Source organism: Amphibalanus amphitrite, unplaced genomic scaffold (genome assembly GCF_019059575.1).
Source record: "Amphibalanus amphitrite isolate SeventyFive unplaced genomic scaffold, NRLGWU_Aamphi_draft 001781F_arrow, whole genome shotgun sequence".
Taxonomy (NCBI): domain Eukaryota; kingdom Metazoa; phylum Arthropoda; class Thecostraca; order Balanomorpha; family Balanidae; genus Amphibalanus; species Amphibalanus amphitrite.
Genome location: NW_024883274.1, coordinates 3,499 through 75,587, shown reverse-complemented (window position 1 = coordinate 75,587; position 72,089 = coordinate 3,499). Strand labels below are relative to the sequence as shown.

Here is a 72,089-nt window from a genome sequence, read left to right as displayed (position 1 = left end):
GGAAATGACGGCGGCGTTTCCGGCGCGCCTCTTCAATCTGGCGCAGCTTCCGAGCGCCGCTATACCAATATCGGTCTGATGTGATTCGCCGGCGCTGATTTTTCCGGCGAGACGAAGATCGGGGGGACGGGGGGACGGGGTGATGGCATGGGATGTAACGGGGACATAAGGATGCAGCGGGGGCTAAAGGGGGTCGTTTTCAGGAGACGTTCGATAGGACACAGGTGACAGAAGAATTAGCAGTAGAGACACGGAAAGATATGTTGAGGGAAGAAATTGAGAGAAATCGGAACACCGATTCAAAAATTGAAGCATCGAGTCGTTAGAGAAGATACCAAGAAGAGACAAGACATTGAGAGATGCATCGAGAGAAGAAACTAAATGACAAGACACGAAAAAAACAGTGCCAGGGAAAATCCCTCTAGCCCAACACTTCACGAGACGACACCACAAAACGACATCGATGAACAACTCTGAGAGCGGAGAGACGACACTGAGAGCTGCGCCATGCGTCGAAATCACGCCGCTGATCGTCGCACGAGCACCGCTGCTCGTCGCCGCCGCGCCGGAAAGCGTGTCGGAAGTGCGCCGAGTTTGTGTCGGCCAACAAGAGTGGCGCGTATCCGTCGCCCGGTGGCTGATGATGTGAATGGGGAGGCAGCGCGCGAGGGGAGCCGCCGTACAAAAGAGACCCGTGTTATCGGGGGAGGGGGCGCTGGGGCGTGCGGCCGGCGGCGGCGGTCTGGTGCCGAGCTGGTGCGGTGCTGGTGGTGTGGTATACTGGTATACTGGTATATACTGGTATACTGGGATATTGGGAAGAAAATAGGATCAGAAGAACCTGTGGTTTTCCCACTCATTACTGGATTATCATTGTTTTCTTCTTTTCCTCTGTTCCACTTCCATCATACATTGTACATTCTGTCCTTCCAGTGTTTGTCAAGTTCTTTTTTGAAGTTGTTTGTTGTGTCACAGTTGATTACGTCCTCTGGCAGGCTATTCCAGAGATCGACGTCTCGATGTGAGAAGAAACGTTGTCGGAGAGCTCTGCTTGCTGCTGGTTTTCTCAGTTTCTTGGAGTGGCCTCTGGTTGGGGCATCTTCTGGAGCCATTGAGAAGAAGTTGGACCAGTCCATTCTGATTTTGCCATTGAACAAGTTGTATACCGTTAGCATGTCTCCTCTGTCCCGCCTGTACTGCAGAGTGGGTAATCTCAGTCTCTTGAGTCGCTCATTGTACGGAAGGTGCCTGATAGCTGCTATCATTCTTGTTGCTCGCTTCTGGACTTTCTCAACCTTCCACTGGTCTCCAATAAATAGAGGTCCCCAGGCGGTGTTTGCGTACTCGAGAACTGGCCGTACCATCGCTTTATAAACCAGTGGCAGGGTCGATTCATCAAGCTTCAGGAAAGTACGCTTGATTACTCCGAGGGTCTGATAGGCTTTAGCTACCACTGCGTCGGTATGAGCATGGAAATGGAGAGAATCGTCGATTATGACTCCAAGATCTGGCAAAATATTGTTCAAACACCAGCTTTAAGTTTTTATTGGTAGCTTTCGGAAGCGTTACAGCTTCCTTCGTCAGCCTTGGATAGAATTCTTAAAAAGACAGATAAACACGTAAATACAAAACAATACAAAATTCAAAAAACGCCACTTAAACTTAAAGTGGCGCAGATATTCGAGAAAAGCTCGTTTCGTAATTCGTAGCGTTCCACTTCGTTGGCGAATTCGCGTACATGAGTAAGCACAATAAACAAAAATACACCGCACGAACATTGAACTATCATTTAGTCGCCTAGCCGAGCACACGATACACATCTGCCACCATGACACCAGGTTTCACATTCAGCACATTTCCTCTCGCCTTGTCGATAAAAATACCCTCTTTGATTTTTCGTTTCCTCCAGTCAGACTCGTAAGCTAAGACTTTCACATCTCCCCAAGCGACACAGTGGCCCGTTTCTATAACATGTTTGGCTAGTCCTGAATGATTCTCGTCCAAGTTACGTATCGCCCTCTTGTGCTCTGTTTCTCTCGCTTTAATACTACGACACGTTTCTCCTATGTAAATTTTTCCACACGCACACTCATATTGGTAGACCACGCCCGTCCTGTGACACATGTCCCTCTTGTCCTTGGGGTGCACCAGAAAGCTTTTCAAATTCCTTTCTGGCCTGGTAGCAACCCGGGCAAACGGTTTGACCGCGCGTGTAACTCTCTCCGTGACCCCCTTCACGTAAGGTAGAACAACTAAAGGCTTGTCCGTCTGCTCCTCTCTGACCCCAGTCCTCTTTGGTCTGGCTAGTTTCCTGCGAGTGGCCTGAATGAAATGTTTTGGATAGTTGTTAGCCTTAAGTGCCTTATCTATGTGACCCGACTCAGCCTCCCTACTCTCCTGACATGATACGAAAGTTTCGCCCCTCTGTACCAATGACCGAATCACCGACTCCTTGTGCTGTTTACTGTGATGTGAGTTAAAATTTAGGTAGCTATCTGTGTGTGTTGTTTTCCTGTATACTCCTGTCATCACCGTCCCGTCCTCCCCCCTCCTCACCTCTACGTCCAAAAATGGAAGAATGCCGTCCTTCTCCCTCTCCACCGTGAAAGCCACCCCTGCCGCCTGACTGTTTAGGTGCTCGTGAAGGCTCTCCACCAAGTCCCCTTTCATCACTACAAAAGTGTCATCCACGTAGCGTCGCCAGACCTTAACTGGATGGGCAAAAGACTCCAGAGCTCTCTGTTCCAGCTCTTCCATAAAGAGATTGGCTACTACAACACTAACCGGACTGCCCATCGCTGTGCCCCTTTTTTGTTTGTAAAAAGCGCCGTTTACCTGAAAGTACGTCGTATCCAGGCATAGACGAAGTAGCATGACTATATCATCGACATCCATGGCAGTACTTGCCAGAACATCACTGTCGCCCTTCTCTTCCTCAGCCTGTAGCCTTTTTTTGGCCACATCACAAGCTACCTCAGTTGGAACCGAGGTGGAAAGCGAAGTGACGTCGAATGACACCATGTTTTCATCTTCGTCCAAGTTTAGAGACTGCGCAAATTGAACAAACTCCTTCGAATCTTTCACGTGGGAGTCGGTCTTCCCTACTAGTGGGGCTAGAATACGGGATAGGTGCTTCGCTATAGGGTAGGTTACTGACCCGATCGTGGAGACTATAGGTCTCATAGGAACCCCCGGCTTGTGGACTTTTGGCAAACCATAGAAGAGCGGTGCCTGAGGGTCAGACGGATATAGCTGTAAGTACTCCTTCCTGGACAAGTGACCCTTCCTTTCTACAGATTTCAGGGCATCTCTTACTTTACGAGTATAAGAAGGCGTAGGATCCTTAGGTAACTGTTCATAGGTGTCCACATCTGACACCAGGTCATTGATCTTTGATCGATATTGATCCGTACTCATGACACACACTGACCTACCTTTATCGCTAGGCAAAATCATTATATCATCCCGGTCCCTGAGATCATTTAAAGCGCGCCTCTCGTCTGCCGTTAAATTGTCGCTACCAGGTTTAAACGTTTGAAGAGCTTTGGTTACCTCAAATCGGACCTTTGTGGCCTCATCCTGTGACATGTTACTCATTGCAATCATTTTCTCAACCTCAGTGATAAAATCTACGTCATTAACCCTCTTTGGAGTTGGAACAAAGTTAAGACCTTTCCGTAAAACACTGATTTCCGACTCCGATAAAGACCCGTCAGTGAGATTCACAACCCAGTTTGCCATCAAATCACCCGAACGAGTATTGTCCCCGTCAACAGTCTCCCCCTGACCGACAGCACCTGGCATACTGGTCGGATGCTGATCCTCACCAGCCCCCAGATTTGACGGTGGTGCGTCACGGGCTGTAACATCTTCTTCCTCCGCCTGAAGTTCATCACGAACGACAGGCGACATGCTGATAGGTCCGTCGTCGTCGTTCGTAGTCGCTGGTTCGAAGGCGTCGGTGGTACCAGTAGACTCGTGATTCGGAGACGTACCACTCGGTCGTTCATCGGAATGTTCGTTGTCGATCGGTGGAGTTAATCGGTCGTTTGAAGCCAATGGCGTAGCCTCCGAGTCATCAAATGGCAACGGAGTCGCAGGGGCAGCTGGGCGTTCGTAGGCAGTTCGCGACGAGGCTGCCTACGAACGCCCAGCTGCCCCTGCGACTCCGTTGCCATTTGATGACTCGGAGGCTACGCCATTGGCTTCAAACGACCGATTAACTCCACCGATCGACAACGAACATTCCGATGAACGACCGAGTGGTACGTCTCCGAATCACGAGTCTACTGGTACCACCGACGCCTTCGAACCAGCGACTACGAACGACGACGACGGACCTATCAGCATGTCGCCTGTCGTTCGTGATGAACTTCAGGCGGAGGAAGAAGATGTTACAGCCCGTGACGCACCACCGTCAAATCTGGGGGCTGGTGAGGATCAGCATCCGACCAGTATGCCAGGTGCTGTCGGTCAGGGGGAGACTGTTGACGGGGACAATACTCGTTCGGGTGATTTGATGGCAAACTGGGTTGTGAATCTCACTGACGGGTCTTTATCGGAGTCGGAAATCAGTGTTTTACGGAAAGGTCTTAACTTTGTTCCAACTCCAAAGAGGGTTAATGACGTATATTTTATCACTGAGGTTGAGAAAATGATTGCAATGAGTAACATGTCACAGGATGAGGCCACAAAGGTCCGATTTGAGGTAACCAAAGCTCTTCAAACGTTTAAACCTGGTAGCGACAATTTAACGGCAGACGAGAGGCGCGCTTTAAATGATCTCAGGGACCGGGATGATATAATGATTTTGCCTAGCGATAAAGGTAGGTCAGTGTGTGTCATGAGTACGGATCAATATCGATCAAAGATCAATGACCTGGTGTCAGATGTGGACACCTATGAACAGTTACCTAAGGATCCTACGCCTTCTTATACTCGTAAAGTAAGAGATGCCCTGAAATCTGTAGAAAGGAAGGGTCACTTGTCCAGGAAGGAGTACTTACAGCTATATCCGTCTGACCCTCAGGCACCGCTCTTCTATGGTTTGCCAAAAGTCCACAAGCCGGGGGTTCCTATGAGACCTATAGTCTCCACGATCGGGTCAGTAACCTACCCTATAGCGAAGCACCTATCCCGTATTCTAGCCCCACTAGTAGGGAAGACCGACTCCCACGTGAAAGATTCGAAGGAGTTTGTTCAATTTGCGCAGTCTCTAAACTTGGACGAAGATGAAAACATGGTGTCATTCGACGTCACTTCGCTTTTCACCTCGGTTCCAACTGAGGTAGCTTGTGATGTGGCCAAAAAAAGGCTACAGGCTGAGGAAGAGAAGGGCGACAGTGATGTTCTGGCAAGTACTGCCATGGATGTCGATGATATAGTCATGCTACTTCGTCTATGCCTGGATACGACGTACTTTCAGGTAAACGGCGCTTTTTACAAACAAAAAAGGGGCACAGCGATGGGCAGTCCGGTTAGTGTTGTAGTAGCCAATCTCTTTATGGAAGAGCTGGAACAGAGAGCTCTGGAGTCTTTTGCCCATCCAGTTAAGGTCTGGCGACGCTACGTGGATGACACTTTTGTAGTGATGAAAGGGGACTTGGTGGAGAGCCTTCACGAGCACCTAAACAGTCAGGCGGCAGGGGTGGCTTTCACGGTGGAGAGGGAGAAGGACGGCATTCTTCCATTTTTGGACGTAGAGGTGAGGAGGGGGGAGGACGGGACGGTGATGACAGGAGTATACAGGAAAACAACACACACAGATAGCTACCTAAATTTTAACTCACATCACAGTAAACAGCACAAGGAGTCGGTGATTCGGTCATTGGTACAGAGGGGCGAAACTTTCGTATCATGTCAGGAGAGTAGGGAGGCTGAGTCGGGTCACATAGATAAGGCACTTAAGGCTAACAACTATCCAAAACATTTCATTCAGGCCACTCGCAGGAAACTAGCCAGACCAAAGAGGACTGGGGTCAGAGAGGAGCAGACGGACAAGCCTTTAGTTGTTCTACCTTACGTGAAGGGGGTCACGGAGAGAGTTACACGCGCGGTCAAACCGTTTGCCCGGGTTGCTACCAGGCCAGAAAGGAATTTGAAAAGCTTTCTGGTGCACCCCAAGGACAAGAGGGACATGTGTCACAGGACGGGCGTGGTCTACCAATATGAGTGTGCGTGTGGAAAAATTTACATAGGAGAAACGTGTCGTAGTATTAAAGCGAGAGAAACAGAGCACAAGAGGGCGATACGTAACTTGGACGAGAATCATTCAGGACTAGCCAAACATGTTATAGAAACGGGCCACTGTGTCGCTTGGGGAGATGTGAAAGTCTTAGCTTACGAGTCTGACTGGAGGAAACGAAAAATCAAAGAGGGTATTTTTATCGACAAGGCGAGAGGAAATGTGCTGAATGTGAAACCTGGTGTCATGGTGGCAGATGTGTATCGTGTGCTCGGCTAGGCGACTAAATGATAGTTCAATGTTCGTGCGGTGTATTTTTGTTTATTGTGCTTACTCATGTACGCGAATTCGCCAACGAAGTGGAACGCTACGAATTACGAAACGAGCTTTTCTCGAATATCTGCGCCACTTTAAGTTTAAGTGGCGTTTTTTGAATTTTGTATTGTTTTGTATTTACGTGTTTATCTGTCTTTTTAAGAATTCTATCCAAGGCTGACGAAGGAAGCTGTAACGCTTCCGAAAGCTACCAATAAAAACTTAAAGCTGGTGTTTGAACAATATTTTGCCAAATGAATCCGTCCCAGCTCAACAACAACATATATAATCGACTCCAAGATCTCTTTCTTGGGTTGTGTTTTCCAGCTTGTATCCCGCCATGGTGTAATCCAGCTTTGGGTTTGTGTTGCCGATGTGCATTACCTTACATTTTGCAGTGTTGAAGGGCAGTTGCCATTTAGTTGACCATCTCAACATGTTGTCCAAATCCTCTTGTAATTGTTCAGCATCTTGACCACTAGCTATTGGCCTGTAAACTTTGGTGTCATCAGCATAGACTTTTACTGTACTCTTGACCTCGTTTGGAAGTGAGTGGATCGCTGCAACGAACAGGGTTGGTCCGAGGACACTTCCTTGGGGCACTCCACTTGTAACAGAGGTCCAGTCAGAGACTGACCCTTCGAGTACAACCCTCTGCTTCCGATTCGTTAGAAAACCTTTTATCCATTTCAAGCCACAATGATGCGTTGGTGATCTGGTGGAGGCTATGTTGTCTCAAACTTTCACCCTTCATGGAGTGGAATGCTACCTGCTTCTTTATATGGGATTCCTGAGATCGTTTTGAGCAGTGACGCAAGGGTGTAACTAGATGGAAATTACTAAAACACAAGTGATGCACTTTTCCATTGAACTTACGAGCGTGCAATTACATTGTCGGTAGTGCTTCCTGTGAAAGCAATCAGCATTATCAAGTTTGTTTCATAGATAGGATACGCAATAAGCTAGTTGTTAAAGTAGCGTGTCCCAAAATTACAATTTGACTTGGGTGTCAGAGTGGAAAATTCGAACCCTAAAAGGCCAAAGAGAGTGGAAAATTAGAAACAAAATGTGTGATATTAACTCAATAAAGGAGGAAAACGGCACTGATTCTCAAGGAAGTTTAATATTACATCGCTGGAATTAGGGTTTTTCCACTCATTTATGCCAAAGAAACATTTGAGAGTGGAAAATTCACTTTGAAAATCAAAAGTGAGAGTGGAAAATTATTCACCATTGGGTGTCATCTCCCACCCAAACCAACAAATTTTGGGACATTGCAGTGAGTCAGCCCTCCACACTTGTGAAAACATTTTCCCATGCTTAAATTACTAAAGAAATCACATTTCACCAGAGCCGCTTCTACGAAGCGATTAACAAGTTAAACATTACCCGGACCAGAAACAGCTCCAAACATATTACCGAGTTGGACCCGCTAAACGACTCAGAAATCCAAACAGGTGGTCGAAACAATACCAGTCTGCCGCCCGGGGGTATCCAGAAATGTCGGGTTATCATGATCATTTACTTAGCCTGATTAACTTGCTAATGACATACACCTACTTCATTACTTGAAGATAATTACAGAACGGCAGTAATCATCTCAACCAGCGCGCATAAGGGCGAGAGTTCCGGCGTAATCAGTCGGAAAATAGACCCAGATGTCGCAGCCTGTTAGGGTGAAAATGAGACGTCCTATTTACGAGATGGAGTGCCCTTCAAATCGGAAGTGCTCTTCAGTTTCGTGCCGAGATCAAAAGTGTAAACAAATAAAACAAAGCAACGACGGCAGCCTCCACTCAGCCGAACTCGAGTGAGATGACTTTTTCTCCTTGAGTTGACGATTCTTGCAGTAGTCAAGAATCGTCAGTAAATTAAGTCACAAAAATCCCAGTGTTTGTAAATGAGAAATTATGAAATTCACTGACAGAAACACATTTACATGAAGATCTGCAACTGATGCAATACATGCAATATACATAGAAAAGGTTGAAATATTATAAACGTTTATTTAAGTCAATTACACAAGTGGATACTCAACTTTTCATTTGTTTATTACTTCCCGTAAGGATATTGCAATAAACATCTTAGTAGAACGTCTTAAAACTTGCGTAAGTCAATTCACTCTATTTATTCGTAGAGTGACATAAGTCACTTCATTTCTAACATGACATGACGATGGTTACGAATGGTTAGGTACGTAGCGTCTGATCCCGTAGCTGAGTTGGTTTGGTAGGACACTGGATTCAGGGCAATATAAGCCCAGGTTCGAGTAGCTCCGGCACTCGATATATGAGAAAGCAGAACCTTGGTGGGATGGTCTGCGACCGGTATAGGAGCAGCCACAGCCCGTTGAAGTCAATTTGAGCCGGATGGACCGTGCCCAGCTGTGAAGCACACGAACGGAAGTAGTCTAAGTACTAAGTAGTCTCACATTGGACATACTATGGTGTCCTCAAGCGGCCCCACCTTAGCAACTGGACAATATCGGACCGCTTGGCAGCAAGAGCCATGAGCCCAGCGCGGTGTTTATCATATTACACCTTATTACCACTTCGGTGACACAGATCAGTGGGCCAATTTAAAAATAAATGTAATTATAACCAAGGAAGCTACAGCGTATCAAAGCTAAAAGTTCGAGAGCTGTTTGCAAGCAACGAACTGTGCTGACCAGTTATGTCAGCAGATGGTGGCTGCTCACTGCTGATGTCTGCTCACTGGCGAATCCAGAAAGGCGGTCTCGGACGCTGCGGGGGGCATACCCCCCATACAAGTTTCTCCAATTTTCCTTAACTCATCGGAATTCGATTCTTCACGCAGTACTATGCAGTTTAGAACAAACTTTTCGTAAAAAGTTTAGCATTCATTTTATTCACGACAAACTGCAAATTTCGTTGATTCCGGGCGCTGCGATGAGCATTCCCAACCCCCTGGTCCGCCAGTGCGGTGGATGACGGCTGTTTGTTCCCATTATTCATAACCATAAAACAAAGACGTGGGAGCCCCTCTTGTATTGACCCTTTGTGTTATATTTGATGGATAAATCAGGGAAGTAGTGCAATAAAGGCGGGATTACCATGGCGAGTATAATTACTGAAGGACCTTATGAACCCTGAGCTCGTGCCAGACTTCTGCGTTGCAACTCGGTGGCACCAGCGATATTTCTCTGAGCATCTCCGCTGTGATGGTGGATGAAAGGGCGGCAAAGCACCGAAAAATGTTTCGATTTGAAACGAGCCCAATGCAGGCTCGTTTGCTTTGAAAATGACAAAACATTCAAAGAATATCCACGGAAAGTAGCCTGTCCCAGCTACTTTTGACTGTTCCGTAGCTCAGTTGGTAGAGCATCGGACCCCCGGTAGTGAGAGCCCGGGTTCGAGACGCTCCGGCGCTCGATATTTGAGACTCCTGACGGGGATGGTCTGCGGTTGGTGGGAGCAGCCGCAGCCTTACAGTCAGTGGAGTGGGTCAGGCCGTGTCCGGCTTTCATGGGCACGTTGAACTTTGGCATCTAAATTCTCCCATTACCCGGAATTGCGCGATCGGACGGTAGGGGTCGGGGTCTACGCAACAACCTCTGCTTATCGTGGGCTCCGGCTCTGTCAATCAGTCTATTCAAACATTCGAGCTAAATCTATAAAAAAGGCAATTGAAAATGAATATCACGTTAAATAGCGAAGACATGCCATCGCTGTCGAACCACGAAGCTTGCATGGTTTCTAGGTCCCGCGATAACCGAACACCAGTAGGTTTCCTTCATTTTCATGTTGCATCACAATCAGGCAAGTCATAGGGGAGAACGGGGTCAATTGTAACATTTTTTGCATTTTATCATCTGGTGCAAACACGTTTGCAGTTATAAAGCTCTTTCTTTTATTTTCAGAAACTATGATGTTTTGTCTTTAAAATGCAGTTAAAACATTTCCGAAATAACTTCTTTTTCGGGTCAAAATTGTTGTTCGAAAAAGTCAATTCAGCTGTTACAATTCACCCCAGATACGGGGTCAAAAGTAACACCACCCGGGGACAATTGTAACATGTTAATTTACAGGCTACAGCAACACAATTTTTTCCAAAACTTTGATTTAACAAAAGTATTGAACACTTGTTCATCTTCCCAGACTTGATAAGGACGGTTCTTCTCAGGAAAAAAGGCCTAAAACCTCGCACTTATACAGGGGTTGGATGGACCTCCTCTCCCTTGGTTTTTCGCAAATAAATCGCGTAAAAAGCTGCCGATTGCGACAAAACTTACAGTTCTCTTAATTCTAGCAATGTTTCATCTCCCTTGAAAATTTGACGACTTTGACATAATGGCCACTGACCTATAACCTGTTACATTTGACCTCAGCAAAAATGTTACAATTGTCCCCGTCGCGTCTTGACATATTTTAGACGAAACTGGCGCAAAAAGATGTTGCATGTACAGCATTTAATGTTTTCAATTTATCGACAACAAGCCTGCCAACGCATACACAAAGTCTAAAGTCGATATCTTTTCAATGGCGGGAATGAGCTAATCAAATATAACGGAATAAAAATTTACAAAATGCTCTCAAAAACACATTACTGTGCACAGCCATCGACATACCCGGCACTTTCGCTTCAAACTCCGTTGGGAAAGGCAGTATAGAATAACGCATTTTCAGTCTGAACATCAGCTCATTCTATTGGTAAGCTTATGAATTATTAGCACTGTTACAATTGCCCCGTGTTACATTTGACCCCGCTCTCCCCTACCTATGACGTGTACCTACACGGCACGTAAAAATGATGCTTTTCAAAGCAATGACCAAACGTTTCAGCCTCTAAAACAACAAACAATAAGTCAGCACAGTGAAAACCACCCTCCAGGAAATGCCGAGCATCAGCCCCCGGGACGTGAACCTTCCGGAAGGTTCAGCCGGGCGACGCGGCCAAGATGGCCGCACGTCCGTCAGGTCAGTGAGAGCCGTCAGGTCGGCGGGGCGTCTTTTTAAATTAAATATAAAATGAATCCATGTGTGACTACTCAATTCAATATTTCAGAAGAACTGTGAGTAGAAACAGTGACCTATTCATCACGACTTACCTGCAGGCGATCACAGGATGAAGCTCAGCCCCCTAAGTCAGCAGCCTGTGTTTCAGTTTCAAAGTCGAAGCGCAAGGGGTTAGGGGCCGGCCATCTTGATTGGCAGCAGACGACGCGCCGGCTCATGTGGCCACTCTGACTCACTGATAAATATATCACTCACACTCACCACTAAAAACACTCATCCCTGACTCCAATCACACACTTCACGAATCACTGATCACTCAATGAGCACCGCACTACACCATTTTTCATCACGAAAACATTGCGCAACTGCACCAACGCATGGCTCATCATCCCCGCACTCACACTGACTTCCGGTTTAGGGCGGGCGCCGGGGGAGGGGAGGGAAGGGAGAAAGCTTTTGCTCGATACAAATCATGCTATGAGATTGTAATTTGTGCTAATTATGCATTAAAATGGACAGACGGTAAGATTTTGAAAACATTTGAACCAAGATAAAGTATTTTTATTGCAAAAACAAAACCAAAATAAACATTTAGTGTAGTTTCAAGAACTAATAGGTATAATAGGTGTAATAGGTGTTTAAAAACCATAGTTCAAGTTAGAAAACAACAATTACAATCTAAGCAAATTATGATCATTGTGACAACACAGAACAAATGTTGAACGTGGGCTTCTATTTATAGGTCTCGATTTATCGTTGTTGCATTGTCAAGCTTGCAGCATTTTGCCACCTCTTCTGGAAATGGACAACATTTCCATGATTCTGGCAAGAGGCGTCTATTATCATGCCCCATATGGTGGGTCGTGATGTAACTAGCACATCAACATGACAAGTCCCGTTGCATTCTGAGCTGCAAGAAATCAATAAACAGCTGCATAGTGCATAGCTACCGAATTACTGGCACCGGTCACGAAAATTCCTGAAAAGTTGCCGCTCTAATAGCCATCGCGTTTGTACAGTGCACGGGAATTACAAAGCACTGCAGCAGTTTTTCGAAGACCTATAGGGAAAAATGGGGTGGGGGGAGGGCTTGAATGGATTGCTGTCTATCAAGGAGTGGATTGAGGTCTACCCAAATGAAAAAAGACTGGCTGGAGATATTGCAATAAAAATTCTGACAAACGAAAAAAAAGGAGGAAGGAAAGGGACACAAAAAAAGATGAGAAAAGCAGCAAGACTGAGCAGTTTCACCGCAGGCAGAAGCTCTTTTCTGGCGAGTATTCAATCCTACAATGTTCATAAGAACAGCTCTCGGCAGGCACAGAACCTTTCCCTCCCCCTCCCCCTGGCTGATGTTCTCGAATCAACAACCCATTTTCCGTCACCCGAGTGAGCCGCTGAGTGTTTTTACAAAACACCCTCGTATTTACACGCAGACCACGCGCTGGATCTTCGGCCAGATTGGTCAAATTTGGCCATTATGTAGATGCGCCAAAGGAGTCGCACCACGCCCGAAGTGAAGCCGGCAGAAGGCGATGTTGAATTTCTCAACATGTCTGAGAACTCAGATCGCGGCGGTCAACAGCTCCTAATGTAGAAATGCTGATGTTTTGATAGTTGTCAAATGTCAATCAGTCTCCAGTGATGGGGAATAACGAGATGATTTGCTGGTGAACGGTTATGGCGACAAAATAACCCGTGGGAGGTCTGAAGAAAATGTTCCGATATGTTCTGATTCCTTCTCAGATTGGGAACCAGCCAAAATGCAAAGGGGAGATTCTAGTCCGGCGTCATCCGCTTATCAGCAAAACAGCAGACACCTATTATGGTAACCGACGCATTTTGTGCACACGTAAGCACACTTTCAACATGTCCGATCATCTAGGTATGGCTGCCTACTTTTATAGCATGAGTGGGAAATAAGCAGTGTCTTACCATTTAGTTATGGAACATTCTGAGCGACGAGCAGCAATACATTGCACCACCAAAGTTTCGTTCAATGTTCCTAGAAGTAGACCTACCAGCCCATTAACCTTCGAAAGACTGCTGACGCAAGGATGCCCGCTGAGCTGAAACGCTGATTTTGTGCTTGATTGGTGTTTTGTTCAGTTCTAATTAGCACTTTCGTAGGATGTACAGACTTGATCAACTTTGACGAATGAGCGCAGATCAGATTCAGTGGGCCTTCAGCCGGAACCATCGGTAAATGATATGCAATGTAATCGTACATTTGACGCGCTCGAAAGGACCGAAGTACAAATTAACATTACACATTTAGGTGGCCAACTATTTCGTTCTTATGCTACGAACAACTCCATCGTATTCGTATCGTTTTGCAATGAAACATTCCTGGTTAGTATTATTTCATTGCAGCGCGGCGTCTCCTAGACGATCAGGCTAACGCCTGAATAGGTGAGTCGCCCATATCATATGAACAAATCGCGTTTTGTGTACCGACATTCGTACCAAGTCTACAACTCATCTCGTCACTTCTTACAAGCAACAACCATCAACCCACCACTTCAAAAAGCGGCAATGCCAGCCACATCACGATTTATTCACATTCAAAACTTATCCTCACAGAACACTTCAATGTACAATACTTTCTAGTTTCTCGCATCCCTCGCTGTCACATTTTTAGGAGGTGCCCACTGACATTAGGTATTTCACGTGCCTATGTTTCTACAATTTGGCGCTCCGCCAAATCAGCGTCAGCGAATCAGACTTCTTGTAGGCTCGGAATTACATTGGGTCTTTGGTTCGCCCACATTCACGTGCATTGATCATCCAAACATCATCCATTCGACAATCGCACGCTCCTGGCAACAAAATAAACTAAGCCATGCCGTCGCACTACGCTTCAGTATGTGCTGCCATCTTTTGACTAAGACAGAAAGCTATAGTATCCATACATGTCGCACCGTGCACACAACTGGGCCGGGAATCAGTTGTGTACGACCAACCACGAAATTTTCAACTCCGCGCTACATTTACAACACGTCGTAATTTAGCCGCGACGTAAGCGTTACAACATACTTCACGATATGCACAAGAAAGCTCTTACAAACGCAACTCCATCAAATTTAACAGCACTGTGAATCAACGACGCCGCAAATCTGCAACCACGATCCACACTTTTCCGGTGCAATCCTCCCTATTGTTTGTCTGACCCTTCAAACAAATAACACACCAAGCCACTCGGCAGCTTACTAACCCTGTACGATGCACATTCACAATCCGAAACTAGCGCTCCGTCGAACACTTCAAGGGTGCATCACAGACAGTGTCCTCAATTCATAAACGGTTCGCCACCCGAGCTATGTAAGGCTGGCTCGGCATTTCTCGTCTCAGGCAGCTCGGCCTTTGGTGCGACTTCAGCTACACTAGCGCACTCTTATCATTTCAGCTCCGCTTCGCGCTCGCTACTTCGCGCAGCAGGGAGGCGTTCTGTATTAGAGCGGGCGCATTTAGAGTGGCCGTTTTAACTCTAGGTGAGCTTGGTATTCAGGTCAACGTTCAAAGTTTTACGTTGATGTTTGGGTGTTATCGAGGCTCTCTGGCCTGTTTAGATGACCAGCGAAGGAATGTAGAATGGACTCTCTGTTCTTATAAGCCACGACGTGGTTGTCGGAATGTCAAGTGGAATGAAGATGAAAACAAATTTGTCAGTAAATGCACAAGCATGAAAACATAAGTGAGTATCTTTCAAAGTGCAAAAGTGGAGTGTCACCACGTTCAAGGATTCTCACAACAGCGTATGCTAGTTAAAGGACACTTTCTGCGAGTGTTGCATTGCTATTGACAGCTTTTGAGAAACACTATTCAAAAGTGCCCGTGGATCATCTATGTGCTAGTTGTTTCCTCATGCAGTGTTTGTGTAAGGCACAATGATTTTGTGATCGTAGGGAGCGAAAATTGGAGCAATTGTCTAGCATATGCAAGTGTGGCAAGATGACTAAACCGTGGATGAGATCTTGAGCATGACATAGAAATTTTCCTAGCATTTTCAAATCAGAGCTCATGATAACGACAGACCACGAAACAACGCATCTCTAGAAACAATGAGGAAAATCAGCTCCGATGTTTTGACAGTCTAAGTGACCGAGCTGGTTGAGAAATCACCAATAAATCACGTCAACCTAATAGAGAAAAATGAGTCAACTTGCAACCGACGCCGTGCAACTCCAGACATAACCAAACGTCCTAACCCGATGTAAGCATAACAATAAACAAAGCGGGTTTGCCCAGCAAATTAAGCCGTTCAACTGACAAACCCCCTGTTTCCTCCCAAATTCCCTTCAGCCTGCACCCTGCAGCCGACCGGCGGCTCTGAAGCCACCTCTGCACGATCACCCTGCCATCTAGCGGCCAGAGGCATTACTCCAGCTTCTTCACCACTCCGTTGGTGGCGCTCCTTGGCTTCTTGGCAATGTACGAATTGTAGAAGAAGTTGGTGAAGAGCGCGAAGTAGCTGAAGTACATGATGAGCGCCAGGTTGATCATGAGGTAGGAGACGTCACACTCTCCGCCGTTGGATTTGACGTGGATGGCGTAGAAGTTGACGAGACAGCCGACCACCATCTGGGCCAGCTGGCAGGCCGTGATGGTGACGGAGATCCACCTGTGACGGACGGAAGAGGGGCGCGGTGAATAACAGCACATGACACAATGTTAATGATCTTACGAGGGGCGGCGCCTAGCCTAAGAACCTCAGGTCTTCTACATAGTATATACGGCCTTGGGTTTTCTTTTTAGGGACCTTGTAAGCAAGCTGGACCTGACTAGGAGCCATGGGGGAGACGGAAGGCTCTTAAGGTCTAACCAGCCTCCTATAAGTTGGCGAATCTCCACAATTACCTTTAGACCTCACCCCAAGGACACTGGGCCATGGCGTCTCGCCCAGGAACCTAGGGGCACCACAAAAATCATGCAACAGAACAGAACATCATGCAACATCGTCAATCTGAGAACCATGAACCATTTGAGAACCATGGGGCTGGGACAACATTCAAATTAATGTAAGTGAGCCAGAGCTCACCAACGACTACATGGATCTCACCGAGGATAACGGACATTACATGGGGGCCTGCAGTTAGGCGGGGCATCGCCAGGATTACGCATTTCACCTGGGGACCTGGAAGCAGGGTTCTGAAGCTTACCTGGGGATCTGACCTCACCAGGATTATGTATCTCACATGGGGACCTGGTACCTAGCGGAGTCTGTCGTGCATCTACCTGAGGTAATTAGACTCTGTTGTGTCCATACCTGGGGACCCGATACCTGAGTCTGTCGTGTATCAATCTCCCTGGGGTAGTTAGGCGCTGATGTACCGAGTAGCTGACGCTGATGTGTCCTTACCTGGGAACCCGGTAGCGCAGCGCCTTGAAGGCGTAGTAGCTGTACATCATCGAGTGGACCGTGTAGTTCATGTTGACGAACCAGCGCGCCGTGGTGATGTAGTCCGAGTAGCTGTAACACAGAGGTCGCGGGTTCAAATCTCAGCACCGGCACGTTCACTCGATTCGTTTCAGGTGAGTTTGATGAAGAGGATCGGCGAGATTGGAGCTTGATTCGGTTTCAGGATTACGAAAGTGCATTGTAGGATGGGTCTGTTGGTAACGATGGCAAATAAGCATACACAAGTAATATATAAAAAATAACACACAATATACACAATATACACAATATACACAAGTAAAACTTTTAAGTACATAAAACGGTCACAGGTCAGAGCCCAGTCGGTCTTAGTCATGGCTCATAACCAAATACAGAATAGACACGGACAGACACAGCGTTTCAAGTTATTCTAGAGATGGCCGAAAACGAGCAGTTCCCGCTGACCTCAGCACCCACTGAATAATCCGCCGCTAAGAGCCAGAGAGAGAGAGAGATCGCCACATCTGACCAGATCGTCACGAATACCGTATGCAAAGAGCTACCACATCCGTCTCCACACAGCAAATGTCACTCGCAAATATACCGCGGCTACGATCATGGCATAATGACAATGTGGATTGCATATTTGAATGTATGAATAAGGAGAGTCGGTGGCCAAACATGGCAAATATGGCCCTAGAGATGCTTTTATAGTCGCCATCATACCCAAAATTGGGCGATATCAGCATGAGAACGTGGGTGAGAAGAGAAATGAAAAGCTTGCTAGGAACCCGTAATCCCCACTGCTGTGCCTTGCGTTATGCAGTTGTAGTCAGCCCAATGGTGCAAGGCATTTGCAGTCAGGTAAGTTTTCAGAGGTGCTATTAATAGAGAAAGGAGAAACGCACGACATGAGGCTTGCTCAATGTGTTCCATTTGCAGCTCTGCTGGTCTGGGCTTAAGGTTCGAGCATACGCCTAAACAAGGCGTGAATACATATGTGCAGACGGGAGTACCCAACTTATTTACATACACAAGAGTGCAACTGATGCAAAATATATCCCAGAGAGAGTTTATTTGCGTCGGGTGCTTGTAAATGTCAGCGCCTTATTGGCCACTGCGTTTCGTGGCGTTAGCATGCAGTAAATGTCGTAACACGTAGACATCGCGAGGGAATACCCCTTGTTCGTTTGTTGGGGGTTAGGGGCGCGCCGACTGCGAGGCCATCGAGGGAATACTCCGTCCTCGCCTATCGAGATGCCGATTTCAGAACATCGGGAATTCGGGAGTGCTCAACAAACACTTGACATGAGAGTCTCAATAAAAACTCGCCCAGCTGCGAGCGACAAACTACAAAAAGGAGCAAAAGGGCGCTGCTGCTCTCACCTCCTCAGCACCCAAGAGATCGTTTAAAAAGAGAAAGAAATAAAGAAAGAAAGAGGCGAGAGAGATGTGGAGAGATAGAGAGAGATAGAGAGAGAGAGAGGGGGAGGGATAGGGGAAAGAGAGGAGAGAGAAAGTGGGGAAAATAAAAAGGGAACAATGCAAAATATTAGCGTCTGTCTACTATCGGAGCAGTTAAAATAAATACGAGAACAGTCCCTGAAATATCTCAGCACATAGAGGCACCAGGGGTGTCCCAATCGCGTGCTAAAGCAGAAACGCCTACGAAGGCGGATACAAAGCGACAATAGCCCGTCGATATTCTATTCACTCGTATCGCCAGCCATCAAAGGGCGTCGAGCAAGCATCACATTCGGAGCCAGAGAATACCAATCGATGGGCCATTGTCACCATAAGGCGCGATGGCAGAAAATCGTTACGAACGTGCCGCTGTGAAACGAGTACTTGTCGGCGGAATACTCCAGAACTTTTGGAATGGAGAATAATAACGGGGGAGTGACAGCAAAAATGGAAGGGCCAGCATATTCGTATGACTCCTGAAAACGCACGGAAACTCCCAAAATATGTATCGCAAGCGCCAACAAATGAGAACGCACGTTGGCCCAGCCGCTATTTAAAACACCCAATACCTACCCAGACCCAGCCATCTGAAAAGCCGGTGGGCTCCGCCGATACGGCACCCAGTTCACGTTTTCATTCACACCACTGCACCAATTGGTCTAATTCCTTTACACTGTGCACACATGATTGACTGATTCGATATACAACTCTATACTGCCTATATCCGGGGTGGGGCCACCTTCAGAGTCCCGTGGAGGGCACCAGTGGAGGCCTGTGGTGGCGAGATATTGGTCAGGGCTAAGACAGAATTAAGGAAGAAATGAAGGATAGGCCAATGAATATCGCCCAGGGATGTGAGCATAGTAGCACGTAGGACAGAGGACGGGGAAGGAAGTGGAGTGGGATATTGGAGATAAATGGGGGTAACTGGGGAGCAGAGAATGGTATGGAAAGGAAAAGTCGAAGGGGACATGACATTAAAGAGGATGTCAGAAAAGGACAAGACTGGCGAAGATAGCGCAGAGCACGACAGAAGTAGCATTACGTAAATGAACATTAGGGAGAACGTGGCATCACGGGTTGGAAAAAAGAAGAGTTCCAGTCAACCTCATACACCGAATCTAATGGCACATCCGGATCCGCATCGCATTCCCCCTTCCTCAGCACACATCGCTGACATGTGTCAGCGCTGACGATGTCAGCGCTGACATGTCAGCGCTGACATCGCTGACATGTGGGACGGAAGTTGCGTAACGCTCAGCGAGCATACCATTGATCAATCCCTGGAGCCGACGGTGTCGACCGGAACAAATCAAAGCCCGAGTCACCAGGTCCGGAGCATGAGTCCGGACTCCGGATAGTGCGGGTCAGGGTCACATGGCGGACGTTTGTACAGGTCACAAGGTCCGGGTCATTACGTTCGGGCCACGCGGTCCTTGCCACCGCCTAGTGACCCGGCGGGTCACCAAGTCCGGCTATGACGAGCCCAAGGTCCGGGTTACTTGGGTGAGATCCACCTGCATTACGATGTGGAAAGCATCGCACTTCCGATGAGTGTGTCCCAAACGTTTTACACAAACTCAGTAATTGTGTTTCCCAGAAGGGATCCCGATGTAACTAGCTCTAAGTGGCTTTGAGATAAGGAATTCCCTTATCGTAACAGTATAAGCTCCTCAAGTGCGGAGACCGGGGTTCGCGAGAAGAAGGTGTGGGGTTAGCTTACGAATGTCCGCTGCCAAGCCTTGTTTAGATCTTGATGGTCGGGAACACAGAGATTTGCTCAGAATCGCGCTATATTTGACGGAGCTTCAGGCGATACCGACACGCACACGATAACAACTGAACGGAACGGTCTCACAGTCAGCTGACTAAACATTCATCTGACGAAGCCGGGATCGTGGCTACTAAATAATAAAGGGCACTTCTGCGCATGAAATTATATACGATATAGCAGTGCTGCACCATACACCTCCCCCCGAGTCGATATCACCGGTACACCTCCCCCCAGTCGATCACACATACTGGTAGGAGCGCCGAGTGGGGTCGACGACTAGCTTCTTCGGAGGCCGTGTCTGACGGGTGCTGCGGCGGGGGACATCAGGCGGGGTGTCTGCGAAGCGGACTTGCTTCTTCGGTGGAGCTGCTACTGCTGAGGACGCTGCTCTCGTAGTAGTGGCGGCGGGTAGCGTTGCAGGTCGAGCGTCGTTGCGCTCGTTTGTAGGGACGAGCGGGTGGCATGGGCGCAGGAAGCGCCTGTTGCGCCACAGCGTGCGCCCGCTGGGCAGTTTGATGAGGTAGGCCCTGTGAGTGCCGATGGCGACGACTACTCCCGAGTGATCCCAGAGTCCGGTCTGGCGACTCTGAACAGATACATGAGAGCCGATCTTCAGCGGAGCGAGAGGGCGGGATGCTACATCGTAGCGCTCCCTGGCGGCTTCTCGCTGATCATGAGCTCGCGTGTCGCAGTCGTCTGCGGCCGCACGCCAGCGACCGGCGAAGGCGGTGTGGTGCATCGGCACCGTGCTGCGGATGGGATGTCCGTATAGGATCTCTGCAGGCGAGCGGCCGTCTGTCCTTGGGGTGTTTCTCAGCTCCAGTAGCGCCATGGTGAACTGCTCCATATCCAGGCGACCGGATGTGCTGCACTTCTGTACGAGCCTCTTGACACACTTCACAGCCGCTTCGGCGTGCCCATTGGATTGTGGGTAGTGTGGTGATGAGACTATGTGGGTGACGCCCCACCTCTTCAGGAAGTCTCGTGTGAAGCGAGCGGTGAATTGGGGTCCGCCGTCCGTCTTCAGGCAGTTTGGTGCGCCCGTGGCGGCGAACACTTGTCGGAGATGATGCACCAGGATCTTGGCTGTTGGCTCGCCGTCGATGTAGATGGCGATAGGCCACCCTGAGAGTCGATCGGCCACGACCAGCCAGGATTTGCCCGCGTGTGAGAAGAAGTCCGCGGACATCGTCTCGAAGACGCGGGACGGTTCTGGGTCACTCAGCATCGGCTCCTTCTGCTGTGATGGCAGATAGGTCCGGCAGGCTGAGCAGGTGGTGACGGTCTCGTGAACTTGTTGGTTCAGGCCGGGCCAGTAGACGGACTGTCGGGCCCGTCGTTTTGTCCGTTCTATGCCCTGATGACTCGCATGAAGTCGTTGGAGGATGTCGCGTCTGAGGCTGCGTGGGATGAGGAGACGTGTTCCACAGATGATGACGTTATCATCCAGGGTGAGGCTGTCCTTCACGTGCCAGTACTGACGCAGACTGGACGGTAGATCTGCTTTCTGGTCGGGGAAGCCTTGTAGAATGACGTTCGTCAGCGCCTGGTATTCATCGTCGTGCCGTGCGGCTGCACGGATCTCGTCGATGAGCAGGTCAGGTGCGGGGTGACTCTCGTCATCGGACATCTCCTGTATGTTGGCCAGGGCGATGCTGCGGAGATGAGGATGAGCATCCTCTTCAGCTACCAGGTCTTCCTGTGTTGGGTCTTCGATAGGCGCTCTGGAGAGGGCGTCCGCGATGCAGTGTGTCTTGCCGGACTTCCACACTGCTGTGAAGTGGTATGGCACCAACTTCTCGCGAAGGCGGAGAAGACGAGGGTTCTCCACTTGTGCCAGAGATTTCTGGTTGAGCAGTGGGATGAGGGGACGGTGATCGCTGACTATGTCGAACTCCTTCAGGCCGGCCAGGTAGAGGTGGTTCTTCTTGACAGCCCAGCAGATGGCGGTCATCTCCAGCTCGATAACGGCGTATCGGGACTCGGTGTCAGAGACAAACCGAGATCCACACTGGATGAGACGCCAGTGTTCGTCTTGAAGCTGGAGAAGCGCGTATGACAGGCCATGCAGACGCGTGGCGTCGGTGTGGAGAGCTGTTGGCAGACCGGTCTGGAAGAATGCCAGCACGGGTGCAGACAGCAGAGCTGCCTTGACTGCCTCGAACGCTTCCTGGTGGACGCTGGTCCAGCACCAGTGGTTCTTGGGCTGAAGTAGAGCACGCAGCGGACCGGCGGCATGCGCTGTCTCAGTTGAGAATGAGGCCAGCTGGTTGACCAGCCCCATGAAGCTGCGGAGGTCTGTCAGGTTCTGTGGCGTTGGGAAGTTGGAGATGGCGCGAAGCTTGCGCTGATCCACGGTGTATCCGTCCTTGCTGATGTTGAACCCGCAGTACTCGACCTCTGGCTGGGCGAACTGGAGTTTCGCTGGGTTGAGTGTGATGTTGTGCTTCGCACATCGCTCCAGGACGTCGATGACGTGCTTGAGGTGGGACGAGTAGGTGCTGTCGTGACACAAGATGTCGTCGATGACCTTGCAGGTTTTGGGGATGCCGGCCAGTGCGACATCACCTCGGCGGTTGAACTCATCTCCGGATGAGCTGAGGCCTTGGACGCATCTCTCGAAGCGATATCTGCCCCATGGGGTAATGAAGCAGGTGAGATCTTTCGCTTCTTCAGCGAGTGGCACTTGAAAGTAGCCATTCTTCGCATCGAGCTTGGTGAAGAACTTGCTGTCCTTGTTGATGTTCGTGATGACGTCTTGGCATGATGGTGCAGGGTGGGCGCCGCGACGTACGTGCTTGTTCAGCATCGTCAGGTCGACGCAGATCCTGACATCGATGGTGTTGTTGTCTTCTGATGGCTTCTTCGGCACGACGACCAGTGGATGACACCACTCTGTTGGATGGGTGACTTCCGAGATGATGCCATCCCGCTGTAGCTTGTCCAGCTGCTCCTTGGCTTTGTCCCTCCAGGCGAATGGGATGGAGCGGGGCGCGGTGACGGCGTATGGCTGAGCGTCTTCATTGAGCACGATCTTCATGGGTCCGCCGATCATCTCTCGAAGTGGACGATTGACGTCGAATACCTCGGAAAAGGCGGTCTTCAACATGTTCAGGTGCTGGTTCTTCACCTCCTCCGATGGTTCTCCTTGCTCCTGGTGCCAGACTGGATACGTCGGTGGCGCCAGCGTAGGAGAGGCGGTTGCTGGTTGTTGGACCTGGTGCCGTGTGGACGGACTGGCATCTTGACGCGAGGACGCCAGCTTGTTGATGAGGTTGCCGGTTGACTTGCTGGTCGACTTGCTGGTCGAGCTGATGTTGCTGTTGTCCTTCAGATGAGGCAGCGCACCATCGCAGCTGATCTGCTTCGGGAAGTCGGTCGGCAGGATACCGAGCTCGATACATCGATCCCATGACAGCAGAGCGCCAGTGATGGTCGGGATGATGCAGACGGTGACGGACGATGCTGTTGCTTTACCCAGTTTGAGTGTGCACAGGAACGTGCCTTTGCAGTCGAGTTCTTCTCCAGCTGCTCCGAACAGGCGATCTGGTGGCGGTGACAGGCGTGTCATGTCGACGCCAATCTGCCGGGCCTGCTGGGTGCCCATGGCACAGACCTCTGCGCCGCTGTCGGGGATCCAGGAGATGACTGCTCGTCCATGGTTGTGCTGCACCTCTATGTCGACTTTCGGCGTCCGTCTTGCCGACAGACCCCGAACTCGGATGCCGAAAAGGCGTTGAGATCCCCGTAGTGGTGGTGGTGGGGATGCACTCCGTCGTCTGTTGCGGGTGTTCTGCGGTGGTGGTGGGGATGCATCCCGTCGTCTGTTGCGGGTGTTCTGCGGCGGCGTGTTCTGCGGTGGCTGTTGACGGTCTTGTTGCTGAGACCCGTCTCCGTGCTGTCCAGAGCGAGTCGTCTGGCTCTGGCCACTCCTGCACACCGATGAGAAGTGGTGGAGCCTGTTGCATGCTGAGCATCGGTGGTTTCGGGCAGGACACATGGTCAACCGTTCATGCCATTCGCCTCCGCAGAATCGGCATTGTCTGTACGGTGACGTGTCTCGCTCTCGATGTGGTGAGATGTCTCGGCCGCGGCTGTAACTGCGTTGACCACGCCGGTAGGCTGACACCGCTTGGAGGCGATCGCCGGTGAGTGCTGAGGCGTTGGCGTATGCGTTTTCACGCGCACGGCAGATGTCGACCGTCTTCTGCAGCGTGAGGTTTGTTTCCGACAGCAGGGTTTGGACGGCAGCTTCGTCACACAGCCCAGTGATGAGGCGATCACGGAGTCGGTCTTCGGTGCAGTGTTTGCAAAAGTCGCAGAACTCCGATATCTCCTTCAACGCGATGAGGTAGTCGTCAAACGGTTCGTCGGTTGCTTGGTTGCGACGGTAGAAGTCGCGCCTGTCCAGGATGACGTTGCGTTGACTCCGCAGGTGTTTTTCCATGGCTGAGATAGTTTCATCCAGGTCGGAAGTATCCGTGACGTCGCTGAGGCCGAACTTGATGATTCGGTACCATTCGTCGTCGACGATGGTGTACAGAGACGCGCGCTGTTCCTTTTGTGACAGCTTGTCTACTCCGGTCAGCATGTTGTAGCCGTTGAGTCGTTCCTTCCAGGTCGAAAACTCCCTGAGGCTGGCGCCGCCAGATAGACGCGGCGCTGGCGTAGCTGAGGCCGGAAGTTTCGGGCGATTTGCTGAGGTTTCATCACGGCGATTGTTCGTAGAAACTGCAGTAGAGGTAGCTGCAGCCTGTGTTTCAACGATTGCCGCTAGACGTTCTTCTCGCTGGTTAGCAGTCTCCGCTTGTTGGCGAATCAGCTCCGTCAGACTGACAAGTGCAGCTGTGAAGTCTTCCATAGTCGTGGCGATCAAAACGTTCAGCGGCCGGCGGGGCTCGAACCCGCGTCACTCCTCGCGGCCGGCGCACAGGCCGGGCGCCTATGACCGCTAGGCCACGGACACCTGAGTGTACGCCGGCACCAGGTGCGAGTGATTCCGCGCCCAGTAGTGTCACTGGCCGCCGCTAGGTGGCTAGGTCGACTGTCATCTACCGCCGAGCCGCGTGGCCGCGCTGGGGCAAGGACAGATCATCCACGTTAATCACACAATTATGAACCAATGTCAGCGAAATTCAGCACGAGTAATGAACACCGACCGACCGCGCCATGTTTAGATCTTGATGGTCGGGAACACAGAGATTTGCTCAGAATCGCGCTATATTTGACGGAGCTTCAGGCGATACCGACACGCACACGATAACAACTGAACGGAACGGTCTCACAGTCAGCTGACTAAACATTCATCTGACGAAGCCGGGATCGTGGCTACTAAATAATAAAGGGCACTTCTGCGCATGAAATTATATACGATATAGCAGTGCTGCACCATACAAGCCTTGTCCGGTATGTATAGCCGACGTGTGAAGAGGGGTCTAACCAAACCACAAACTATGATGTAAGAATACGCAAAGGACATGTACATGCCTGAGGAGTGAGGCTGCACCTTTCCAGACTTCTCTACCCTCACTACCTATTCCGAGAAGCAAGTACACGTAATAAGAAGAGACTGAAAATATGTGTTCCCCACACCTGGGTGTTGTTCAAAAGGACGGATGTGACGCCTTTCAGGATATTTCTTCCTAGTCACCTTTCAAAATCCACTGATCTGATAAGAGTACGTTGGTACAATGCCCACTAAACTCCAAAGCCGTTGTCACGAGTCTCACGCACATCTGGGTGAAATTCATAAAGCGATTTAAGCAGCATTGTTGCACGCGCAAAAAAACACTGTTAAACAATGTCGCGTGCCGCTCGTATCATCAGGAACAAAATCAACAAGATAATCTCGTGAACACAATCGAGTGACAATCTCTTGCAGAGGGAACCTAACGGCTTCAAGCCCGACTCTTGAGAAACATGCTTCAGCCAAGTCCAATAAGACCTCAACGAAATACCATATCATCTCTAAATACACCCTGGTCATATCCTTCCACTGGCCCCAGTAACAACCCCCGGAAGTCCGCTCTCCCCCACCCCCACACAGCACCACACGGGACACCACGACCGCACGTGAGCGCGCATCAGGCGACACGTGACGCGTGGCGTGACCATCCGTGACGTGTGGGGTGTCACACGCCGCGTGACGGCACACTCGTCAGCCGTGACGCGGTGCGTGCGCCGGCGGTCACGCTGTGACGGTGGCGGGCACGCAAACAACCACAGACCGTCACTTTCTCTCTCTCTCTCCTTCTGCGGCTCGGAGACGGAAGTGGCCGGCTAGAGTGTTGCCATGGAGATGGTAGCGATTGGAAAACAGTGTCTCCAAGCGGGGAGATGTAGTTTACGAGTTGGAAATCGAGAGGCGGTTTTGGAGATGAGAGGCTCGATGTTTGTTTATCGTTTGAGATTCTGTGTACACAGAACAAGGATATAGACGATTACATCTCAACTAGGTACTTGAAGTGTGCATAAAAACCACGATATGTAAAACACGATCCAATAGTGCATCGATATTAGGAGATTTCGAGCATTCTTACGACCTCAGCAAAAAGATCAAGCACATAAGGTTATGCTTTAGCAAAACGAAGCGTAGTAAAGGGTCCCGAATGAATGAAAATGAAAGGCACCACACAGACCTTCGTCACACGGCCGTCCCCAAACCAAACAATGGCAGGTGAACCAAGCGACGGAGCCGCAGACTTTCACCCAATTGCGGCTCCGTGGTCTATTCGAATGACGGCCTGTTCAAACTGTCGGGGCGCTGTGATGCATGCGGCCAAAACAGCCACTCGCAGCTGCTGCATATCGCCGTCAAACTATCAGTATAATGGGGCGACTCACAGCTGCTGCATATTGCCGTTGGGTAAGTAAACTTGCAGTAGGTATGAAGGCTGAAGCTACCTTAGTCCCCAGCTCAACTATCAAACAGCTTGGTGATCTGATTGTCGATTTCTGCAATCAAGATATCATGAGTGGCCACTTCATGGAAGAGAACCATAACGTTAAAAAACCTAGGCAGCAACAGCCTTTAATTAACGTCGAAACTCAAAAAGTGAAAGCAGCAATTTCATGCACAACATGGACACCCCAGGCCAAAGATCGCGGGTCAAGTACGACAGCTTTCTATCAGCTTCCCGCCCGTAATAGGGCAGCTCGATTGTAAATCACACTACGATGTTAGCCGTGCCTCGATAACACTATCACGGTAAAACTGCGCAGTGCATGGAGGTTCTCGTGAAAACACGAGGTATCACGACCCCACTGCAGCCCACAAGCGTGCTAGTTAGTATGGACGCTTGTTGACGTAAGTGAATGACTAAATAGGTTTTCTGTCATCAAAAAGAGCAGAAAAGAATGTGACAGCACATTAGAGACCATCATTCGCGAATGACCAAACTGCCTTCCCGATCCATCAAAGATTTAGGATTAAGAAAAAAAAAACATTCTCTTCAGCAAAACGACAGATGACGCATAGTTTCGGAATGCGCGTGTTTATCATAGACAGAGAATGTACGAAGTAAGCTCGATCATTTGAAGTACAGAAGTCTGAGATGATGAGGTCGACAAGTTAGCGTTTTGGGCGAATGGACTGTGAAAGTCATCTGTACCCAACAGTGCACGAGGCTAGCTTTGCATACCATAGTGTGCAAGGTCATAAAGCATGCCTGGGGGAAGGGAAGTATCGCAACCACTACAGAACAATGGTCATGCACGCAACTACGTCGACCTCTTAATCAAAGGTTCGGTAACATTCTGAAGTTCGTTTCAGATTCAACTAACAATACATCACGTCTAGCTTCATAAACTACATAGGTTCTAAGGACATGCGATATGCGGTTTTGATTTTCTATTAGCGAGACGTGTCGCTCACAAGCATACGAAATCACAAAGTTCATGGCAGAATATTCAAAGTGATGATCTATGACATTCAACAAGCCCCGGTGCAAACCTCGTGCAATGAGGTTACGTGCACTCTTGTAATCCCTGTCCGTCAACCTAGGGCAATGGTTGATTGGTTATGTGTTATGTCTAAGACAACAATTGGTAGACTTTTTGGTAGACTTTTTTCTTCCTGAGTCATCTGTACCCGACAGGCCTCTCTCCTGATGGTGGCCTGTAACCAAAGAGTTACAGTCTTCTGCTCCCGAAAGCCCTGTCCGACAGCCTTCAGTTCAATTCAGTTCAGTTCAGACAATTACCTGTCCTAACAGACATCTACCCGACAGTCCTCTGCCCCTGACAGACCTCTGTCCTAGCATCCATCTGTCCTGACAGTTATCCAATAGTACTCTACCCCCAACAGCCTTCTGTCATCAGTACATTCCCCACACCCGCGATGCCGGTCCGGCTTTCACTCCACGGGGCTGACAGGAAACACGATTCAGCACCTCCGTACCTCTGTATACAAACGAGCACGACCAAGCACGGCTAGGGACGGCGTAGAGAACGCCCGAGCACGCCCGGCACGGCCCAGTATGGCCGAGGGCGTCTGAGGAAGGAACCGAGCGCTGTTCTGGGCGAGTGAGCTCCAATAGTGGCGCAACAGAGGAGAGGGGAACAGGAAGGAAAGGACATGGTGGGGAGAGGCTGCGCCGGTATGGGAGAAGAAAGACGGACAAAAGGGCATTGTTCCATGGAGATGAATGAAAAACAGGAGGTTGATAGGATGAGGTATCTGGAATTCCCCAGAGCGTTACTTGATGCTAGGACCATTTTCGTCTTTCAATATATTCCTTCCACGTCTTCATGTCATCTAACTAACAGTGTAAAAAGTCTACCCACGTCTGAACCAAACAATCAGGTAGCTTTTGAAATACTACCGGAAAATTGGAATGTAACACAGCCGAAAAGTAGCCAAAGAGCTCCCCGCCATGTTTCGTATCGACTTCGTGCCGACATCTCCCGTTTGCACATGTCTTTTCTAAATAAACACTCTCGAGTGGTTATCAGCCGCCACTATCAACTACAACGGACCGCTCGATCTTGCATCAAAGTTTCAGAGACAGTTGTAGGCTAGCGACGGAGCGGGAACATCACGAAAGACAGGCGCGTCAACAGCCCTCTGACATCGATCCAGACTGTGGAAGGACCTGTTACAGATCCCCGGACAGACCAGCCCCGTGGGTTCTGTGGCGGACCAGTCGAGGGAAGACCGGACCAAAGATGGATCAGCTACAGTCCCAGATGGACCAGTCCCAGGCAGACACCAGTCCAAGACAGACAGATCAGGTCCCAACGGACTAGCAACAGTCTGTGCAGGAATGATTAGCTACGGTCCAAAGATCGGTGTGCTACTCTTCAAAGATGGGCCGGTCACGGTCTAACGATATATAAACTATGTCTAAAGGATGGACGGACTACGGTTCAAAAGGAGCCACTTATGGATTCCCCGACACACCGTCTAACCCAAAGCCAAGACTGGCGCCCAGCGATAGCGTTCACCGTCTCCGGAAAGGCTGATAGCCGTCTCCGAATAGACCTGCTACGGTAATAAAAAAGTACAAAACACTGTTCAAACAATAATCAGACAGTCCCGGCCAGACACGAGTCTCCTAAACAACGTCTCTGATGACAGCGCCTGCTACCCTTATCTCCCTAAAACAGGCGTGGTCTGATGGCCACCACATGGCGCACCATCCCACCCTCGCCACACGCGGGTCCAAAGTCCTGACACGACCACGCTGCCCTCAGTTGGTCACAGATCAATGGTCAGCACGTGTGACGACGACGTCATATCGTGTACGAGGTATGACGTCATACGCAGTGTGTTGAGGTGACACATAGTGGTCATACACCGGAACGAGTCCACGATGGTTGGATCATGAGAGGAGGGGAGGTACTTGACCATCAAGCAGACCACTTCACATAACGAGAGAACACTTGACTAGATCTACGCTGTTAGTTACAGCTGAGTCATAAAGCTCACGATACGCTGTGCTCATTTCTAGGAACTGTTTGAAATGTTCTGAAGAGATACGACATTGCGACATGCTTGTTACGGAGCCGTGAATGAAGGAATGTGTGCTTGTTACTGGGCTGTTACACTGAAAATGTCCCTCATCGGCATGAATTAATTACCCGGGTTGGCAGGTAAGGTATAGTTCCAGTTTATGTCTGTCATGAAGGATTCAACATTGATCATGAAATCGATTGAGTTATTAGACATCCCGAATACCATGAAACGAACGGACAAACCGAAACCATGTTATCAAATTACTATTGACTGCTTAATCCGACCGTAATCAGTCGAATCTTGCAAGCTTTCCAACTGCCTGGAATTATGTTCAAAAAGATCGTAATTAGACTATCCTTCTATGAAAATGACGGGACGATCGCTCACCTCGTAGGTAATCCATTTTCCAATATCAATCGAACAAATCCAGCGAATTCAAAGAACCACTGAATCGCACACAGCACAAAGCAGATCCTTTACAGACTACCATAAACATTAATGTCCGGGGCGTGGCTGGCGACCATAATTTCGCCATAGTACGAGCTCCACATTTCCAGAGCTGCAACTCACCACTGCGAGCCCACAGCATGCGACCGTATAGCGGTTACTGCCGGGGAGGGGTTCATTTCCGATCCCTGACCCATGGAGGTCTATCTAGGGGTCATTGGGGTCATTGAGTCGGGGGAGAGGAGCAGAAGTGGAAAAGAGGGGAGCGGAGTAGAAATGGAGAGGGATGGGGGAGGGGAGAAGAGTAGGTGGGAGCAAGGTAGAAAGGGAGATGGGTAGAAGGGATGAGAAAGTAAGAGAAAGGGTGCAGGGAATAATGATGGAGGGGATATTCCTAAGGGCAGCAGCGCAAAGCCTGTCAAGGTCTGACCTCCTCTGTAGCCCTGGAGCCAGTGTGTTCAAATAAGCACATGTGTCACCCTCGATGTCGAACCGTCCAAGGATCAAAGGCTCACTCTGTCAGCTCAGAGTTCATTGGACTGCACGAGTGGCGAAAACGACATGACCAGGCACGAGTTATCTGACCCATGTTTCCGCCCGCAATGCACGAGGTCCGGGGGCGTGGGGCCACATCCGGAGGCCAGCTAGCGGGCGATAGGGGTGGGCCGGGTGGCGAGCAAACTGGAACGGTGGGTATGAGACAGGCCACAAAAGCAAGAAGATCCACAAAATTATTTCGTCATGTTGTGTATAATATGAAGTCGCCAAAATATAGCAGAAGTCATCTTTGAAAGAACTTTCACGTGTCTCAAATCCAAACAGCGTCCGTAGTCCACTCATTCCACATCGGAAGATCAACTATCTTCCATGTCCCAGGGAAGACCGGAAAGATCACGTCACCCATTCCAGACGGCACGATCACGCCCACACCACGTGTTGGACCGACGCGACGGACGGGTCCAGCCCGGACCAGCCCGGTCCATCGCCAGAGGCGTGTGTTGCCGGGCGGGGGCGGACGGCTGGGCAGAACGGTAGTGGTGTCAATCTATAAATATTGAGTGATCGAAATCAACACCAAATACCAACCGTAACTGGGCAACAATGACACAAACCAAACACATTTCCGAAGTCAAAAATAAATTAGGAAAATAAAAAGCTTTTTACCGAATTTGGACAATTTTAAGAAAACAGATTAGATCCATAAAACTATTAAAATACCAAACGAATAAGGAGTCAAATATCAAACATAAAGTCAGCATTATTTGGATATCAGAACCCGCGACAAAAATTTGGTGTCCAAATTGGCACCTCTAGTAGCGGTTAGCACTGAGTGGACAGATGGTTGCAGCAGCAGGATAGGTGGGGGTGAGGGAGGGGGAGCGGTCCACCCCACCCCCGATCATAGAGATCCGACCGCTCAGCCAGCTGAACAATGCGACATAACGCCCCGTCATGGTATTCTGCCGGCACGAAAGGCGGGGACGGACGGCGGTGGACGGTGGTCAGCCATATGGACAGCGGTGGGGGGGGGGGGGGGGTGGATGAGGCGTGGGACGGGGAGCGACCGGACGGAGGGAGGCATGAGCTGATGCCTGAGGGGAAGGGGTTGAGGGATTGAAGGATTGAGGGATGATCAGAGGGCTATGGGCTTAGAGCTGGGGTGCAGGGAATGGGCTGAGGGGGAGGTAATGGGCGAAGGGGAAAGGAATGGACTGAGGGGGAGGGAATGGGCTGAGGGGGAGGTAATGGGCTGGAGGCGTGGGCTGCGAAGGGCTAAATCGAGGAGTGAAGTGGCTGACGGGCTGACGGGCTTGGAAGGAGGAGTGGCATGGGCTGAGAGGCGGTGGCTAAGGCGTGGGCTGTAGGGATAGAAACAGCAGCAGCAGCAGCAGCAGCGTGATAGGAGCATCGGGAACGAACAGGCCCACCTTTACAGAGATACGAGACAGCTGTCGGGACAGCACAGCTGGGACCGGGTTTGATAGACGGGGACGGCCGGTAGCAGAGTAGACCGGAACGGATGTGGGGAGGAGGAAGGGGGATGAGATAGGGAATGTGTGAGGCGGGGTTGGCTAGACGGGGCGGGTCACCATGCAGGCTTGTAGAGATGTGGGTTGGAACAGAGCTACACAGCAGACACAAGACAGCAGATATAGCGGAGAGACTAGGATACTGGATGAAACCGGACCAAACGGGACAACTCCGACGTGAGCCGCAATTTGACGGGGCGGAACGGAAAAGGGGCGGGACCGGCAGACAGACATCAGACACTGCTACACATAAACAGCAGCCCGCAGGACTGTATGTACGGACCGAAGTACCTAACAAACAAACTAAAATGAAATTAAAACAGGACTGTTTTAAGTACAGCCACTACTGTGCGAGTGAAAAGCAGACGGCAGGATGAGAGCAAAACGGAGGGCGGAGAGGCAAGAAGTCAAATCCACTGAAATACCGCTGACCAATCCGCTGAGCATTGACCTCGGTATACAGTATACAGAGGTCTACGCGCTGACTGCTCTACTGACCGATCAAATGACCGATTGACCGATCTGCTGACCGCTGACCGATCCGCTGACCGTCTGACCGTTCGGTCAGCCGGCGCGCCGGGACAGTCGGGCGCCGTATCGCCGCTCTCCGATCGATTTGTCTGGGTTCAGCAGTGCGGTCGATGTCACGCCGCCGCGACCGGGGTTCGGCAGACGGGACGGACGGGCGGGCCACCGGACAGGCAGGTGGAATACTCAGATGGAGAGGTAGGGGACACCTTTGGTGATTGAGTGGCAATCAAGTAAAGGCTATCAATCGACTCTAACATTAGTCATTGATCATATCATAGATGGTGTATGTGAAATGGCGAGGGAGACCGCCAAAACTTCTCGAGTGTTTGGCGTATATGAACCACTTGAGCAATAACAATTTATCTTTATTTCGTCTAGATTTTCTCAATGAGTTTCTTCTGCTTTTCCATTCTAATTTCAGTCAAAATTCCCAATAAATCATGTAAAATAAATTTCCTGTTGACTGACTAGCATGCGGCTGGATTCAATTTAATCAATTTCTATCTCCATGAGCTTCCAAAAGGACTCCATCCAGCACCGGCCATACATCCGGAACACCACAGCGTCTATCTGCCCCCGTTCCGTCCACTGCGCCGCGGACTCTGTCCCGCTAGGCTGTCTGATTGGTCCCAAGTGATGGAAGTGCCGGCTCGGACCGCGAGTGGCCAAAGTGCGGGGTATGGTGGCACGATAGGGGTAGGAGAGGAGAGGAGAGGAGAGGAGAGAGAGAGAGAGAGAGAGAGAGAGAGAGAGAGAGAGAGAGAGAGAGAGAGAGAGAGGAGGGAGAGAGGGGGAGAGAGGGGGAGAGGGAGAGAGGGGGAGAGGGAGAGAGAGAGAGAGAGAGAGAGAGAGAGAGAGAGAGAGAGAGAGAGAGAGAGAGAGAGAGAGAGAGAGAGAGAGAGAGAGAGAGAGAGAGAGAGAGAGAGAGATGTGACACGCAAGCCGGGGAGAGAGAGAGAGGAAAGAAGCAATGCGACATAATTGAGGGATTAGCGATGATCTTAGGACAAGTAGTCAGTCTCTTCCTTATAGTTCTCATCAAATCTTATCTTCCCGACGGCTTCCACACACTGAACATGAGTGTTCCGTACTGCGCCTATGGACTATGCACTATGCAGTACGTCGTATGCATCGTACACTTCACCAGTGCCACGCCGCCCTAGACCACGCCCCCAGCCTACCTCCGTTAGCGGATGTTGTCACACCATGACACAATCGGTCTCCCACACCCCCTCCCCTCCCGTCCCCCCCCCCCGCCTCCCTTCCTCACCCCCGTGTCGATATGACGTCATTTGTCCTCTTTCAACATGGCCGCATACCGTCCCCACCACCAGCGGCGCAGTCAGGAACACAGTCAACACCTCCCCCCCCCCCCCTCCCCATCCTGCCACCACCCCGCCGCAGCGACAGCAACCACCCCACAGCCGCCGCGGTCTTAGCGGACTCAGGCTTGCATTGAGGTGTGTTAGGCAATGCTATTGACAACACAGTACCCACATTAGAGCTTTGACAGCAGGAATGAGAAGATAAGGCTTAGGACGAAGAATTTGATGGCATTGTGACTGTGCTGTGACATATATGCAAATAGGAAGGGAGGTGTTTGCCAGGGAGGGACCGGAAATAGGGTTGCAGCGTTGCAGGAAGCACGCGGCATGATAGCGCAATGACATGATAGTTCTAATGCTGACTGGTGAAACGTGTACATTGGGTGGGCGGATAGGAGAAATATGTGCATTGTGCATTGTGTAGGGTGTAGTGTGAAGTGTGCGACGTGTCGAATTATAGACACAAGATACGGGGGGGGAGACCCAGTACCGTTGCAGAACTACCAAAATCTATATGAAAATCTATCCCCTGGCCTGCTGCCTAACCTAGCCCAGCCCAATGGCAACAGCAATATCACCAGTACCAGACCAAGCCCTACCATCAGCTCAGCACTGGCTAGCATCGTTCCAGCACCGGCCAATGATAAGGTCGGCCCAGCCCCAACCAAACACCACCCACATCAGCCCAGCAAAGGCACCAGCACTAGCCCCGGCCCTGCACCAGTACCAGCTGCCGCCGCAGCCTTATCGCGCTTCCCGTCACCGGCCATGTGATTGCCTGTCACACACCAGACCGAGCGACGGACCGGCCGACGGCATCGCAGCGGCCTGCAATCACCGTGTGTCAACGCCCGCCCCCGCTACCCTCTCTCCCTCTTCCTTCCACGCCTCCGTAACTCCCCTCTGCCCTAAGCTTTACCTATTCATCATGTCTGTCTCTGTACCTTTTCTCGGATCGGGGCGGCTGCAATCACCGTATGTCAAGGCCCTCACTCTGCCTTCCACGCCTCCCCCTCTCTCTTCTCTCCGCCTCTCTCCCTCACTCTCTCACTCTCTCTCTCTCCTCTCTCTCTCTCTCTCTCCTCTCTCTCTCTCTCTCTCTCTCTCTCTCTCTCTCTCTCTCTCTCTCTCTCTCTCTTCCACGCCTCCATAACTCCACTACCCTGACCTTTACTTATTCATCCTGTCTGTCTCTGTATTCTCGGATCAGACAGATCTGCAATCACCGTATGCCAACGCCCGACCCTCTACCCTCCACGCCTGCTCCTCTATTTCTCTCTGCACCTCACTCACTCACTCACTCACTCACTCACTCACTCACTCACTCACTCACTCACTCACTCACTCACTCACTCACTCACTCACTCACTCACTCTCTCTCTCTCTCTCTCTCTCTCTCTCTCTCTCTCTCTCTCCCTCTCTCTCTCTCTCTCTCTCTCTCTCTCTCTCTCTCTCTCTCCCTTACTCCACTCTGCCCTGACCCCTGCCATCCACATTTGTCGGTATTCTGGTATTGGACAGGCCTGTAATCACCGTATGTTGAATCCCTCCTCCCTCACTCTTCTATATATGTCTCCCTCACTCCTATCCCCCTGCCCTGACCCCTGCCGCGTAGCACGTCAATCTCTCTCTGCAACCCATCACAGGGCTGGCCCGCAATCACCGTATGCTGACTTCCTTCCTCTCTCCCTCTCCCTTTCGTGCCTCCCTTACTCGCTAATTCCTCTGCCTTGCCTTCTATCGCCCACCCCTGCCCACAGAGCCGCAACTCAGAAAGCTAGACAGAGCGAAGAAAAGCCAAAGCCACGCCGCCCGCCGACCCAAAGCCAAGCGGCTCCGCGCACGCCACGAATTTGCCCGGCCGCCGCGCGGCTCACCCCGTCCGCCCCGAGGCGACCGATCACGTGACCGGTCAGACGCCGTCGATCACGTGACCGTCCAGTGCCCCGGGCGGGGGTCACCCGCTGGCAGGTCGGTCGCTCGCCAGGCCAGCCACCGCGCGGCTTACGTCACAACGAGTGCCTTCGGTTGAAGAGCAGGACAGACAGAGGACAAATCTGAATCGTTGAAACATCAGAGCCACTTAACACTCCACGAGCCAGGTGTGGATGGCCGGTTGGTGAATGGAAAGCGAAAGAATAAAAATATACTTATCAAATAAATAAAATGGATACGGGCAGCGGAATGTAAGAAAGGGTCCTAAAATCATCTCTTGAGCCAGGAGACAAGAAATCATGAATTACTTTGCATTCGACACAGTTCGTACTTCTGCTAACTTAATTTTTTAGGATCAACGTTCACTAGAAAAAAAAAACTACAAAATCGATCGATGATTCCTGCCCTAGTCAGGCAAAACAACACCAAAACTAATAGCAAATTTAACCAGAAAAATAAGAGATCACAACACCAGCGACCCAAATTAGCGTGGCGATAAGCGCTGCCGGTTATGACGATTGGTTGTGAAACTTTCACAGAATCGACAGGCCAGAATCACGCGAGCTATCGATTTAGAGCCTTCCGTTTAAATAATTGACACGATGATTACAAATCAATAGAACGGTGGAGCACACCGAAGTTTGGATTCAATTCGTTTAGAATGGTTAAAGAGTGCGTTACTCTTTTTCTCTTTTTACAGTTGACAATAAAAGTAAATAATTTCGGAACAAGGTGTGTCAGTTCTGTAAGTGAAAGATTACAAATAAATGTTAATGCGCCTTTAGGCAACCAATGTCGAACGCACAATACACAAGTTGAATCGAAAATTACATCCAAATCTGCTTTAATTGCAGCATATTTAAAATGACTTTTTCAGTTCGATAGTTTAAAAATAAATATGAATCCTAGCATCTATGTAACATTCCCATCCCGAGTCCTTGACACAACAAAATCTGAGCCAGCAATTACGCTCACAGTGGATAGATCACATAAATCACTTGCATGCCTTCCGCACATTAACTTCCTTTGCTAAAAGCATGCCCAATAGGTACCCAGTCCCTAAATAAGCCTTTCATCAACCGCATTCCCTTCATCAGCAGTCATCATTACCCCAAAAATAACCACGAATAAATTCGTCAGGGCATCCGTCTCCTGCAGGTCACCTAACCGCGTCTATAGCCGGGGGGCAGGTCTCAATCGAAACTCGACACCGTGCGGCTACCGGTTGCCATGGCGACGAGTCCTGGATGACGTCAGAGGACCGATTGACGACCTCTGGGGCGGGGATAGGGAGGGGGCGGGGCGGTGACGAACGCAGCCGAACCAGGGCGCAAGAGGTTCGAGCATCCCGCAAGAGAAAAAACGTGCTAAAATAGCAATAACCGTAAAACAAGGTAAATAATTAAGGTGAGACGGAAAAAACGACGTCAAGTAGTATTCGAAAGAAATTCACGTGACTGTAGGCATAATCAGCTTTATAAAAAATATATATTGTGAGGTTATGCGGCTTAAAATGCTGAGCAGCTACAATTACATCCCCTATAACATCCTCAGTCCCTCTCTCTGACGATCCAAACTGTAAGCTAGAATCGCTCTGGTCACTGTTTACCTGGGATAAAAATCGTAGATTAATCATTGCCGCTTTGTACCGCCCGCCTCGTCGCGCCGTCGCTGCACTCGATGCCGACTTCACTCTTTTAGAGCAGCAGTATCAGCATGCTCTGATTCATTGCCCAGAGTGTGACGTAGTGCTTGCCGGAGATTTAAACTGTGACTGGCTTGCGGCTGGACCCTCGAAGCGAGCTCTCAGCGACTTTGTATCGAAATATTCTATGTTTCACCACATCAACGAACCGACATTCTCATCCGGCTCTGCCATAGACGTCACCATCACTAACCGAGAGATCGTAGCTCGAAGGGGAACTCGTTTTTGCCATTTTAGCCCTCACCTTTTTACTCGTGTACTGATCAGTGTCCCTCGTCTTCGTCTCAAGCCACGCGTCGTGCAATGTCGTTCTTTTAAACGCTTCAACATGCAGTCTTTTGATGCGGATTTACTAGCTGTCGACTGGTCCTGCGTCTTTGCGGCCTCAAACATTTCTGATGCATGGTCTCATTTTATTCGTCTTTTCGCCCCCATTGTTCAGCGTCACGCCCCTGTCCGAACTGTGAAACTGCGCAACCCCTCCGCTCCCCCCATCTGGACGACACGCGTCAGCTTCTGGCTGACGGCGCCCGAGCGCTGCGCCTGTGGGGTCGCGGGTCTGATGGGTACCGGGAGGCGAACCGTTTGGCCCGCGCTGCCTTCAGAGCGGACAAGCGGCGCCATATCGGACACCGCGTGTCTCAGCAGGGACGTGGGTCTGTCTGGCGCTGCGCGGCTAACATCTTGGGCAGTAAAAAGACAGCTTGCACGATACCACCTACCATCTCCGCCGAACAGATGAACGAATTTTTTGTCCATGTCGGCCCACGCGTTGCCGCCGAGCTCGCCGCGCAGGGTCCGCCCCCCTCACTTCCCCCGCGACTGCCCAGGGTGGGAGCCTGCGCCTTCCGGCTACATCCGATCACGCTCAGCACCCTACATGCCATCATCAGCTCTATGAGCAACTCCCCGTCCCGCGGATCTGACGGACTTTGCATTCGGACCATCAAGCTATCCTTCAACGCCATCAGTCACGTCCTCCTCCATATCGTCAACCTCTCCCTCATCTCCAATATCTTCCCGGAATCCTGGAAGCATTCCCTCGTCCATCCCATCCACAAGTCCGGTGATCCTGCCGATCCTTCCAACTACCGTCCTATTTCTATCATCCCAGTCCTTGCCAAAATAGTGGAGCGGGCAGTTCAGCGCCAACTCTACTACTACCTTTCCTCCAACCATCTCCTCTCCCCAACCCAACATGGCTTCCGTCCGCAACACTCTACCGAGACCGCCCTCACGTGCGTCACCGACAGCATCCTTGCTGCTACAGATTCTGGCCTTCTCTCCATTCTTTGTCTCATTGACCTTAGCAAGTGTTTCGATGTTATCAGTCATGCTAAATTGCTCGAAAAACTCCAGCTGCTGGGCGTCGACACATCCTGGTTTCAAAATTATCTCTCCGGTCATTCGCAGAGTGTAAGCCTCACTTCCTCTGATGGCCGCGTCAAAATCTCACCTCCTCTACCCATCAATCAGGGCGTTTTTCAAGGTTCTAGCCTCGGCCCTGTCCTCTTCTGCGCGTTTGCCAACGACCTGAGCTTGTACGTCTCCGATGGACTGGTTATCCAGTACGCCGATGACACCCAGGTCTTGGTTTCCGGCCCTAAATCTGCTCTTCCAGCGCTTGCATCGCGCATGGAAAGCACCCTTTCCTCTCTTGGCAACTACTTCCTTGCGAACGGCTTAAAGGTTAACGTAAACAAATTCGAGCTCATCACTTTTGGTTCTAGACAAAATTTGCGCAACCTCCCGACGATTAAAATCAGATACCAAGACACGTGCCTGACGCCCAGCACTGAGGTCAAAAATCTTGGTGTGGTCTTCGACCAGCACCTGTCATGGGACGCGCATGTGAGGGCTGTCTCGCGTAGATGCTGCGGCATCCTCGCAACACTATCCCACCTCCGCCACTTCCTTCCTCCTGACACCCTTCCCGAGATAGTCACCGCCCTGGCCGTCTCGCACATCCGCTATTGCCTCTCTGTTTACGGCAGCGGCAGCGCTGGCAACCTCGCAACCATCCAGAAGCTGCTCAACTTTGCGGCTCGCGTGATCGCGGGAAAACGAAAGTTTGACCGCGTGTCAGCTGTGCGAGACAGGCTGGGGTGGCTCGACTCTTCTCAACTCTTCCAATACCAATCCCTCTGCCTCCTTGACAAAGTCCTCTCCTCTAGCCAGCCCGAGTGCATCGCCCGTCAGGTCTGCCTCAACCGGGACCATCATGGCCATGTCCGGCACACCAGACAGGACGATCTCCTGCACGTGCCACCCATCCGTTCGGAGGCGGGCCGGCGACGGTTTGTATACCGCTCTCCCCACCTCATGAACGATCTGCCCATGTCGGTGCGGAACCAGCGAGGTCCGCGGTTCAGGCGAGCCCTGAAGGCCCACCTACTCTCGAGACGAGACACGTGATGAACGCGTTTTTAATCATGATGCCGTGCAGGTGGTGTTTTTTATCCTGAGCTATATGTATATCTTAGGTTGTGTAACATCGTGAGTGTGTATTTTACCCTGCATGTTATGATCCGATTTTATTGACGTGAAGGCCATAATAGCCACTTGTCTTGTGGATGGCTCTTTAATAAACTACTACTACTACTACTCAGATCAACAAGAGCTTTACAATCCGTCCCCGCATGTTCAACAACATTACCATCACGAGTTGGATGTTTGTCACAATAAAAGCACCTGCACCATGTGATAATGCCATGAGTTCAAAGACCGCTTGAAAACGATGTGGGCGAATGAATTAACGTATTGATCCATGAATGAACAAACCGAATGCGTAGCTTCTTTACCACCTGCATATCTAGCAGGGGCAATCAACACGAGGTTTCGGGTCAATACTAGTTGCATTACCACAGACACACGTGAAATGATTGATGAAGTTGGTCGTTAGTAGGTCTGGCAGGATTTATTTTCCTTTGTGTTCTGTATGCATTTACGCTCGGGCATAATTTGTCAGTTCTGAGAAACTGACGTAATATTGGCGTAATGTGGTATTGTAGCAACGCATTACGTATGTGGTGACGAATTATCGACAGGAATTCCAGGTAGCACACATTAGAGCCGTAAAAACTGCAGCGGTGATGATGAATTGGGGTTTTTGGGCGCCCGGACTACAGTGGTCATCGGCGCCCATTGACAAAAAAAAAACTAAAAACTGCAGCGGTAGACATAAAGGAAACAAATATCGTCAGCACAATTCAACTATAAATATTGAATAGTGTTCAATATTCCACCCAATTAAAACCAATAAAGATAAACCAAATATTTCTGATAGATCGTGCTGCATGTATGCATAAGAAGTGTGCCAATCGGACAAGAGCGTAATGACAATTGGGCCAAACATCCAACAGAGCCTTTGGTGTCGCCGACTGTCACATAGAAGACGTCACAGCTCGGACAGATGACGTCAGCAAGGCGGGGTCAGAGACCGCGACTGGGCCGGTAGGACCGAACACCGCGACTGGGCCGGTAGGACCGAACCGGAGTATGGAAAATAGAACGGCGACGGAAACCAATGGAAATATTCCGCGCAGGAGCGCCACGGGACAGAGAAAAATGAATTGATTGTGGAACAAACCACCGTGAATAAGTGATTCACTCCATCACTTGAGATCGAACTCTCTGATTCTGTCTTTGTCACCTAAAAATACAACAGAATAGCCTTAGAACAAGGCATGCCAAACCGCGCACAATATTCGAACGCGAGAAACGCGTACCTGAGTGGCCCGGTCTTCCCGTTTTACATTTTCTGACAATGTGTTTGATCTGGATTTATTGACCACTTTATCCAGTCCAGATTTACTACCGAGATTTATCTGTCAGCCACGTGAATACGCGCAGCTCAAATGATAATCGAACGATCTATCTCCGGCCAAATTTAAAACGGAAACCGGACAGGAGACGCTGACTTATTCAGTAAGTTCATTCAGATATGAGTACGTAGCGTCCATTATAGTAGCCTCTCAGAGAAAAACTGAAATCTGGCCATTTTTCGCCGTAAAATGAGCATTGAACAGGGCTTTGTCTTTTCGGTGCAGCATTGATAATACATCTCTACAGTTCTAACCTAAATCGGCAAACGCGATTCACTAAGCTGTCGTTTTTAAGAAATGCAGTACCGAATGTTCAAAATATTTTCCAAAAAAGAGAGAAGCACTAGTACAGTACAATCAATCTACGATTCTTACATGGCCACACTTCTTACCGCTTGTGGAAAACTAATATCTAAACTAATCTCGACACTCAAGTCGCGGTTCGCATATCCATCGCCTATGACACACCACACACTGTGAACCGTGCAACAGTGCACGAGTTACACAGCCCCACATACCTACAAGCCCTACCTGTGACCGAACGATGCTCAAACCGCTGACTGAGGGCGCCACAGGAATGTTGCCGGTCTAACATTGTGTGGGTATAGGGCTCTATTGGAGTTAAGCTGTATTGTGAGGGCCAGGTAATAGAGCCACGCCACCCATGTGACGGCGTAACTTGACGTTATCACATTATTTGGTGTCATTATGATGCTAGCGCGTCATTTTCAAGCAGTCTTCTGGAGTCAGGACCGCATAACCTTTCGGCTTTTGCGTTAGCGGGTAGCTTTCAAGACAGTGCTTGGTTTAAGTATGACATTTGAGGCCATCGCTTCACGTTAGCACGTCAATTTGACAGCGTAGCTGACGTGTTGCTTCGAACATTGCGGTAGTGGGTTATCCATTAAAGCCCATTCTTAAGTCAGCCATCAGGAAACATATCACCATATCACCGTGGGGTCAAGTAGTTTGGCGGAAATTAAAAGCACAGCGGTGACATTTCATTAGCTCATCACTGCAGTTTAACCCTCGCCCATGTAGGGGGGGGGGGGTTGGTGCAACCCCCCCCCCCTGAGGTTTTTCGGAAATAGTGTAAAAACGGCGGCGCGCAGCGCCGCCAAATTTTGGGTACCTTATGGGGCAAACCTTGCGCATCTTTTGATAAAAAAAAATTGACCGGGTCATGTCAGGTCACGGAGTTATGACGTCACAAAGGGAACAGCCTCCGGCCGGATTTTCACAAACTGAGTGCCAACGCCCGAGGTTTCCTGCCGGTGGTACGAACATCGGTTGATGGATCGTGATGAAACTTCCCATGCATGTTGGGGCAAGTATTGGCTATCATATGGTATAAGAAACTTGACCGGGTCAGGTCAGGTCACGGAGCTATGACGTCACAAGGGGAACAGCGTCCGGTACTATTTTTGAAAAGCGCCCGAACCACTATTTTGCTAATTCTTGTCACCTCAATGGGAATATGCAGCAATATTAGCTTCTATAGGGAGCAAATGGACCTCCCAAATCCAAAAATACAATCAGATTTCAAAAATTTAAATTTTGATTTTTCGAATTTCTGCCGCCGACTGTGACCTTGCCGACTTCCGGCGCTCCCAACGCGCCATTTTTAGAGCTAGGGAAACGAAATACATACCAAACGATAGAGAATTGATCAAGGAACACGATAGTGAAGGTTTCAAGTCGATATCTCCCACCGTTTTGCCGCAATCGCCGCGGAAAGTTGAAAAAGTCTATTTTTCCGAAAATTTGACCTTTGACCAGTCAAAAGTAGGTCAAATGTTGACCTAGGACCAAAAAATATACCACCAATCGCGAGATCTCGGCGAGAGCAATCCGATGGTCTTTTCCGCTAAGCTCTACGACGCTCCGTTTTCAAACGCCAAGGGGGGGTCGCACCAACCCCCCCCCCCCCTGCATGGGCGAAGGTGGCAGATCGCCGTTTACGGGCGAGGGTTAAGAAGGCATGTTCGTTGAACGTTACTTTGAGCCAGAAAACAAATCAAATCGGTAAACTTCGGCTAAATTACGTTCATCTATTACAGAAAGGTTTGATGTTCTTCAAAATGCATCATTGCTGGGCCGCTGCACTGGTTACTTGGCGTCATCGACCCCAGGAAGAGCATCCAATCACCACATAATCGTTAAAATCTAAATAAATCCAGTCACCGTCGTCATGCGCGGCGACACCACCTGAACATCATACAATGCCCCAGTTAGACTCCTAACCGTCTTCCGATACCCGTTCAATCACACGATCCAAGCTCTAGTCATGTAGATGGATATTTTCCGATACGATAACGATACGATCACATTCCGACACGTCTTCCCTGTGGCTGACGACCCGGTCAAAGGTCCCTGGGGCCTCCTCCGGACCGACCAGAAAGGTTCCTGGATAGCATCCGTTTCTACCATACAAACTCGGCACCAAGGGGGGGGGGAGAGGGGAGAGAGGGCGCTGGCAGACAGTTGGTAACACTGGGGGACAGTGGAGAGTAGAAGGGAATGGTGGGGTGTGGGCGGGAATGGTTAAGTGTGGTAGAAAATGGTGGAAGGTAGGAGGGAATGTTCGGAGGTGGGACGGAAAGGTGGGCGGTGCGAGTGAATGGTGGAAGGTGGGAGGGAATGGTGGAAAGTGGGAGGTATTGATGGAAGGCGGGCACTGGGCAGTAAAATGAAGAAACGGTGGACGTCGGACGGCGGTAGACGTTGGGAGGTAAAATCAGTGGGCACATGGTGGGAGGTGGGAGAAGTAGCAGATGCGGGACGATAGGTGGTGGGCAGTGAAAGTAGACAGTGGATAGACAGAAGTGAGAAGACTATAAGCGGTGGACACTGCAGTGTTAACACAGGTGGACGGTGGGTCCGGCAGACTGCGGTTGGTAGTGTGTGGTAAAAGACAAGCAAGTATGAGTGGCTGCAGGCAGGCGGGCATGGCAGCCCCTGGGTTTTGTAAGTTGACAGCGGAAAGCAGGGAGAAAACACAGCAGCCAAATAGCGGTTAAAACCAGAAAACCGGTTATCAAACGGTGGACATAAGGCAGAAAGGCATCGAGCGACAATCGAGCGACGGACAGCGGGCCGCGGAGCACGGCGGGACCACACTGGAGGACCTCGTCGGTCCTTCGTCGGTAGGGGGTTCTAACCGGTACGAGCCCGATTAATCCAGTTCGGGGCGGATCGGGTCGGCCCGGCCCCGGTGAAATGTGGGAACAGGACGGGTCGGCTCGAGGTCAATTGGAGTGAGTCAGAGGGGAGCGATTTGTTTGTTTGTTTATTGGGGCTTAAGGGCGCGCCGACTACAAGGTCATTTTGCGCGCGAGGCGGCGCTGCGACACGACAGGTGAGGGGGACGCCAACGAGGTATGGGAGCGAAGCAAGCTCACGAGGTGAAATACAGGGGATGAGCGTCTTCAGAAACTTGACGAAGCAAGATAGAAAGGAAGAGAAAGGGTCGGAGCCCGGCAAGACACAATCGGGATTGGTCGCTCTGTATGAAGAATAGAGGGAAATAAAAATTACCTATTACACCACTGAGAACCCATACGTACCAATCGGAATACAAAATGGGCCCAGAAAATCGAATTAGAAAGAGTTACAAATTACAGTGCGCCTGGCACCTACACAAAATTCAAACCCTCTACGCATCAGTAAGCTTCCGATCTAAAGCATCACCTCCGAAGATTGTCGATTGTCGGAAATTTACGTCACCCATACCGATAGCAACACCATCGGTCCAACAATCATCAACGACCCGTGCAACCGCTCGGCAACACGTGGTCTCAGTTGCTCGGTATGAAACCCACACCGATGCTTGGGCCGCGTACCCACACAGTGATACCTGGAGACCGCAGCGGGCCATATGGTATCCAGGACGACCAGACAACGGAACGGCGGGGGCGGCGGCGGGAGCGGGGGCGGCGGAGGCGGTGGAAAGGGAGCTGCACCAACAAACCACAATGAATCAGCCGTGTCAGGCAAATTCTGGGAACGCGCGATCGAACCGGTGAAGCATCCGGTTACAATCGGCGTCCAATACAATGCAGCAATACAGAGCGACAACGCCCTAAGCCCGAAAGGCGTTAACAATGGTAAGCATTGCTGACTGATCAAAGAACCATCAAGACCCAATGGACTGGGAGGACGCCAAAGTCCGAATGGTACACAGAGTTCTAAGAGGACCATCCAACACCCAAAGAGAAGACTCCAAATGGTACACAGTTTTCTTGGAGGACCAGTAAACACATCCAATCGAATGGGAGGTCTTCAAAAGGTATTCACTACGCAGTGTCCCTGAATTAGCACCTGGCTAATGAGAGCGCGCTCACATGGAGTGGGCGAGATGTCCTGCCCCCACTTACAGTTCGAGCTATTAGGAGATCCAATTGACGCCAAAACAGATGTCTGGCTTATGAGGTTATTAGCAACAAGTGTTCTGCTTCAGGGCCTACGCATTGTCGTACTGACTTAAAAGTCACCGTCCAGCACAAGAAGAAGATCTATTCTGCTCTCCTCTACACCTTCCAGCCAACTAACCTCACAATCCCCCTCCTGGCACATCCACAGCTCGCAGACACACATCTCACATCATCACCAACCAATCGCGCTGTCATACGTCATATATCTCACATCATAACCAGCCAATCATGCTCCCATACGTCATGCCCGGCCCAGCTACTTGCAGGGTGTAACTCGGCCCTGCCGGCATCAGATGCCGGCGGCTATGACCAACGCTGGGTCACCGGTTCACAGCTCGACGCTGAAGCTGACTCACACTTATACGGCTCACATTCATCCTTGCGTCACGCTACATCACCCCCTGGTTCTGAAGAACCACATTACTCTACATGTTACATGTCATTCAATCAACGCATCAACTACATCCTCTGGCACACCATCGCCATATCTTTCCGGCTCTCTTCGAACACGCGTACCACGCCGCAGCGTCGCAGGCACGAACGTTTCACTCTCGTCTGCGGACACATCGGACCCGGTCGGTGGATCGGGGTCCGGGGACTGAGCGACGCTGGGCGGCCGCGTGTCCGACTCCGTCACATCACTCGGAGCTGGCGACACACACACGCCATCACACTCGCTGTCATCAGACCACTCCACCGTTGGCGCTCGCAGAGCCCCTGGCCTCGGACATTCAGGGACGGTCAACCGATGTCGGAGGTTTCGCACATGTCGTGGGACATTATCGACTTCGATTGTCTGGGCCGAAACGACGCCTGTCACAATACCCTCGTCTGACTTTACAAAACATCGGTCGCCCCGCCGCCGAACCCACACCTTGTCCCCTACCTGGTATACACCGGGTTTCTTCAGCGGCAGGGCGTCACCAGGCTCGTCTGAGGTTCTGCGGGGCGTCACGTCAACGTCTCGGCCAGGGTGTCGAAGCACCCCGTTGATTGGAGCTGTGGCCGGGTCACTGCCATCCTTCGGTGTCACGTTGTATCGATGGACTGCTTCAGCAACGGAGCAGGACTGCCGGGCCACCATCACTTTGATGGTACGATGATGGCGCTCGACGATGCCGTTCCCGCCGGGCTCGTAGGCAGCGCGGAACCGGATGGATACGTCCCAGCGAGCCGCGAACGCTAACATGACCCGGCCACGGAACTCTGTCGCATTGTCCGTGAGTATTTTTGCCGGGGCTCCACGCTCTAGAAACACGTTCTCCAGCTCACTCACAATCTCCAGAGCTCCTGCCCGGCGAAGCCGTCGCCATATGGCGTACCTCGACGGCCCGCAGTCCACCAGCGTCAGGTATGGGTGGCCGTGCACGTGGGTGACATCCATGGCCAGGCGATCCCACGTGCGTTCTGTTCCGAGTGACCCACCGGGCCAGCGCTCCGGCGCCGGGTCAATCGAGGCACACGTCTGGCATCGTCTGACCACGTCTCGCACAGCTGGTTTTGACACCCGCCTCACCCCCAGCTCACGTCGGGCGTACCACAACGTTCTCCTCACTCCTTGGTGACCGATGTTTTCGTGGATGGTGCGGATGTCACTCGCTGAGGCACTTGTGATGGCAGCGACAGCCACCGGTTGTGCTTTGGACGAATCAGTGGTTGGCTGGTCGGCAGTCTGCAGCCAGGCGTTGGGCACCCGCGTCACCTCATCAGCACGGTTGACCGCTGACGCGACCAGCTCGATAGTGACCTCCAGTTCGTACTCGATGACGAGCTGACGGAAAACAGCCACGCGCCGTCGGATAAGCATTTCGGACTGCGCCTTGGTTCGCAGCCTTGCCTTACCCGACAGCGCGTCACTCAGCCAGCGGTGCACCGTCACCGAGTCTGTCCGGAGCGTCAGGCGACGGAAGCCCCATGCTACCGCCAGGTTGACACCGTTGAGAGCGGCATCCAGTTCTGAGATATTGATGTGCACGTCCCTCTCCGATTCGGCACGCAGCCAGGACGCGTCCTCGATGATGGCGCCCGTGTCAGGGTCAGTGAGCACGACACCGCGGGCGATGGAGCTGGCGTCGGTCCACACCACGACGCTCGTCCCTGTCACACACCACTGGCCGCGTGCCGGGTCACATGCTCGAAACCGCCGTGACACCTCATCCACCTCACGTTGTAGTTCCTCGCTGACGATCGGAGTGTCCCAGTCCGGGCTGAGGCGGTTGGCAGTCCGCTTCATCCATGCAGCGGCCGGCCGCAGCCAGCCTGCGACCGGCACATGAGATGTCAGCTGGCCGGCCCACGCGAAGACAGATCGCCGCGTTAGCACGGGTGGAGCCTGCGTTGGTGACTCCCCGTCCCTACTCCACTGGAGTGCCGGCCCGTCGCTCTCGGCGACACGAAGGCCCAGCATACGTGCACCGGTCGCGACCCGCTCCGGCGGCTTGCATGTGAGCCCGAATCGAGCGAAGTGCTCGGCAACCTCATCAGCCGAGACCACCGCTTCGTTGACCAGCAGATCATCGGCGTAAGGCAGCACTGCCTCTGCCAACCCGGGGCTCTGTGCGAGCACCTTCCTGACCACAGCCTTCATGATCAGAGGCGCGATACTGAGCCCAAAGCCGACCCTGGTCAGGCAGTACCGCCGCCCTTGCACGATGACTGTCTGGTACGGCCACAGGGCCGGGTCCACACGAAGCTGAAGAAAAGCTTTCTTCAGATCCAGGACAGCGACCCGGCGTCCGTGACGTCGCCACCTTCGCAGCTCTTCCACGCAGACGTCAGCGTCGGCTGTGTGACGTGTCAGGTGTTGATTGAGTTCCCGATAATCTAACACCGGCCGCACCTTGTCCTTCGCTGCCTGAGTAACCACCATCAACGGGATCAATCCCTGTGCGGGACCGTACATCGTCTCATCGTATTCGCGCAGCCAGCCCTCACTAATCCACAGCGCCAGCTCTGCATCGAATTTTTCACGCGCACAACTCGGCACACCGTACTGAGCTATCGAGTTTCCAAGCGGGGGCGGAGCCACGCCACCGGCCCATTTCCAACGGACTGTCCACACATCATCGAACACAGCCGTGAAGTCAGTCTCGTCAATCCTTAGCTCCGGCTCCGTGTCGACCGCTCGACACACCTCCCGCTCCGGCGGGACCTCACGCTGCACCACAGCAGCCGTGTCGACCGCACGACACACCTCCCGCTCCGGCGGGGCCTCACGCTGCACCACAGTAGCCGTGTCGACCGCTCGACACACCTCCCGCTCCGGCGGGACCTCACGCTGCACCACAGCAGCCGTGTCAACCGCTCGACACACCTCCCGCTCCGGCGGGGCCTCACGCTGCACCACAGCAGCCGTGTCGACCGCTCGACACACCTCCCGCTCCGGCGGGGCCTCACGCTGCACCACAGCAGCCGTGTCGACGCTCGCAACTGGGTTGTCGCTCCCGAAGCGAACGGATCCTCCACTTACACTCACGCCCTGCAGGGCGTCAATGCCGGTCATGCCCAGCAACACGTCTACGCCCAGCAACCGGGCCGGTACGACGACCGCCCGCACACTCACTGTCGCCCCGCGCACTCCAAGGCTGACCACAGCCCGCCCACAGCACAGCACCGGGCTGTCGTTGACAGCGACCAAGCTGGCGTCACTCCGCTCCCAGCAGGACACCATGCCCTTCCACACCACTGTCTCGCTGCACCCTGTGTCGACGAGTGCTCGGCACTTGCGCCCATTTACATTGATGTCGATGATGGGGGCTCTTGGGTCACTGCGGCAGCTGGCGACGGCGGAGCCCGTGGCGCTGATGTAGCGCCGTCGCCGTGCCCGTTTGGGCAGAGCCGGGCGATGTGGCCTACCTGGTTACAGGTCCAACACCGCAGTGGTGGACGGCGACCCGTCCCTCTGGCTCCCCGCTGCTGCTGTACATATGATGGCGGCGGCTGGACGACAGCCACCGATGCAGTCGCTCTCTCCCTGGCCGCCATCGCCAACGTTGACCTAGCGACGGCGACGGCTCGCTCCAAGGAGAGAGTTTCATCTCCAGCACTGTTACGTACTGTTAGCCGCACCTCCGGCGGCAGACCTTGCAGGAAGTGCGTCGTCATCACTTCGTTGGACACTGAACCTATGAGGGATATCAGCCGCTTGACTGATCCCAGGTAGGCATCCACAGACTCGCCCGGTTGTAGACGTCGGTGATACAGCTCATACATAGCCGCGTCGGGTCCCAATGCAAATGCACGATGCAGTTTTTGGCGGACGATTGCAGCATCCCGCTGCTCGGTGGAGGAGAGGGTGGCCCACACCTCGTACGCCTGGTCCCTCAGGCGTGTGGGTATGACAGCGGCCAGTGACACACGACGCAGGGCACACAGCTGTGTCGCCTGCTCCAGCCATCTGACGACGTCACCGCTGCCGTCGAACTCCGGTATTGCCCGCAGATCGAATGCAGGCGCAGGAAACTCTGGTTCCATGGTATTGGTACCAGCTACCGGTGCACCACTGCCCTCTTCTACGTCAGACATAATCACAACACTTAGTCGAGAAGGCCGAAATAGCTTGTCGTACTGACTTAAAAGTCACCGTCCAGCACAAGAAGAAGATCTATTCTGCTCTCCTCTACACCTTCCAGCCAACTAACCTCACAATCCCCCTCCTGGCACATCCACAGCTCGCAGACACACATCTCACATCATCACCAACCAATCGCGCTGTCATACGTCATATATCTCACATCATAACCAGCCAATCATGCTCCCATACGTCATGCCCGGCCCAGCTACTTGCAGGGTGTAACTCGGCCCTGCCGGCATCAGATGCCGGCGGCTATGACCAACGCTGGGTCACCGGTTCACAGCTCGACGCTGAAGCTGACTCACACTTATACGGCTCACATTCATCCTTGCGTCACGCTACACGCATCTGGCCAAGGACACTAGGTTGAAGAGTGCCCTTTTTGACCAACACTGATTGAGTGAAGGACAGGGACGAAAGAAAAGCAAATTTCGGTCTCGACCGGCTTGACCTTTGTACAAGAAATATTGCGCGCACTTGCAAGCGCTAGACTTCAGAACATCGAGAGCAAATAAATGAAGTAATTCAATAAAGTAACTACAAGCCAAGCAATGTTCAAGTGATGGTGGCCCAGTGATGCATTGTTCAATGCGCTGTCGTGCGCAGTGAGAACTATAGACGCATTAGGTTTACTGACAACTTACAAAGCAATTAGGACGCTCCAAACAATGACTGATAGACAACTCAAGTCGAAAGAATAGAAACGGGCTTAACAGTGACGTTGATGGTGCTGGACTGGACAGGGAAATAGACATTTCCTGACAAGAACAAACTAAAAATAATCTACTTCATTACGATAACCATCCAAAAACAGTTAAATTGCGGTTCAATCAATACATGTGGACGCAGATATATTACTTCCCGAAAGTTGGATTACTAATTACTAGAATCGTGACGACATTTCTGGACAACTTTGTTGAAACTGTACATTGTACAAATCATCAATCGATTCCACGTGAATTACTGAACCGTAGAACAGGGTGGGCGGCGCTGCTCCGGTCCCTCTAATCCCTCCCACTCTCTCGTTAAGCCGCCAGCGTCATCGGCCTACATAAAACCCTATTGGATTACAGTTTTATTAGGGGCCGTTGGCCGGGCCGGCCGCGCCCCTGGGGAGGGTGGAGGGGTGCCTAGGAGTGGGCACGTGTCCTGTTACCTGTCGGGGGTCGAGTTTAATTACAGGGAGCCGAGACAGGCGTCCAGACGTGGACGAGCGAACGGCTGGGCCGACGAGACAGAGAGCTTTGAAGAGAGGGACAGAGGTTGGTCTGGGTCCAGGCGAGGTCATCCAAGTGTACAGTCAGTCTGTCAGTCTGTCTGTACAGTCTGTCTTAAAAGTACCGCGCAAAGTGACGGTAGATCCATCGAGCCTGACTGAGGAAGGGCCTGCTAAATTTGGGTCACCGAAGCAATTGACATCCTCGTCCATTCCCTAGGTCAATTGGTCGGTGACTTTCAAATTAACCCTCGCCGGACCTATTGGTTTTCTACATACGCGCCGGCCGAGGGGGGGGGGCGGGTACGACCCCCCCCCCCCCCTCGCCGTTTCGCCCCTGGTGGGGCTAGCGCGTCGCGGAAAAAACGAGCGTGTGCGCCGTTACGAGACGCAGAGATTGGTACCCGATTTTAAGGTCCTAGGTCAACCGGTGACCTCTGAGGTCAGGTCAAGTGCCCCAAGGTACGGTTTAGTTTTTGGTGAATAACTTCGCAAAAAAACGGCCGCAGAGCGCCGATTTTGGCAGCATCGTGTTCGTCTCGCTCAGGCGCGTCGAATAATATACTTTTTGTCCGGGTCAGGTCAACTTGGGGTGTTGACCTCAGGTCAAGGTCAGGTCAGCACCCCCAGGTCACGAAGTTGGTCGAAAGAGGTCATGTCGCATATCATTCGATTCGGCAGGTCTTCCTGAGTCCATTGGTGGCTTTCCCGACTCGCTAGCTCAATTTGATCAAGAGTTATTGACGAAAAACTAATATGACCTTGATGACGTCATAAATGACGTCACGCAAGGTCAAAATTGCAATAATGACGCATCTAACCTTGCAAGGAGTGCATCAAATAACGATTCTGTGTGCTTGAGATAGTTGGAGATCGTTCCCGGCGCCAGAATAGCAGTTTGAATTTTTCCCCATTGACTTATAATGGTGAGGTCACGAAAATGACCTGACCTCATATGACCTTTAGGAAAAATCCGAGATATACAAGTTGTGGGACTCATAATGGATACTAGATCCTGCAAGTTTCATTTCCCTGTGACATCTCCTCTGGCAGTGAGGGCGTTGCGAAGTTGCGACATCTGAAGACCGTGCAGAGGTTCACTTATGACGCCATAGGTCAGTGACCTGACCTGACCCAAAAATGCAGTTGGTGTCAAAAGATCCGGCTTGGATCAAAGGTCAGGTATGCCAAGTTTCAGCTCTCTATCGCCAGCGTGTTTGGAGCTATCGCGAAAAAACCCTATGGGGGGGCGGCACCCCCCCCCCTCGGCCGGCGAGGGTTAAATCAGACCCTTTCTCCGTCAGGCTTGGTGGATCCACCCAGCCCCCACCAAATCTTCATCTGGCATCGGCATTTTGCTACTGATGACTCCATTCCTAGCAACCGAGCGTCCCTAGCAACCGAAAGTGAAGACGTTGCACCTTCTACAAACGATCGTCAGCTAACTTCGTCAGCAGCAAAGAAATGAAATTTATGAATGTTATGTTGTGAAAATAACTTGTGATAATAATTAAATCCTGATAAAATCCATAAACTTAGTAAAGCTTACGATACATCAAATTCGTAACGTGTGCAAAAATGTCTGACCCCAGGTCACTTATGGTCAGGTCACCAGCCACCAGGCAAAGTGAAGTGACCATGTATCTCAGAACTTTGTGATTCAGTCATTCCTACATTTAACATTCCAGTAGCTTGAAACTCAGGGTAGGTATTGCATGGGGGGGGGGGAATCAGTACCAACAATTTGTTTCTCTCAGAATTTGGATATCGGTGACTAAAGGTCAGGTCAATTTTGTGACCTCTCCATTATACGTAAATCAAAGGGAACAAATTGAAATGCTTTTCTTTTGGCTTAAAACACCCTCAAACATCAAGAAAAACAGGTGAACATGAAACACTGAACCGAAAAATGCTTCCTATGACCCGTTTATGCCCCTGAGGTCATTTCAGGTCATGATACGTCTCCAACATTTTTTAACAATACATAACTTTAGATAGAAATATGCTAGAGAGCTGAAATGACCATTAATGTGTTCAGCTCAGCAATACAAATCGAATGGCATCCAACATGACCTTTCTGTGACCTTGACCCGAGGTCAAATTCTTAACCCACGCGCTTATAGGGGGGGGGGGGTCGACCGGACCCCCCTCCTCTCCGTTTTCGCGGATACCTAACTCGCGTAAGAAGTCGCCGACCGCGACAAAACTTTCAGTACCCTCGAGGTAATTAATTTTAAATCTATCCTGAAAATCATGACCCTGACCAAATTGACCTTAGACCTGTAACCTATTCCTCGAGACCATGTTTGGCCGGAATCGCGATTCTGCGTATGTCAGCTAGTATCCGCGCGATTGCAGTGTTTTTGTGGTTTCAAACATTTAAACGTGTGAAATGATATTGGTCCCATGCATTATTGTGGGTGTCAAGGTCGCCTGAAGGTCAGGTCAGGTTATTGACCTTTGATGACCTCGGTTCACTTTTTCGAGTTTTACATGTTCCTAGCCTAGATTTTTTAGCTGATTTCGAATTTAGCAGTTCTTTCAAGAGCTTCGAAGTAGTTTTGGTGCCTTCATAACATGTTACGAAGCTGTCAGTGGCGGTTGACACCTACAATGAATACCCGGCTGGACCCCTGCTGGGTGACCTTCACCTGACCTGACCTGGCCTAAATGCATGAAGACATCATCTGTGATCAAAACTAACATGATATTCGTGATCAGCACCGCGAAAAACCTCATGGCAACCACACTTTACGACATTCTAACAGGTCCCGATTTTTCCGACTTTTGGGTCATTGACCTGACCTGACATGTCAACCAATGAGCTAGGACCTTAAAATATCATCGGCTTGCTCTCGTCACGGGCAACGCGCTCTTTTTTATGCGAAGCTCTAGCTCAATCAGTGGCCAAACGGCGAGGGTTTAATTGACCTTTTCCGGTCAATTTTATCTGACCTTCACCACGTTGCCTCAAATTCGGAATTTTAGGGCATACTTCTGATGCGCCTCGGTGAGACTTTTCTAACGCCACTTGGGACGTGTCGCTACGATGCTTAGCTTCGGAAATATAAATATATCGTTCCGCACGTATGCGTAGCACGAAGTGTAATATCAAAAGGTTTTCACGTGCGAAGCATGTGGACCGTGCACCTCAACACACCTATTCGGACAACGCCTTCAAGCGTTTGTCCATGTTGTGCCATTGTGCCGAGTTTTAGGTGCTTAGGTCAAAGTTTTCGGACGTCGGAGAATGCCTCATCAAAACATGTTTTTCGTCCCGAGCATGTGCAATATGTATCTCTCGGTGCCGATTATTCCATATGTCAGTGGTTTAGTACCGGGACATGTGACCTATAAATTTGGCACCTGGACCTCCCTTGGATTGGCTTAAAGCGTCGATAAAAGGTTTTTGTTCTCACTGTGTTTGTCGGCAAGTCATACGCGCCACGTGACAGAGAGTTACCCGGGACCTATACCATCACCTGCCTCCAGAAATGGCACGTCAAACGGCACCACTATCACCTCGATCCGATCATCCATTTAAAAATAATTTCAAATTTATTTGCTTTACAACGTTTCACAGCAAATATTTTTGGCGCCGCTTTGTCGGCGCCACTATCTTCCATGGGAGGTCCCTTCGAGTTGCCAGTCCAGTTTATTTATACGTCTATGAATTTGTACCAAATTATCTGATTTAGTAGTACATAAAACATGTATCGTAAAACATTTCTTTTTCTTTTTATATCATCTGTTCCCAATTGAAAACAAGTCCATGGTGCCTTACTTTACATTTCCAACAATTATTTTCACAAAATCAGATACTTGGCAATGAATTGCCCTCCCCTCAAATTTAGTTTCAACTAGGCCTGTTTAGTGGGATACTAGAAAAAATATTCCAAGCACCAGTGACGTCACAATTTGTCCAACCTTATGTTCTAGTAATCTTGGATCCACCGTCACTTTGCGCGGTACTTTTAAGACAGACTGTACAGCCCACCGCTAAAGTAATGTGCGGTTTTACCAATCCCAACGGATGGTTTTGACTGCCGATATTTTAATGCAGAGTGATCGAAAAGAAGACGTCAATAGATAAAGTTGCAGCTGCAAGGCAGTGTCAGAAAAGTGGCCCGTTTCTAAGTTTTCTTGAACTCGGAAGATTTGTTCTGCGAAAAGTCTTGACTAAAGAAAAGCAATTTTTGTTCTGTGGGCAAACGTTCCCTAAACAGATGATTTCTGTGCAACAAAGTACCTCTACCCATCTATGTCAGCATTATCAGGCTTGATGGAGCATTTCACAATGGGTCACTTAATAAAAACCCAACTGCCTACCCATTTTGACTGATTTTTCTTCTTCAGCAGATTAAGTCATCTCACTCCAGTCTCCATGGCTACTGAATGAAGACCTGGACTCCTGAATAGAATGCAGTACAAACTACTGACCTACTCCCAAGAACCAGCACCGCCTGCTACTCTTGGTTCAACAGCTGACAGCTGTTGGCAAAACTTTCACTGGTATTAGATTGATAGATATAACTGGTATTTGATCGGCAGCCTGAAGCCCATCAACTGTGATGTGTTATGAACAGGTGATCTGTGAATTGTGATCACACAGTGTGTGCATTAACAATTAATCCTGTATTTTATAATACAAATGTTGAAAATTTTGTCACTCTTTTAACATCTGGTTCAACACGTATGATATGAATGAAGGACTACACAGCATGCAGGAGCTGGAAATGGGCAATGCCCCAATGGATATGCAAACTTAACGTAATCAAAATTGATGTGAAAATGATCAATAACATGCCAAAAATTGTATTGGTTCTTTAGTTTACCAAAGAGAAACAAAAGAGACAAGCTTTCGACAACACTGTCATCATCAGGTCTGAGTTTTTTGAAATTCCTTTACACACTTCACAACATACAAAAACATATTCGCACGCTACAATGATGGAAAACATTCCTCCGTTTGTATGTAGGTAGATGTCGACATCCAGATCACAAAATGCTTATTTCAATATGCTTACAACGTCACATGTCACAAGTTCTATATAATCAAGCGATGATAATTCCTATCATGTTCTATATAATCAAGCGCTCATACAAACAGATACACACCATGCAAGTAACAAAAATGAATACTACTTTCTGGTTCGTAACCTACCAAAAGTCACAACAACCTAAACGATTGGCCAGGACTGTGTGAAGGTATTTAAGTTTGGGTTGATATCACGTATTTTCATAGATTCATCAATTTTATTGTCAGCCACGTCACGGTTTCTGCTCAAAATATCTATATGAAAGTTGTTGTTCATTTCCTTGTGACTAAGTGTCGGGTGTCTATCTAAGGCATGCTCACCAAGTCCGGTACCTAGTCTTCTTAGTCTGGCGTCAGAAAGGTGCTCGTTAAATCTCTCACGAACCGGTCGCGACGTTTCTCCGATGTAAATATAAGGTTTGTCCTGACATGTTTTACAAGTGATTTTATATACGACATTTTTTACATCAATTTTATATACGACATTTTCACATCAATTTTGACTATAATGTCTTCACTCATGCCAACCATCCAAACGATTAAAAACTTAACGTAATCAGGTGAGATAAACCTGAAAAGCTCGATTTCATATCCATATTAGCATGCAGTGCCTACAAACAAAGTAGTGAATGCTTTAAAAAAATTAACTGACAGTCAACAGCAGTTCAAGTTAATAACGTAGTCAGGTGAGATAAACCTGAAAAGCTTGATTAATTTACACGTACACTGGTCTGAGAAACAACACTACCAAGCTAGTGAGTAGTAAATGGGCAATGCCCCAAATGGATATGCAAACTTTACGTAGTCAGGTGAGATAAACCTGAAAAGCTCAGCTTGATTAATTTACATGTACACTGTTCTGAGAAATGACACATATACCAAGCTAGTGAGTAGTACCTAAATGCTATCAGAAAATTATGGGTACTGGATAAGCATATTACCCATAATACCTACATATATCAGCACAACCTATCCTATCACATTCTCACACAAATCAAACGAAGAAACAAATCACAAAAATAACACGCGAGTCATGGGAGACGAGTCATAAGCCTTGGCCTTTTGACGTCTAAAACACTGCCATCGCCGCACCAACAAGCTCGCTCACCGCCCGGCTCCCTTCATAACGCAACCGGGCGCAAACTTTTTCTGAGTTCTCGCAGAACATATTTGGTGTTTCCGTGGTGGCAGACTATCCCCTGGTAAAAGTTCCCAATTGCAGTAAAGTATGAAAAAATGATATCAGTAGATGTAAAAAAGATTTTTCTTTTCAAAAATATCAAAATTTAGCAATTTTATAACGTGTGATGCCCATATTTTACGATAGTCTGCGGGGTCGTTCCGTGCCTGCTAAGGTCAGCTTCACTTGGATCGTACAAGACACCTAGACATCATTCATTGCAAAACAAGGTATGGCTAGAATGGAAATTGATTGGAAAAAGTTATAGAATAGTTTTTGTTTCGTAAAAATGAGCAAAAAAATGCGTATGGGGATAATAAGTGACAGCGTCTTTTGAGGTATCACCTTTTTGGTGCCGGCATAAGAGAACTTGGACGAATTGATGGCAAAATTTCTGTGAATGATATTAAAATGAACAAAATAAACAGTTATTGTCTTTTTGTAGCCCTTTTCCCATCTGAATTACACAAAAAATGACTTTTTATTTTTCTCGAACTCATGGCAGTAAGATATCTTAACTTGTAATAAATCGACCGAAGGCATTATTTTGTGCTGCATATTATTCATTAAATTTTGTATTAAAATAAATTGAACATCAAAATCGTTTTTGTCATTCGGCAATGAACTTACTAGCAACAAATACTTCTTAAAAAATAAATACATTCTCAGACTAGGCGGCGCTGTCTGGCGCTTCTCGCGCGCTTTTACACGCGACTGCGCCGGGTTAGTCCAGAAATTTGCGTGAGTTATTGTAAAGGAGTATAATTTCGTGGGGTAATTTAATAGTTAAATGTTTATGTGCAATTTTTCTCGTTTTTTCATACTCAACAATATGATTTTTGTTTAAAGGCTGAGATACTGAGACTCATTCGACTTCGACCATCTTCGTTCAAGGAATCTGAGGTGGGATTGTTCATGTCTATTTTTGTAACAAGCTCAGGTAATGGTAATACTTAACATAAACCATGTGTTTCAGTTTGTCTTAACTTCTCCCCTTCTTGACTATACCTTCACTTCTATACCTAGGCTAAGAAAGTGATATCCAAGGGTAGCTGCTTTCACATTAGTACCTAGCCTTCTGGTGGGTTCAGATTGTTTTCTTGCATTTAGTTATGATATGTTCTTGGATTTCCCTTGTTAAAATTAGGCAAATGTGAATATTAATGTTTATATAGGTATGCATCATTATACTTGAGCAATGGCAATGTAGGCTACCTGCCTATTAAGTAGATACAAGATTGCATGGGGATTCATTAAGCAGGCGTCTCACGAGATGCCAGATCTGAAACATAATCTAACCTGACCTAACCTTACTTACTAGCCTACAACCTACAAGCCTAACACCTACAACCTACATTGCTATCGTAGACAGATCTGGCATCTCGTGAGGTGCCTGCTTAATGATTACCATTGCATGTTGGTCATGTGCAGGTGTTTCACTTTGATATGTGCTGCATTTCAACAATCTCTGCCCATTATGCTAAAAAGAAACTGATATAATGCAGTAGCTTCATTAAAAATTTGGAACCATAGCTAAGTTCCAACTTTGTTCTGCGACCTTTTCAAAATTTTAGTCTGCAAACTTAGATCCCCAAACCACTTTTCTGACACTGCTGCAAGGGTAACGATACAGGTTAGCTACATTCAAAGTTGCATTGTGGTCTGGCTAATCATTCCTAAGCTTCAGAAGCAGAACATACCCAGGATTGAAACCTCACATTACTTATGCTGTGGACTGTACAGTGGATCTAGTAAGGATCTCCAGACGTTACTAGATGGCGTTGAGCCTCAGTCGAGTCCATGTCAAATTCAAGGGGAGGTCAGTACCGAGCTGGGCCCGATGGGGAGGTGGGCGGGGGGGGGGGGCGGTTGGCGAGGTCACGGTGCGGGTGACCTGTCAAACAGCCCCGGCGCGGTGGGGCACTGCCGCAGGCAAATGGCGCACTCCAGTGTTGTTCCATATCGCGGTGGTGGGCCGGGCGGCCGGTTAGCTTGGCTGCTTGGAGGAAAGAATAATGAGACATGGGCTTGCTGTGGCCGGTTCATCTACGGTCAACTATGATGAACCCAAAATAATGCAAATATGATGTTGGTAATGCAGCTGGCAATGGAATGCTAGCGAATGCTCCGAGCTCCCGAAGGATTAAGATTATTTATGTCTCCTGAAATTTTCATTGAATATAATTCAAGCACTAGAAATATCGTATCGTTCGCCAATTTTTTTTTGACCGGCTGGCGTTTCTTGCGTAGAGCGCCCTTGGGCAAATAATTATCACGCAGGTGATTTATTTTTTGCTGCAGTAAGATTTAAGGTCAAATCAAGTCGGTGACAGGAGATGAGGAAAAGCGGACGAATGCCACATTTTTGTGCATAAAGACTCGATTAAAGAAAGCTTAAAGTTATTATACGTGTAAGCTAAAAAACAATAAGATCAGTTAATAAAAATATTTGACCCGAAATTGGCCTCTGTTTTCTCTGACCATGATTGCGTGTAAGACACAGGTCCAACCGGCTTCAACCCGACCCAACATGGTTCGGCTCCCCCTTTTTTAAATAAATTTGGCCCGAACCTTTTGAATGAAAGGAATCATAAGGAAAGAGTCCCCGCTAAGCTGAGCTTGTTGCGTTGACCCTACCCTCTACCCTCCGATCAAGCAATTCCTAGTCTATGACAAAATTTAGAGTCCAAAGTTTAACGTGCGCACATAGCCGCGCACGGCCGATCCCCTCACTGACTTCGCCTGGCAGCGGCCTGCCACCAACCACAACCATACCCGTCAGGAGCTCAAAAACGTTAAGCACACGTCGCGTTTCGAACCCGGACCTTTACAACCGGGACGTGCGCTCTCACCACACGGAGTCCAACGCCCTACCGACCGAGCTACCGGGACGGACTTTTACCGAGGGGCTTCGCCTCGTGACAATGACAGACGTCAGACACTTTGGCCTAACTATAGCCGTAGCACTGAGCAAGCTGCGCGGGGCGATAGGTGCTCGTAGCGTTGAGGTTGGGTAACCTGTGAGCTGAGCGCGAAGTCGTGAGTTCGAGCCCCACTCCCGGGTCTGATTTTATCTGGACACGAACCAAAACCTTTGCTTCTACTGCAACACAGACAAGCACGATGACATCTTTCGCCAACATCCTTCCCCAAAATCCTCAAAAAAAGTCAAAATTATCGCTTATAAATGTCTAGCTAAGTTTCATTTTTAAAGAAAATATTTTTTGGTCATTTTCCGGAGCCATTTTAACTCTTTCTTTTCGGATTCTATTCGTCCCGATAAAACTCATCAAAACTGAACGTGCCAAATGAAAAAATACCCAACTCAAATAACATTTTAGAAAAGCCTAAAACTGTCATCATGCAACTATTGGCTGAATAGTTGCATGCTATTAATACGTCCTAGATTTCATATTATCATTGTTCAAGATTTTGGCTGGAACTGGCGCTGCCTCTCGCTTGTCCGTTTGTTTGAGATAATGATTCCCTTCAGTCGCATTCTTGCTGGTTCCACATGAACAGGATACCACCATACCGTAGTGAACGCACCCGCAACCATCATCCCCTCCCCTCAGCCTCGGCTCAGTGGCGGGCGGCCCTGGGCGGCCCACTCCCGGCGCTACGCACGCTACGCACGCCCCATGCGCCGTGATACCGCGTCACTCCCCCTCCCTCCTTTCCCCACAATGACCGGTGACCTCACTTCCCTCGGGATTTGGACTCGCCCTACCCCGACCGTAGCGCCACGTGGTGGCTCTGGAGATCTTAAATAGACCCACTGTACATATACGTCGCAATGTTCGGCTCAACTGCATTCAGACATTGTCGTTTTATGGGCTCAAAAGCGGTAACTAAAACGTAAAACAACATTTTGGAAGTCATGCGATTGTTGGAAATTAAGCAAATCAGATTTTAATTATACATGTTACCCAGCTGAGATTACAAAGTATAGAATATCATCTTGGTGAGACGGATTAATATAATCACGAGGGGCTAAAATCATACCCCTGATGGCACTTCGCTCATACGAGAATCCCCTCCAGTTCCGGCACGTAGGTGGCCGATCGACAATCAGTAAGACACGCTCTCCCCCGTCCCTCATCATTGCTCCTCCGACCCTCTCTCTGCTCCCTGCTCTCCCCTCCTGCATACCAGATCCGTCACTCTACCCGCATCAACGGACGACGCTTCGGGGCGTCGTCATAAGAGCAGAGCACGGATCGATATCTACGCCGCTTGATGAGCGAGCTATAAAAAGACGGACGTAATGATACGTCCGAGCCCATTATGAACTAATCAGCACTAGCTGTAATCCATCCGAACGGAGGTTCGGCTCGATAGGAGCCACGTCGAGACGACGGCGACGCATGAACGACAAAGCGGAGACGATGACGAAAAAAGGTGGACGAAAGAATGACAGGAATAATATGCATGCATGTATGTATGTATGTATGTATGTATTGACATCAAAAGCCTTCCACATATGGTGTGTCGATTACGGCTTTCAGTAAGATGATCATATGCGAAGAAATAATAATAACCAAAATACAAATGTAACTACTAGGATAGTCTCGCTGCAGAATGTCACGTCGACTTAAAATGTGAATCAGACACTATATCGTGAAAAAACAGCGGCAATCGTAAGCCACCTTGCCACTCCTCAACTTATAAATCATCCTCTCGCCTTCCAAGCGAGACGCTGACATAATACTCATAGTTAGCAACCCATTACATCAACCCGATACATATCACATCCATCAAGAGCAAAAACCGGTTTTGGGTGAGCCGCAAACCATCCCATTAAAATGTTTACACGACGATTACACGCCAGATTGCCGGCTACGGGAAATGATGAGCCAGACGAGGTAATCAGGAATTACAAAACGGGTACATCCGGGATAATAGGTAGTCTCAGTTGTAATATTGCATAAGTTACATGTCTGGTACGAGGTGAGGCATATGAGTCAGCTGACGACGCTGGTTACCTGGAAGAGGGATTTGCATCTCATGTTTATTTGAGCAATGCTCCCGAGCATTGTTTTATTGGTTGGATGACGAATCTGGTGACAATCTTTAGGCATGTTTAAATAAATGATGAAGGTAGTGAGGGGTAAATGTCCTCAAAGACTTTAATGTGGTTTGACAAGTAGGCTTATCAATAATTTGTTACCTGCATATACTCAGACACATTTAAGAGATGTTAAATATAAAGAAAATCCATTAGTAAGGATATCATCTTTTATTTAATAGGGAATAACACACCATTCCTCACTAGTGAAATAAATGAATGCATTATGAGATGAGGAGGGTTATGATTCCCACTAAATATCTCATGCTTCTTGCATTCATTGAATAAAATCATAGTATATCAGGCTAGTGTCTACAATCTGTATTTATGTAAAAGCACATAATATGGAATGTGATGATCTGTGTTTGCCATAGGCGATTTTACTCTTATAGAGTTTTCTGTAGTTTTACTCTTATAGTGTTACTTTTAAAAAGTTCTGCATAGAGACAGAATCACACTATGTCAATAACTAGGAAAAAATTATAAAGCTGGCTGGCTGGCTGGCTAAATGGGCTGAAATATAAACCAAATGAGTTAGTAAGTTGATAGCAACTCTGCCCCTCTGAGGCACCTACCTGTACCAGGTGAAGATCAGGACGGTGACATGGTGGTACCAGTGCAGGAAGATGAGCGGCTGCTTCCTCAGCACGATGAAGACGGTGTCACCCAGCTCAGGCACCTTGGACATGGTGAACAGGTAGCTCCAGAAGGCAGACACAGTGTTGTTCTGAACAAAGCTGTGGGTGGAGAAAGGGCATTGGTCAGATGCTTGAATGTGTACGTGATCTTGCTGAAAATAAGAAAAATAAAAAATGAAAACTGCTGAAATTATAAAAATTTGGAAGCATGTTTAAGGATTTGTTGGATTATGGTATATCTTAGATCAATAGATGTTGACTTTCTGCAGAAGTGACCTGACTGCATTTTTCTTCATTAAGGGGAGGAAAAATATGGTAATTCTATCGAACAAATTATAGTTTTCCAATAGATTGCCAAGATGCCAAGTGGCAGAACTACATTGCTCAAAACTTAATGAACTCATTTAAAATATTTGAATGAAGAAACAAACATTCCAAAATTCAGTGATGAGCAAAATGACAGCAAAACTCACCTAGGGCCAGCCACACAGCAGGAGTGATGTAATCCGAAATGCCTCAGGACAAACAGCATCTCTGGGACCGTCCTCATGGTGCCGATGATGCTGAACACCGCCAGAAAGAAGTTCCACAGGGCCAGAGTGTTCCGGAGCTCGAACCGCGGGCGAGACTGCATGTAGTGTTGGCCGACGACGATGAAAATCATGTAAGCGCCTATGTAGTACATGCAGACATACCAATTTTCTGACATCCACTGGCGTCTCTCCTTCTCGGCGAAGTCTTCCTCGAACTTGAATACGTACGAGTAATTGGGCATACTCATAGAAACGGTCTCCATCTTTGCAATGTAGTTCTTGAACAAGACCTAAATCACGCGCACAGAATTGATTAAAACTGTGAATTTTGTTTCCGACGACCGGCCGTCCCCAACCACGCACGCCGACGGACGAGAATCGTCTGCGCCGCGCCACTCGCGCGCACCTCTTTTGAAGACAGCTGATTCTCAAGGCCAGCGGCGAAGCGGCGATCCCAGGCGTAATGGCTCGGGGGGATCAATTTTTCCGCGTGTTTCGAGCGACGAGAAGCCACCGCGAAGAAAATAAGTCTGCATTTGATAACGCGATAATCGTCAGCTGATTATGGTTACAATTATTTCTAATCGAATTCGATATTGAAGGATAGATGCAACCAAATGACGTTTATTATTAGTGTAATGTTGGTGTAATGCGAATCATTATTATTCACATCTTGTAGGTGATTCATATATTATATATCCGTAATTCATTCATATATTCATTCATATATCCGTAAACACAATGCTCATTTTACCAATGAGAAAACCAGAAATAAAGAAGATATTCTCAGATTCATCATAGAGAAGTGGAAATCAGAATAGGCGCTGAACGAATAAGTATTAAGTATTGGTAAATGGTATTGGCATCAATGCTTTTCGAAGGTATCAGGGACGCGGAAACTAGTTTGAAGTTGTGGGGGCAAGGGTCATCAAGATTACTTAACTACTCATGGCTGTGGCGGAGACCGATTCCGGGGACAAAACCAAGGTAGTTACTTACCCCAAATTAAATTTCTCTTCGGATTTAGACCACTTCATTTCGCGAAATGTCGAATAACGTAATCACATAAATTTGAAGAAAAAAAAAACGTTAAATATATCAAAATTACTGCGGACTTCACCTCTGCGCCGTCGAAGGGGGCATTCAAATGCATTAGCCTTTTAAGATTCGAAAACTGCAGACTTTGAAATTAAAAGGGACTATCCCACCTTTAACATGGGGTTTGAGTTGAGATAGCCAAGTTTGCGGCGAGGTTCAGAAACCACTATCTATCTAGGTTGCAACCCCCGCGGCCTCTTGGTGTTGAAGAAATTCGTTCCCTTCATTTGAAAATGGGCCTTGTACAAGGCCATATCTTCAACATGGAGCGACCTTTAGTGTGACGTCACCTCGTTTAGTCATTCTGATTTAAATGGGTTTGTTCGTTGAAAGATCGCTTAAAACTTGGTCTGAACTTTGTTGTGGTGCCTACAGAGTAAAAAGAATCAGTTTTATGACAGTAATGTGGCCTGGGGAAGGAGGTAATTTTGGGCTGTGACGTCACATATTTGAAAGTTTGTGTTTGGAATATGGGAAGCCTAAGATGTTTAATGAAAAATAAATGCCAGAACCGTGTTCCTGGTCATCCAATCTATAAAGTCGGGCACAATTTAACCCTAGAACGCCTAGGGGGGGGGGGGTTGTATCAACCCCCCCTGAGGTTTTTTTCAAAGTGCACGCTAAACGGCTTGTCGTAGCGGGCTGAAATTTTCAATACCCTCTGGGGCAACCTTTGCGCATCTTTTGCCGAAAAAAATTGATCGGGTCATGTCAGGTCACGGAGTTATGACGTCATAAGAGGTACAGCCTCCGGCCGGATTTTCACAAACTGAGTGCCAACGCCCGAGGTTTCCTGCCGGTGGTACGGACATCGGTTGATGGATCGTGATGAAACTTCCCATGCATGTTGGGGCAAGTATTGGCTATCATATGGTATAAGAAATTTGACCGGGTCAGGTCAGGTCACGGAGCTATGACGTCACAAGAGGAACAGCGTCCGGTACTATTTTTGAAAAGCGCCCGAACCACTATTTTGCTAATTCTTGTCACCTCAATGGGAATATGCAGCAATATTAGCTTCTATAGGGAGCAAATGGACCTCCCAAATCCAAAAATACAATCAGATTTCAAAAACTTAAATTTTGATTTTTCGAATTTCTGCCGCCGACTGTGACCTTGCCGACTTCCGGCGCTCCCAACGCGCCATTTTTAGAGCTAGGGAAACGAAATACATACCAAACGATAGAGAATTGATCAAGGAACACGATAGTGAAGGTTTCAAGTCGATATCTCCCACCGTTTTGCCGCAATCGCCACCGAAATTTGAAAAAAGTCTATTTTTTCCGAAAATTTGACCTTTGACCGGTCAAAAGTAGGTCAAATGTTGACCTAGGACCAAAAATATACCACCAATCGCGAGATCTCGTTGAAAGCAATCCGTTGGTTTTTTCGGCTAAGCTCTACGACCTTCCGTTTCGAAACGCCAGGGGGGGGGGGTCGTAACAACCCCCCCCCCCCTGGTCGTTCGTGTTATGAGAAATGGCCTGGTCGTGCGAGGGTTAACTGGTTTTAACAACATTTTAGAAGGTGGGATAGTCCCTTTAAAGGTAGTGTGCCAGCTTTCTTGGACCGTATGGAGTTAATGGCCCAGATAAGGAGAACCGGATTTTTAGAACTTATCCATACCTTCAAAACTCATGGAAACGTCTTAAATTCTTCAAATTTTGAGTACCCCAGTGCGAAATTCGCCCCGACGGGTTGTCGGTCGTACCCCAACCACATTTCACACCACTATGAACAATAAATGCACACACTGAAATCGCTATTACCGATATGCTCATCCAATCAAGTTTCGATAAACCCGTTCATCATCATCTCCTGCGGTTTCGAACACGCCTGTTAGGTGGCTTCTGATGCTCGTCGAGGTCGGAATTTCCAAATACGCGTGGTGCGTCGGGCCGCGCGCTCTGACTTCGGCCAAGAAAAATGCGTCAGCTGATCATTGTCATTTCTGCCACTTGCGTGTGGTGAAATGGGGTCATAACTTATAAGACGGCTTTTTCATATCAATTATTTTACATAAAATCATATTTGAAACCATAAATAATGTTCGATAGCCAAATAAAAGAAACAATACCAATACGGGCTTACAGTTTAAGGCTCGACATTGTGTTGTCTACGATTAGACAGCTGATAACTCATTCCCGTACAGTCTGTCTTAAAAGTACCGCGCAAAGTGACGGTGGATCCATCAAGCCTGACCGATGAAGGACTGCCAAATTTGAGTCACCGAAGCAATGGACATCCTCGTCCATTCCCCAGCTCCATTGGTTCGGTGACTTTCAAATTATAGCAGGCCCTTCCTCGGTCAGGCTTGATGGATCCACCGTCACTTTGCGCGGTACTTTTAAGACAGACTGTACGTCGTATGGTCGTAACACTATAATGACCTTTGCTTATTGTCACAAGTGCGCCGCATTCGCGATTGTTGCCCGACGCCTGTTTGCAGGTGAGCCCACTACAGTTGTTATACATATCTAAAAACCGAAAAACTTTTAGGCGAAAAAGGCACTAATCCAGGCCCATTTTTGATTTTTTTTGCGATATTAGGTAAAAACAGAAGCTTCTTATCCTAGGAAAAATAAAATGGGAAATCTTTCAAAGGTGGCACACTACCTTTAATATTTCCGAATTAAAACAGTTTTCGTTGTGATTGCCCAAATCGGTAATTGCAGGCTAGGGACCCCAATTTGACTATCTCAGCTCAAAACTAATGTTAGGTGGGATAGTCACTTTAAAGGAAATGAGAGGAATGCCACCATATCAGACATCAGAGTTCAGAGCTACCCCTATGAATTTTTTACGCTAAGTAAATTTCGTCGGCCCACCCAAAGTGGCTCACCTATTTTTGCCTTCATTCCATTTTATCCAACCGTGGAGGGGAGGGCAGCTTGGGTAATCAAAACCAAACTACCCCATCTTTTATTAGTTCGCATTTGGGCCACTTCATTTTGAAAATTACCAAAATTCCAAATTTGAGCGCAATCGGCCCAGCCGTTTTCGAGCTGTCGAAGCGGGCTCCTGCACGTTGCAACTTGCACGTGCACAGTAAAACATGGGTCAACATATTTTTCACGGCACCCTTGTAGCCTGCCCCTAACCTAAGTCCCTATACCAAATGGTGGCGCAATCGGCTCAGCCGGAAACAAGAACAATATTTTTAGCGGTAAGCCGATGGTCTGAGAGTTGAAAGCAATCACATTATCTAATGATAAAAAATATCGATATTCAATCGGTATGAATGAAAGCGCCATATTAATTATGTAGTTGAAAATTAAGCTGAACTGCTCAGTGCTCACTGTCGAGTGTCGCACCCTGGCTAGCTTTATTACATAAGTTATGTTTTCTGCTCAAAGAATCGCTGAGATTTTCCAACCGGTCCTTCCCCGTCGAGACGTCGTCTTATTTATTATATAAACCTGCTGATTGGAATTTCCGGTTATGTTCAGTATTCAGACTTCCGAATGTGACGAGATGGTGTAATTTCCCGACAGAATTATATAAAAGGATAACGTGATTATGTCTGTCTTTTCCATTGCTTGACTTCTTAATTTCGAGCTAAGTCATCGGGACCGAAAATGAATATAAAAATACCCAAGACTAAGAAAGTGAAGGTCAAAGTCAGTGCCAAGGGTATTGGGTACCTTCTCAGTAATCGTCCATTAAAAAGGACTAACTAGTAACTACAAAATAATCCGATCAATAGACCCATACTTGATTAGCAAGAAACATACCTAAATAGACGGCCGGTTTGCTGGACGTCTCTAAATAAAAAGAGGATAAAAACTGAGCACAGTAGTCTATAATGTCAGTGCCTACCAGTAGCCCATTTGATGAGAGGTGTTGTTTTTTGTTCGACCAAGTTTAAAACGTAATTGATGCTTTTTGGCGAACACAAATATTTTGACTCGTGATCACACAGTCTGAACGGAGATATCTGATTCTGTTCTACGGTGATAAGCATCAGCTTATTTTAACGCACCAACGAACAGGCAGGTATTACCACGATATGATCAGCAAACACTAAACACATGTTGGTGTCAACTGTAAGGACAGGTAACGCCTATGCGGCGCAGTTTATTTCTCTAAACTGGAAATTTTTAACAATCATGTACTTCCCGCAGCTTGCTTAAGTATCTTTCAGACCAGTTTTCGCATCCCCGCCCTGACACGAAAGTCACCTTCACACCAGACATCTCGGTAATCACGCCTCTAAGATTATTCAACACAACATTACATAATGTTTCACGCGGAAGACGGTTTATTGCGTTCATATCTGAAGCATGCATTACACAGGATTATCCTGTGTACATTGCTTGTAATTGTGGTCGCGCGACTTTTCCAGAGGACTTGTCAGAGAGTTCCAGATAATGTGGGTGGGTCTCGCATAACGAACAACATTCAGATAATCTGCAATTTTGTCATATGAACTTTGCCTTAGGAATCAGACGGATGTAATTCTCGGGGAGTGTCACGTTATCTTATTTTATGTAAATTTGAGGATATGCTATGAATTAGTGCACGTGCGTTGTAATATAATCAGCATAATGGTCATGATAGGCCCGCTTTGGAAAAATGATCGGCTGCATGTCACGCGTGATAAACAGATAAATGCCGTTATGGCTGACAGCAAGGTGTGTTGCGCGCAGTTCCGACGAAAACTGTGTGTAATGTGTATGTAAATTGTAAATATATGAGGAAGTACATGAATTGTTTCCGTCTAGCTCACAGTCGTCAAAAATGATGCTGCTTTTCTAGGTTGTATTTAACGGCACTGGCCTGCGTTTTTCGATGGAGGAAAGTTTTCACTTTTCACATGGAATAGGATGCATATTTCACATCTCCAGTGTAAATTACGTCATCCGTTTACATTTTTTTGTTTCGAAATCATTTCATTTTTGACATTCTAGGAATGTTGTGTGTATATCTATATCACATGTTTGTTTTTACAGAAAGAGACGAGGATTTATATCTATGGATACTTTTGGGGCACCCGGCACTCACGCACAACCGTAGAGGTCTTTTTGACATTTGAGGCTGGACCGAAATAATATACCGGCGTCCGCCCCTTTATCTTTATTCTTTGCAAAGAATAAAGATCATGATAAATTACTTATTAGGTACCATAGTACCTAATTGGTGCTGTAGGGAGCAGGGTTGCGGAGTCGGAGTTGGAGTCGGAGTTGGAGCCGGTCGGAGTCGACAGTTTCTTCCCGGAGTCGGAGTCGGAGTCGCCAAAATCTTACCGATTCCGACTCTGGGGTCGGAGTTAACGCTGCATGGCTCAACGTCATGCACTGCACCTGGTTGATTGACGATACTGCACTCGAAATTAGATTTTGGTCGAAAAAAGGCAATTTTTCTGTTTTGGACGAACGTTTCCAGCGAAAGAAGCAGAAGACGGTGAATGCCCCAGAAGCTGCTTCTTAATTCTGCACTGTTATTTTTAATGCATACCTATTTACAACGCAAAGCCTTGGAACGCACACGGGATCGTTTCAGGCAATATAAAAACATCTCCATTAGTTATGAACTTCAATATCATGATATGGATTTTAATAGAACCATCCGGGGTCGGAGTCGGAGTTCGAGTCGGAGTGGGAGTCGATTTTTGAAGCCGAAGACAGAGTCGGAGTCGGGGTCACCTTAAAATCCATCGACTTCCGCAGTCCGCAGCCCTACTGGGAGCACGTAAGATGTGTATTGTGTAGTTTATATGAACGTCAGATGCTACATCATTCATATTCAAAAACATCAGTTGCATAACATTATCGGTGTGACTGTCTGAGCATGAAAGAGTCGAGACGAACAGTCCCAAAAGCATGCGTGCATGATTCGACCCCACCAGCTTTAGTTCCTGGAGTCGCCCCTGCTGGCACGTTATGCGGCTTTGCTTATAAAAGGATACATTCAACCTCTATTTTTTGGTGTTCTTAAGTGCCAGTAAATTAGTTGGCATATGTACAATACGAATGGAGGTTTCAAATACTAGTTATCTTGGTTATCTAAATATCTATTTTTTTAATTATATGATGTTTTGAGTGATTTTTATTTAGTAGCCTTGTGTTTGAGATTGCTTTCGTTCATTAATGGCGCATTTACTACAAAATATGTCTTCGGATGTTCCCCGTATTTGCCCCGTATCAGCCGGTATCAGCTTGGTATCAGCGTGAAAGACAGCCAGTTGGTTTTGGTTTGCTATCACTATGTTTGCATCAGTTATATGGTTATTTTAAAAACCCTTAATTTCCACCCGTATTTTTATTGCTGCTGGCGCTCATTCTCCGCCTGTTTCTCTCTGCCTCTTTGTTCGTTTGGTCAACAGTGTGACAACAGCAGCCAAACTGAAAGCGCTCCAAAAGTCCAAAGTAGAACTACCTAATAAAAGCTGTGGAAAGGAGAAGAAACTATGATTCAACTAAGGATTCAACATAGCCTTGGATTCAACAGTAATTTTCCGGTGGTCTTTA

General features: G+C 48.9%; 1 protein-coding gene across 1 annotated transcript; it reads right to left on the bottom strand.

Annotated features, from left to right (window-relative positions):
- Nucleotides 1-14,011: 14,011 nt before the first annotated feature.
- Nucleotides 14,012-65,036, bottom strand: LOC122375133 (elongation of very long chain fatty acids protein 6-like). The gene is made up of 4 exons (XM_043354343.1): nucleotides 64,462-65,036; nucleotides 63,926-64,087; nucleotides 16,835-16,945; nucleotides 14,012-16,096 (listed from the first exon to the last, which is right to left on the bottom strand). Exons 1-4 carry the CDS (start codon nucleotides 64,782-64,784, stop codon nucleotides 15,853-15,855), a joined length of 840 nt encoding a protein of 279 aa, XP_043210278.1. The 5' UTR covers nucleotides 64,785-65,036; the 3' UTR covers nucleotides 14,012-15,852.
- Nucleotides 65,037-72,089: the final 7,053 nt, after the last annotated feature.

What these genes read in the sequence shown, in the direction of transcription:
- LOC122375133 (XM_043354343.1), bottom strand. Translation starts at nt 64,784, where the DNA reads ATGGAGACCGTTTCTATGAGTATGCCCAATTACTCGTACGTATTCAAG. An exon ending in CTGATCTTCACCTGGTACAG is followed by an intron (nt 16,946 to 63,925) that starts GTAGGTGCCTCA and finishes TCTGTGTTACAG; the next exon opens with CTACTCGGACTACATCACCA. An exon ending in CTGCGCTACCGGGTTCCCAG is followed by an intron (nt 16,097 to 16,834) that starts GTAAGGACACAT and finishes CGTCCGTCACAG; the next exon opens with GTGGATCTCCGTCACCATCA.